General features: G+C 31.0%; 10 protein-coding genes and 1 long non-coding RNA gene across 20 annotated transcripts in view; 5 read left to right on the top strand and 6 right to left on the bottom strand.

Annotated features, from left to right (window-relative positions):
* Nucleotides 1-1722, top strand: part of LOC127070385 (adenylate cyclase type 9) — a 6062-nt gene extending 4340 nt beyond the window's left edge. The window contains exon 8 of the mRNA XM_051008255.1: nucleotides 1-1722. This exon is cut by the window's left edge and continues 287 nt beyond it. Within this exon, the coding sequence (XP_050864212.1) occupies nucleotides 1-1451 (1451 nt within the window). The 3' untranslated portion in view covers nucleotides 1452-1722.
* A 4021-nt stretch (nucleotides 1723-5743) lies between these two features.
* LOC127070391 (exportin-5) lies at nucleotides 5744-11021 on the bottom strand. The gene is made up of 8 exons (XM_051008271.1): nucleotides 10787-11021; nucleotides 9460-10148; nucleotides 7674-9386; nucleotides 7324-7578; nucleotides 7117-7240; nucleotides 6704-7040; nucleotides 6253-6622; nucleotides 5744-6166 (listed from the first exon to the last, which is right to left on the bottom strand). Exons 2-8 carry the CDS (start codon nucleotides 10144-10146, stop codon nucleotides 6005-6007), a joined length of 3648 nt encoding a protein of 1215 aa, XP_050864228.1. The 5' UTR covers nucleotides 10147-10148; nucleotides 10787-11021; the 3' UTR covers nucleotides 5744-6004.
* A 321-nt stretch (nucleotides 11022-11342) lies between these two features.
* Nucleotides 11343-12727, top strand: LOC127064197 (NKAP family protein CG6066). Its single transcript, XM_050994914.1, has 4 exons — nucleotides 11343-11599; nucleotides 11704-11788; nucleotides 11874-12271; nucleotides 12374-12727. The coding sequence occupies exons 1-4, from the start codon at nucleotides 11514-11516 to the stop codon at nucleotides 12549-12551; spliced, it is 747 nt and encodes a 248-aa protein (XP_050850871.1). The 5' UTR covers nucleotides 11343-11513; the 3' UTR covers nucleotides 12552-12727.
* On the bottom strand, nucleotides 12683-13876 carry LOC127064238 (rhodanese domain-containing protein CG4456-like). Its single transcript, XM_050995058.1, has 4 exons — nucleotides 13571-13876; nucleotides 13277-13480; nucleotides 13055-13217; nucleotides 12683-12956 (listed from the first exon to the last, which is right to left on the bottom strand). The coding sequence occupies exons 1-4, from the start codon at nucleotides 13707-13709 to the stop codon at nucleotides 12905-12907; spliced, it is 558 nt and encodes a 185-aa protein (XP_050851015.1). The 5' UTR covers nucleotides 13710-13876; the 3' UTR covers nucleotides 12683-12904.
* A 6679-nt stretch (nucleotides 13877-20555) lies between these two features.
* LOC127069336 (uncharacterized) lies at nucleotides 20556-23676 on the top strand. The gene is made up of 11 exons (XR_007783521.1): nucleotides 20556-20622; nucleotides 20683-20846; nucleotides 20907-21281; nucleotides 21342-21505; nucleotides 21564-21658; nucleotides 21755-21918; nucleotides 21977-22107; nucleotides 22168-22312; nucleotides 22392-22519; nucleotides 22599-22730; nucleotides 22810-23676. It is a non-coding gene; the product is annotated as an uncharacterized LOC127069336 (long non-coding RNA).
* A 16926-nt stretch (nucleotides 23677-40602) lies between these two features.
* LOC127072797 (NAD-dependent protein deacylase sirtuin-5, mitochondrial-like) lies at nucleotides 40603-42041 on the top strand. The gene is made up of 5 exons (XM_051013565.1): nucleotides 40603-40845; nucleotides 40947-41161; nucleotides 41243-41385; nucleotides 41573-41723; nucleotides 41893-42041. The coding sequence occupies exons 1-5, from the start codon at nucleotides 40606-40608 to the stop codon at nucleotides 41945-41947; spliced, it is 804 nt and encodes a 267-aa protein (XP_050869522.1). The 5' UTR covers nucleotides 40603-40605; the 3' UTR covers nucleotides 41948-42041.
* On the bottom strand, nucleotides 41453-45794 carry LOC127072636 (fanconi-associated nuclease 1-like). Of its 4 annotated transcripts, XM_051013303.1 has the most exons (9): nucleotides 45603-45794; nucleotides 45397-45518; nucleotides 43824-45310; nucleotides 43572-43703; nucleotides 42950-43396; nucleotides 42439-42853; nucleotides 42228-42350; nucleotides 42023-42134; nucleotides 41453-41830 (listed from the first exon to the last, which is right to left on the bottom strand). In XM_051013303.1, exons 2-9 carry the CDS (start codon nucleotides 45505-45507, stop codon nucleotides 41805-41807), a joined length of 2853 nt encoding a protein of 950 aa, XP_050869260.1. In that variant the 5' UTR covers nucleotides 45508-45518; nucleotides 45603-45794; the 3' UTR covers nucleotides 41453-41804. The 4 variants fall into 4 exon arrangements, 3 of the variants coding, with proteins under 3 accessions (XP_050869260.1, XP_050869175.1, XP_050869396.1); XM_051013218.1 differs by having other exon boundaries at nucleotides 45397-45794; XM_051013439.1 differs by lacking the exons at nucleotides 45397-45518; nucleotides 45603-45794 and having other exon boundaries at nucleotides 43824-45105; nucleotides 45170-45309.
* Nucleotides 45795-46705: 911 nt separating this feature from the next.
* On the bottom strand, nucleotides 46706-56860 carry LOC127071758 (enhancer of polycomb homolog 1). Its single transcript, XM_051011389.1, has 10 exons — nucleotides 56708-56860; nucleotides 55341-55479; nucleotides 54929-55170; nucleotides 54550-54806; nucleotides 54336-54471; nucleotides 53954-54256; nucleotides 53567-53718; nucleotides 53354-53488; nucleotides 52290-53258; nucleotides 46706-52080 (listed from the first exon to the last, which is right to left on the bottom strand). Exons 1-10 carry the CDS (start codon nucleotides 56858-56860, stop codon nucleotides 51963-51965), a joined length of 2604 nt encoding a protein of 867 aa, XP_050867346.1. The 3' UTR covers nucleotides 46706-51962.
* Nucleotides 56861-57241: 381 nt separating this feature from the next.
* LOC127071767 (glyoxylate/hydroxypyruvate reductase A-like) lies at nucleotides 57242-59726 on the top strand. Of its 2 annotated transcripts, none has more exons than XM_051011410.1 (6): nucleotides 57242-57387; nucleotides 57885-57966; nucleotides 58081-58207; nucleotides 58559-58933; nucleotides 59028-59392; nucleotides 59479-59726. In XM_051011410.1, coding segments are annotated over exons 1-6 (1083 nt in total). In that variant the 5' UTR covers nucleotides 57242-57385; the 3' UTR covers nucleotides 59611-59726. The 2 variants fall into 2 exon arrangements, with proteins under 2 accessions (XP_050867367.1, XP_050867358.1); XM_051011401.1 differs by having other exon boundaries at nucleotides 58072-58207.
* Nucleotides 59727-60112: 386 nt separating this feature from the next.
* On the bottom strand, nucleotides 60113-62042 carry LOC127071776 (translin). The gene is made up of 5 exons (XM_051011423.1): nucleotides 61846-62042; nucleotides 61381-61480; nucleotides 61007-61222; nucleotides 60852-60931; nucleotides 60113-60777 (listed from the first exon to the last, which is right to left on the bottom strand). Exons 1-5 carry the CDS (start codon nucleotides 61915-61917, stop codon nucleotides 60541-60543), a joined length of 705 nt encoding a protein of 234 aa, XP_050867380.1. The 5' UTR covers nucleotides 61918-62042; the 3' UTR covers nucleotides 60113-60540.
* Nucleotides 62043-70256: 8214 nt separating this feature from the next.
* The window catches only part of LOC127064589 (synaptic vesicle glycoprotein 2C-like), a 15015-nt gene continuing 14864 nt past the window's right edge, over nucleotides 70257-70407 (bottom strand). For all 6 annotated transcript variants that reach the window (XM_050995888.1, XM_050995861.1, XM_050995869.1 and 3 more), the window contains one exon: nucleotides 70257-70407. This exon is cut by the window's right edge and continues 4000 nt beyond it. The gene's annotated coding sequence lies outside the window, so the exon portion shown is untranslated.

Raw genomic sequence — 70407 nt, 5'->3', positions numbered from 1 at the left:
CTATTCAAATCATAGCTGTTTTACTTTGCATTAGACAACTTTTTAAACCAAATACCACTCATGCAACGTTCACTCAAAATATTTTCAATTTTTTTTCTAGGTGGTATCCTTGGCATGTTTGTGGTGCCATATTAGTTGGCTTACCAATTGTTTCTATTCTTCTAAACTTCACTTGCAATACCTTACATAGTTTAAATAATTTTGAGTATTATTACAGCTATCTAATCTTCATAGGATTGGTCCATTTTTGTAATTTTACTCAATTGAATTGTTGGATGAAAAACTTGCTAGTCACCTTTGCCGGTGCGTTGTTTATTTGTCTTGTTGTCAGTCATATATCATATAATCAGGATATGACAATACCAAGCGATTATGATATCAGAAACAATACGCAAGAACGATCAGCAATGCGTCCAAATTTAATTAATGCAATCTTGATTGAACAGAATAATTATCCAATAGATGAAAATCTTATTATTCCACGAAAAGAATTTCGTAATTCTGTAGAAGCGTCAACACAATCGTCACTCAAGATAACTGGGGAATCACATAAACCTACGATTGAATCTATTATGATTACAGAAAGAGAAAAAGAATTAAGATACAACGAGAGATTGTACCATTCTGAGATTTATCTGGATATGATACTCTTACTCTTGTTAGTTTGGTTTCTAAATCGTGAATTCGAGATTAGCTATCGATTGAGTTTCCATGGAAATTTCGTTGCAGCAAGAGATAAAACCCGTGTACAATCAATGAAAAACCAAGCTGACTTACTTTTACATAATATTATACCCAAATATGTTGCTGATCAATTGAAAACTACTGCAAAATACTCGCAGAATCATAAATCCGTTGGAATTATTTTTGCCAGTATTGTGAATTTCAACGAATTATACGATGAATCTTATTTGGGTGGTAAAGAGTATCTACGTGTACTTAACGAATTAATTGGCGATTTTGATGAACTTCTGGAGAAACCTGAATTTTCTAATGTTGAAAAAATCAAGACAATTGGCAGTACATTTATGGCAGCTAGCGGTTTAAATCCACAAGTAAGACAACAAAGTGATCATGAATATACTCATCTTTTTCAATTGGTAGATTTTGCTATGGCTATGCATAAAGTCATCTATAATTTTAATCGAGATTTATTGGAATTTAAATTGATTCTAAGAATTGGATTTAATTATGGCGATGTTACCGCCGGAGTAATAGGTGCCACAAAGTTGTATTATGATATTTGGGGAGATGCAGTAAATATTGCTTCAAGAATGGACTCTACTGGAGTCGCAGGTAGAATACAAATGGCCAGTAATTGTATTGGTATACTCTCAAATAGATACGAGTTTGAGCCTCGCGGTCAAGTATATGTAAAAGGAAAGGACAACATGGATGTATTTCTACTCATAGGAAAAAAAGAGAATACTACAAATGCTAATGGTACTTGAATTATACAGAGTGCCAATTAATACATCAATGATCTGACTATGTTATATGGCATACTGGAATTCGAGGCTGTGTAGTTTAATGATATCATCGATCGAGTTATATTAAATTTGAATATATGCGTGTGTGACTTAAAATAAGAGAGATGTGGTGATCATTTGAAAAGAGCCTAGGGACGAATGTTTTTTGATAGATGTTGTACTCTATTAAAAACTAATCGCCTTATTAATTGACTGCTCAAATTCTGCTAATTAAAGATATTTATTAACGAGATATTAACTGTATTTTTGTAAATATTGAAACTAACAAATTGTGTATATCATGGAGAGTGATCTTAAACCTGCCTTTGTCAAGTACAAAGCGGATCAAGGGTAGAAATCCTTGGGTGTCGCGTAATTTCAATACAAGGAAAATGTAAAATATTTCTGAAAAAAAAAAAAAAAACAACAGACTTATTATATTACATATAGTTGCAATGCAGGCAGTTCCTACAAATATATTTGGGCTTTGTACCACAAATATCATTGTAATATAATACGAAAAATTCATTATAAAAATAGTATATCCTAAGCATTTAGGTTTGATATTTAATTAAATAGTCTCGAAAGATCTTAGTGTAATATAAATCCAAATAACTTCTAGTATTTTACGAATGATGATGTAAAACGAAGTTGAAAAATGCTTATGCAAAATCTACGTATGTCCCTGCAAAAAAGTTACAAAAGAAAAACGTGTACCTTGTATTCTTGCCTTCCTTTTTGGAATTTGTAACAATTTGAACAATTTGTACGAATTAAATTCTGCTCTGCTTCTTAAAATAGCAACTTAGTTAATGTAGGGACAAGCTGTCTTAACAAATTTGTTCGTTTTTCTATAATTATATATAAACGATAACTTTTTACCAAAGATCAAGGAACGATTTAAAGAAAATCGTAGGTTTTATTACACACATGTAAGATTTAGAATATAATTCGCTATTACAGATTCATCAAGTCTATCTTTGACTATGACAATATGCGTTTAATTTTTTAAAGTGTATTACGTAACATTCCAATTATTATTTTTGCGATCGAATATTACAGAAGATCCATTAAATCGATATAATATAATTTGTCTGTTTCACAAATTATTCAGAATGATTATAGTAAGGACAATTACTCCTTTACTATCTTTTTTATAAATTTGCTATATCACATCTCACGAAGAATACATTGATATTTTTAATTTTTGCAATAAGAGATATAATTTTCTAAAAATCCTTCCTTGTGTGAAATATATACAATATATTTTTATTATTTTAGATAAAAAAAAAAGAGTACGTAACAACGATGAAAATTAATACGAATATAGTTGAGGCATAAGCTTCACATATGGATCTTTAGTAAAATATAAAAGTGTTAAGTTTTGCAATGTCTATTTTCATACAGCTAGAAAAAATGATTGTTATATAATCTCCCATTTTATTTATTCCTATTTACAAAGACGATGTAATGCGATATTCAATTCAAAATTGTATTTTTTTATGAGTTCATTTGCTAATATATTATAGAATTATCCTGAGTTAAATTTTTAATCCAAACTTAAAATTTAAGCAAAAGTATTTTTTAAAATTACAATGTGCTGTATAGAATAAAATCGGAAACTTTTACTGATAGGTACATGTGATGTATCGTTTGTGTTCAAATGCGAAGGCTTATTATAAGCAGTTGTTTTATACATACAAGAAGTTTAACACGTATACGCGTTGTGAAATATAAATGTGTCTACATTTATATTTATACAATTGAAATCTGTTATGGATTATCAACGAATTTTAATGTCAATGCTTAGATATTAATGGATGTATTTTAAGGCTATTTTAACAAGAAATAACGTGGTAATATATGTATTGTTATTGTCGATGTAACTTCTTTATTACAGTACAATATATACAAGATGAGCATAATTTTAAACTGATGTAAAAAAAATGCACGAAAGAGTCAGCTTAACAAAAACTTAACAATGTACCATTAATTTCATTTTGCAAATAACTGAATTGTTTATTAATATATTAATGGCATTATATAATCCAAATATTGTGATGATTTGTGTGTGATGAATGTTTTTACTAACATAAAATCATTCACAGATTACACTGACTCTTTACTTGACGAGGAATGCAATACATATGTGTATATGGTATATTACCAATTACGAATACAAATACATCATACTAAATGATGAACAAAAAATGTTACATAAATGTACAGAAAACTACTGTATGTGCAAAAAAAAAGAAATAAAGAATATGTTGTAAGGTAACACAACACTGTTATGATTCTGAAGACAATTATTTATGATTTACTTCGTTTAAACCAAAGCACAATTTGCATTAAAAATAGATAGATGCAGATTATGCTGATCATTGAGAAATATTTTCGTACAAGTTAGCACTATAACGATAGAAAATAAAAAACAAAGTAAATTATACATATATACTTTGTTACGATATCAGTCTTCACCATTTCGTGAAGCTTGTCGATACATAACGATTTTGTATTATATTATGCATATAATCGCTGCTTATAAGATGAAAATTTCAAGTATGTTTAATATGACAGACAATTTATAGATTTGATAAATATTTCCAATGTTTTTATACACAATTAATGTTTTTTAACAAATTATAAAGAATGCTCTTTATACAAACAGTAATTGCATCATTTGTATATATGTATATATAAATTGTAATTTCTGATTACATATAAAGTACAAAAAGTACTAAATTTTCTATTTCTTCACACATCTTATAAATATTACACATCAGTTTTGCAAAAATCCATTTTTTGTTTTAATTTGTCTGTAAAGCAGACACACACACACATTTAGGTACTTTTGAAGTCATTTTTGCAGGAACATCTTCGAGAAAAATAGTTAAATGAACATGTGCAAAAAATAAAGATGATGAGAAAAGGTAAAATTTACGTGATCGTAAATGATAATATCATTTAGAAATATTGTACGTTCCATTCTATTAGTATACATGTAATAAATGAAGAAGTATGTAAATATATTGCGCAATTTTTACATGCTTCTTCTAAATTTAGTAAGAGTAATGTACAAGTTTTTTATTAAAATATTTTCCTAACACAAGCAATCAAATTTGTATGCTATGTCAGTGCTCAAAATTAAAAAGAAGAATGAAAAATATGAGAACTTGCTATATTATATAATTTTTGTATTATAATCTCTAGTCTATTATCAATATAAAACTCACAATATAATGAAATCATGTAAATTTAGAAATATAATATATATTCGTAATACATATACATACATATATATATATATATATATATATATATATATATGTATATATGTATATGTATACATGTATATTATCAAAGTAAAAAACAATGTTATATAATGTATGCACTCTCACAAAATTGCGGTAAAAAAATGATAAGAGTAACATTATAAAATTATGATTCAATAGAATTTTCTGTTGTTGCCTGTTACATAAGAAAACAATGGTAAACATTTATCTATCAGAAAAATAATGGAAAATATAATATATTAATATAATAATATGCATATTGTGTTTATAAAATCCAAAAATTCCTTAAGATTCCTCATTTAGGCACATGAAAATTTATATATACGAAAAGAAAAAAAATAATAAGATTTGTAAAATATCCCTTTGCTTTGCGCAATATTTTTAGATTTACAAAATATATATAGAACTTATTATTTTAATTAATAGCCAAATCTTGTAGAACTCTCATAATAAACATTCATTCTTATTAAAACATTACTTGCTATTAATTTTTCATAAAAATGCATGCTAGAAGTGAACACATAAAATTGAAATAACGTGATAAACCACAATAGAACATACTTCTCTATGTATTATATTTCTTCACTTGATAGTTCTCATTTCCTCTTGCACATAACATTAATATATACCAATAATGTATTGTGTTAACTAATATGAGTATAAAAGTGCAATAATATGAATTATATATTTCAATTTGGAGATGTCTTAAAATAAATAAGGCAACAACAAAACAAAATCAAGATATTAGAGTACAAAGTACTCAGCTGTGCTACAATTTAAGTACAATGTAAATAAGTACACACATATGTGAGTACGTATGGTAAAATAAAACATTATCATATACTTATGTTTATTATGTACACTTGAATTTAAGCACAGCCTTAATATAAAAATTGTGATACATTTTATGGAATTAATAATTACGTCTAGGAAGTCAATATACTGCATCTCCATCTGTTTGAGATTTATAAATTCAACTTTCATGATGAATATGCAATGTATTATAAACAACTTTTTACAAATATTCGCCTACTGAAATTTAAATGTCTGTTTTGACAAATGGTCTGTCAGCTTAGTCTTGTAAATATATCTCCAACAGGATTGCATTTCTGTTTGATAACGAGCATCCTCTTTATTATTCTTTTATGGCCCTTTCCTGCAGAACCCCTTTTTTTACGATAACTTATAATTATTTATTGAATTAGACCAACTATGTAAGGCATAATCAATGTGACTCTGCTACGTAGGCCCTGCAAACAGAGCTGTGATACCGGTATCAGCTGCACTTTTGGATATCTCATCTACTCTCACTGCTTGGGGTTTTCCAGATATTTCTATTCTTGGTAAATTATCGATTTTTACTTCTTTACGAAATAATTGTCCGACACTTCTGCCAATAAGCTGCGTAAGAAAATGTAATTATAAATGTACAATATTTTGTTTACACACCACGAAATAATTCACTCTTGTAAATAACAGAATTTTACCTGATTTGTAATCTTTTTGAAAAGGTCTTTTTTCCCCTTTTCAACTTTGTTACCCTTTGTACTAACTATTGCCATTTTTTCATCAAATCGTTGTAAATCTGCAGGATTAACTCCGGGTATTTGTTGCATTACCTCGATAATATTGGGAAATTTCGGTCTTAGACATTCATAAACTTGTGCACCTAAAGTTATCAGAGAGCCCTGATTCGCTTCATGTTGACCATGAAGCTGCAATCCTTGAAGGACTGCAACCATAATATGTGCAGCCATAGCAGGAGTCAGACTGCCATCAGCAGCAAGTGCTCGAACGATTGGACTTGTTAACATAGTAGCTTTAAGGCTGGCATTAGAATCATTCCATGACAAAGCTCTACACAAAATATATAAAAGCAAATGTAAATGATTTATAAAAAATTATTATGGAAAAATAAGAAATAAAGTTATAAAGTACCCTAAAACACATAAAACGACGCTATGGCACGTGGATGGATGTCTCAACACAAAAGCGCCCAATTCGCTGACAACTTCTGCGACTATACTATTACCACGCGAAACTGGTGGATCCACCGCCATACCTCCGCTATCTTGATCCATAATATCTGGAGGTGCAGCATCACTTGCTGCTCCGCCGACTAATGCTACTTTCAATACATCTATAAAATCTCGTGTCAAATTCCTATTCAACATGTCATCTATAACTTCTTGCGTGTCTGTGTTTTCTTCATCTAAATTTCCAGATTCATATAAATGTGCGATGTACTGCCATTTGGCACTCAATCTTTGGCACACTAAAAGTAAAATAAACGATAATCACTACTATGTCAATACTATTGGAATAATGATGTCATTTAAATATTTCCTTACTGTGCGTGGATACATGGGCTAATACAGGTACAAGTACAGTCTCATAAAAAGCTGGAGGACACGAATATATGAATGGTTTCAAAAACACGCGAATTATTGGTCGTAATCGATAATCTGGAATCAGCTAACAAAAAATAATTATGAACAACATATTTTTTAATTTGGATAAAACAATAAAATTTCCATGTTATTATTTAACTAACTTACTTCCATATTAGAAAAAACTGAATTTATAAGTGCTGGTGCAAGACCTGATAATTGGTAAAGATCTCTGCCAATTGTATGGCAACCACTTCCTAACATATGATAACAATGGTCATGAATTGTACTGAGAAATGATTGCATTCGAATTAAGGCTGTACTAGAAGGTTGATCTGGTTCTGAAGTGCTATCATTTGTAATATTTAATCCTAGAAGATTTGCTTTTTCTGATTCTACAAGTCCATGTGCATTTTTGTAACCCTATTAAAGATAAATATGAAAAAGTTAAATAAAACATTGAAATTTCATAAGAAATATTGATAAATTATATTTTTAACAAAAACATGATCGGTTACCTCAGACAAAGCTGATATGGCATTTGGTGTGAACAAAGCATTCATTGTTCTAAGCAAAGCAAAGAGAGTTGGTAAGACAGGAATGATGTGTGGTGTAGCAGGATTTCTGTAAACTGGATTTCCACTTTCACTGAGAGCAGCAACAAAACCACCTCTTGCAGCACGATCTGGATCCTCAGGAATAGAACATCTTTTAACTACACTTAACACAGTACAAATGCAAATCATGAGATCAATTCGATTTTGCCCTGCTGGATCATCCATTACATTTTCCACTGGAGACCTGTCTAATCCTATAAGTCTTATCAATTCAAGTGGTCCTTTAAATGATTCTGATCCAAATCTTATAAATCTTGTAACACCTTCTCCAATAACTTCCGCGACAAATCTAGTTTGCCTTTCATAATCACAGAAATGATTCGAAATTAAAAGTAAAGCTTCATAAAGCATGATGCTTTCCATCCTGGATAGAGGACTTGGTTCTCTAATCAGACCACGAACCATAGTGTGTATTTGTTCAAAAACTGGTAGAAGAAGCAATGGATACTTCAAACTGATTTTTACCATGAGGCTAGCTGCATGACGTCTGACATTTTTAGCTGCTCTAGATCGCGTGACTTTTGTTTCACCTGGTGCTTCAAATACCAAAGCTGCAAATATTTTTTCTAGAACTCTTGGCAAGATGGCCACTCCTGGCATAGCCATAGAACCAGTGGACATTGACAAAAATACAAATAATGCGCTAATGCACGATAATAAAGCTGAAAGTAACCAAGGATCTTGTGGAGAATAACTAAGGCACAATTCTAACAGTTGTAATCCATTCTGTACACTGGGTCTTTCATTGATTAACAAAATTCTGGATACAACAGAGTCCAAGGCTTGGGCAAGAGCTTCCCATTCTAGATATTCAGGATCGTTTTGATCACTTTTATACTGCAAATCTGCCATACCTTTGGTTATTTTTGCAGTTAGCCATTGCTGTACATATGTGAAAGTTACGAGTGGTGCTACCATTGTAGCATTTCTAAATCCTTCTAATAAATCAGTTCTAAATCGATGGAGAAAAACATTGAATTCTTCTTCTGAATCATAGTCTGAAAGGCAGTAGGTAGACGTTCCATTAGTATGTCTACCTTGAGGATATATTATTTTGATAAGTTTTGGGGCTGTACTCTCCACATATTTTGGAACATAAGTCAAAAGCAAAGAATCACTTTTGATTTGTTCATGTTTGAATAGCATGACCCATATTGCATTTGCCAAATGTGTTAATGTTAGGCTAGAATACATTGTGAATGTCAAGACAGTATCCAGAAACAGATTAAAATGTGTAGGTCGAATGCTAGAAGCATCATCTTTGCCCCAAAGTGAACATAACTGAGTTGCCATCCCAGTTAATACTAATGTTAATTTTTTCAAAAATAAATAATGATTATCGTGAAAATCACCAACACCAGCAATAGGTGATGGTGCAGTTGCTGCAGCATAGATAAATCTTAATGCTTCTTCCGAGAACAAAATCATAAGTTGTTTCCTATCTTCAGCTTTGCCTTTTCTATTTACTATTTGTAAAAGACATTCAGCTGCAGAGCACTGAAATATAGGATCGCCTAAGAGCAGACATAATATCTGCAATAATCTTCCATCTTCTGCCATTACATGATTTATAGATACCCATTCAACAAATCCTGTCATTGTATTTAAAACTACCTGTTTCAAATAGATTTTAATATGAGATTGATAGAAAACAAGTTTATAAAAGGCAGAATACATCAATACTTACTTGAACAACTTTGCTGTGTGCTGCAGCTTCTGTTGTATGTCCAATGGCACTCTTTTTTTGAAATTCAGAAAAATGTTGTTCCATTAGTCTCAAGAAGAAACTAAAGATTTCTGCCATATTTGTATTTAATGCTTGATAAATATCTTTTCTTCTTTGATTAGATTCCAAAGTTTGTAACAATGCTACATCTTCTACTAATCTAAGGAACACTAATAAAACTAATTCTGTTTGGCTTTCTCCTCTAGTACAAGCTTGACTAAGCTCTGATAGCAGTGTTGGCCATTGTTGTGGCCATTCACGTTTTATCATTTCAACTACAACTCTAGATAAAGCATCTTTTATATGAGCTTCTTCTTGCAATAAAGGTTCTGTACCTTCTTGTAATAATTTCATTGCATTTTCTTTGATAAAGATTTTTTCTGATTGTGAAATTTGTGTCCAACGATATTTTATACAATGTTCCATTAATTGTAAACCAAAATGACGAACTACAGGACTTCTGTTTGGTGATTTTTGTGCTAAGTATAAACCACATTGTGCACAGAGTGGAGAAGACTCTTTGAATCGTTCACAAGCATTATAAACTTCTATCCGTTGCTGTTGTGGTATATTTGGTGACATCATCACCTCAACCACCCGAGCAAGCTCTGCTGATATTTGAGCTACATCCCCTGTGCCACACTCCATTCCTATATACAGCACAAATAATATTGATATTGATAACATAATATTCACAAACATTATTTCGTTTTTTATTTTTGGTAAAAAACTATTTTATGTATATGATAAAAGTAATTACAACATAAAATATCATAAACACATGTTAATTAGTCAAATACTATTACCAGTGCTTAAAAAAATAATTACTGTCAGTATACCAGACAAAATAAATATATCTCTTTAAAACAGTTGTATAACAATAAGTATGATGTAGTAGTAATAATAACTTTTGATATTAATTATTTTACTCTTATAAAATTAATATAAAAATTAATCAACTTGTATATAAATAAATATAATTAATATATCCCTTTTATAATATAACATTGTGCAAAATTACCTTTCAAAATTTTAATAGAATAACAACATGAAATTTGTATAAACGTTCATTCTCATTGAAGAAAATGCAATATATTTCTTATTACATATTGAAGTTATATAAAAAGTATAATACACAGAAGGATTGCGATTTCATTGAATTATTGTTATTTTTTCGATATAAAGTAAAAATTCCACCTCACCGAAATATTAAAACTGCATAAAAACGCAAACCAGCTTTTACGAAACGTGTCCTCGCGGACCATGCGTTGACAGTAAATTTACTTACCTAGTAATGTGAGTGTGGATCAAAACGGAACGAAAAAATACGTCCGATAGAATAAGTGTCCGCGCAGAATGTTAATTCATATCTGTTTGTCGTTTAATTACCAGAAAATTTTATAATCTACAATTAGCAACCGTCTACTCAACGTAATAATCAACCTTTCATTTGCTTCGTTCGTTTCTGAGATGCGGCACGTTGGATGTGATCGCACACGAGCGGCACAGTACTGCCATCTTTAAAGTTTTAAATCTGATGTAACCTTACCCTATGCAAAATAATGTATTGTCAGATACAAATAGGTTTCAATCGATAATTGATTAAAAATATTACAAACTTATACGTATAAAAAATTTTTTATTTCACATATAAAATATGTAAATTATGTATATAGAAAATGTAGAATATCATTTTTATTCTTAACAATTATTTATATGCATATAAGATCTACGATCCGGTCAAGGGAATTAGATTTATATATTATTTATTTTAATACTCAGCAGATGGCGTTGAATTATAGCGATCGTGTGATTGGTAGAAAGTAGGCTTTGTCTCATTCGATGACGGGATTGGTGGAGGTCGCGCCTACGCACTCGCTTATTTATGTCGAGTCGTCAACTATTACAATTTATAAGGTTATATTATAGTATTTCATTTATCTGTTTTAAATATTTGTTATTGAATAATATTACACAATTTTAAACTGTGTAATATTATTTTATAATTTACCGTAATGGATGCTCGAAGACGAGATCGGGAACAAATCGGTTTATGTGGCGTTGACAGAGTTTGGGGTAAATCACCTACACGAATAGAAGAGTAAGCTGTAATTTGCAATATTATAAATAATTTTAATTTTGTGTATTAATATTTACAATGATTTAAAAAAATAAGATTACAATTTGTACAATTTGTGTTTGTAGTTCTGATGAAGAAGATGAAATCAAAAAATATAAGGACGACATACTCCCAAAAGATAGAAAAAGAAAATTAAAGGACAAACAAAAGGTAGATATCTTAATAATGATTTTTCTCTTATATTTATTATCATAATAAAATGTTCATAAATAAAAATAACTCTTTGAATCCTTAGAAAAGCAAAAAGTTAAAAAAAGAGAAAAAAGCTAAGAAAGAAAAGAAGCATAAACGTAAGAAAAAAAGAAAAGTCTCAGATAGCAGTTCTGCAAGTGATTCTGAAGAAAGTTTAGAATGGGTAGAGAAGACAATAGAAAATAGTAAAGCAGAAACTAAGAAAGGATCTAGTTCTGATGAAAGTGGAAATGAAGGTTTAGTTGGACCAATGAAACCGAAACAACAACATGTTGCTTTGTCTGCAAAAGATTTTGGAAAAGCCTTGTTACCTGGAGAAGGTGCTGCAATGGCAGCATATGTTGCAGAAGGTAAACGTATACCTAGGAGAGGTGAGATTGGTCTTACCTCTGAAGAGATTGCATCATATGAATCTGTTGGCTATGTCATGAGTGGTAGCAGGTAATATAACGTTAACAATTTTTTTATTCAAAACTTTATTTTAATTAAATATTTGATTATTTAAAGAAAATTAATTTAAAAATTATATCTTTTATATTACAGACATCGACGTATGGAGGCAGTCCGTATTCGTAAAGAAAACCAAATCTATTCTGCTGATGAAAAAAGAGCATTGGCAATGTTCAGCAAAGAAGAAAGACAGAAAAGAGAGAACCTTATATTACGACAATTCAAAGAAATGGTTAATCAAAAACTTGCACAAGAACAAAAAAATAAGTAATTTGTTACTATTTTTAAACATTGCAGATAAAACTATTAAAAATATTTATACTACACAACTTGTGTTAGACAATATTCATGCATTATATAAAGAATGATTCTTGTAAATAGTATTATTTAAACATTTGGTAATAGGTTAATAGTATGTATTTATTAATATATATGTATACAATACTATATATGTGTACAATGTATATTTCTTGTACTATATGTATATATATATTCAATTACTGCTTTAGGAAATTAATAATAATTTTTTATTCATTTGTAAAATTCATTTTATTCTACATATCATGTATTGTTAGTTAAAAATCATGCATTTTTTAACAATAACAATAATCAATTATACTATCATTAATTCTGATTACTTTCCCAATTAAGCCAACCACCCATATAGTTATATACGCTGGAAAACAAAAGTATATTAATTATTACTATTTAGTCACAAATATATGAACAATATTTTTTTAAATTATAATGAATTTCTAAAAAATTGATATATACTTTTCGTATCCTATTTTTTGTAGTTCTTCTTGGACCATACCACTTCTTTTACCAGATCTACAGCTCAATATAATTTTTGTATTATTATTAGGCTTTGATTTGTTGAATTTTTTTACAAAATCTTCTTCAGAAAGATTTGTTAAAGTATTTGTAACATCTCCCACTAAAATAATTCAAGTAATTGAAGTTTGCTATAATAATACTCAAAAATAAATAATTTACTTGGAATGTGAATGCTGCCCGGTAATTTTCCTGTTTCATCAATTTCAGATGGTTCTCTGACATCAATAATCAAGACACTGTCATTTTTTTGTGCTTCCAGAATATCATTGTAATCAACAGTAAAAGATTTAATCTGTCCTTCAGACATAATTTCAGCTTCTCTTTTTACATGAAATGTATTTGAGAAATTGAGTATTTGTTTTGCTATAAAATATATCACAATAATATGTATAATTAATAGAACAAGTAATAACACGATACAAGTATCGTTTCTTAAGTAAATGAGAAAAATACCAGCAATTGTTTTGTTAATCGAATGTTTTAAAATGTCACTACGATGTGATACTGTAGAGGACCTTATATGTAACCTTCTTTCATAAATACCAATGACAATACACTTCTTATAAAATTGACGAATCGCATTAAATCTCATCACGAAAACTTTATCAATAATATCACTGATTGTGTAATATGACTAGATAATTTTTATTGTTTCAGTAAATGTTCATCGTATTTATATACACATACTTAGTATGTGCGCGCGCGGCCACATGATTGTATGTGTGTATGTGTTCGAAAAGGCAGAACTGTTGACAAGCGAGGTCGCACAGTGGGATAAATAGAAGAAGAAATGGCGGGATTAAAGAATGCGTTGTAAACATTTTGTCGCCAATATATAAATCGCTTGTGAGGTATATATATTATGTGAAATTATGTATAAATCAATAAATATTATTAATTTAAGATAATTTTTAATTATGTTGAGATATATGCAAAATGATGGTCGGTATGTTAGATTAAGAATATTCTTCAGAACGTAATTTATTATTTTTATATTCAATCAATATTTAATAATTTTTTATTTCAATAACATATATCTTAAATAATACCCTTTTAAATCGAATTAATCTATATGTGTATATTTTGTTAATTGGTAATTATTTACGGTTTAAAAATTATCTATTATCAAATTATTAAACTTAATGATTTTACTTGGATTATGTTGTATATTGTTATTTGTATTGTTCTATATTGGTGACACTGAATTCTACGTTACAATAATTATAATTTACTTACTTATAAAGTAATGTGATACGAGTAAAATTATATATTGAATCAAATTTCATTGCAAATAATGTAATAATAAAATTTCATTTCAGATTGCATAAATAATTAACGTTGAATCAGATTATAGCAATAAGAGTAAAGAGCTAGGTAATGATACGTTACATTCAAATATCTAATGAATTAATAAAAATAATGAGCAAAAGACAAAGAAAAATTATGTATCAAGAAGCTTTGTAATTTTACAAACCAAGAGTTACCTTACTGTAAAAAAATTATATTACTATAAAATAGGAATCCATTTTACCATTAAGCAGTAACAAAGAAATATACATTATCGATCGTTTGTAAATTGTGAATCTACTATACAATATAGCTATACCGATAGCTAAACGATCGCAACGCAGTAACTTCATAACATCGTAGTTGCAGCTATTAACAATAAAAAAATTAGTGTGCAAGTTATGTTAATTCTCCTAGATACTAAAATAAATATTAGAAAAATAAAAAAATTGTATTCGTACTTTCTTGACACGGAAGAACTATTACTAGAAAATAAGAAGAAAAAAGAAAATAATAGATTCAAATTGAAAGATGAATGAAAAATGAGAGAAAAAATTAACATGTTAATTGTAATCTAGTATATAAAATGAAATAATGGAAAGTAGAATCATAGTGACTGAAAAATTCCCTCTTTCTATACCTGTCACTGAAATCACCTACGTTTTGAGCGAAAGATGATGAACAGCATTAAATTAATGTTGAAAAATGCGAAAGACGTGGAGAGTGAGACGAATAAGAAAAAGAATATCGACAATTCTCGATTCTATATTCGAAGAGTTCAATGACATTATGAACACATTATAAATTATAAATAGGGAACATTGTCGATCAAAATGGCGTTGTATCTATCGTTTAAAAATAGATATAATCGCGATAGGAACATGTTTACAGAAGTATACTAATTGCGTGGATACCTATAAATTAGAATAGATATAGCATTAAAGTAAAACTAGACAAGGAGCAGAAAAGTTGAAATTATAATATTTATAATATTAATTAAACGATTAAACGTATCTTAAAATTTTATTCGATTTTAATTTAACTTTTATTATACTTTAATTAACTTTTTATTATTCTCGGTGTTTCTTAATATTTTTTAAATTCCATGGAAAATGTTTCAAAAAATGTTTAATAAATAGAAATTTAATCAAAATTATTTTCTAATATACCGAACGTCAGCCTTCGGCCCGGTAGTGCGTACGTTGTATAATATAAAATATACGAACATTCGCAATACCGATTTCCGGATCCCACCACAAGGAGGTAGCTGCGTATGGAGATCCATATATAAATTTCTTAAAAAAAAATATAAAATATTATATAATAAAAGTTCTGGATATAATAGAGAAACTTATAATAAGACTACGACAGAACGCATGAAATCGTATAATACAATAGATAGTTTGTTAGAATTAACATCTAATTTTTTATATTAATTAAAATTAAATTAAAACTTTTAATTCAATGGTGAATATTATATTGGTCAATATGATGAATAATTACTTGAAAATATTCAAACTATTATTAATAGAGAATAAGATTACGCACGTAAACGTGATTTGCGTATTCAACATATAAATGCTATATTATATATCGAAATCTAATATGATATAAAATAAGATTAATAGGCTGTAAATGATTAAATCAAGATTATAAAATATTATGTATAATGTAAATGAGAAATTAGACGAACCAAAATTGAAGAAGCAGGAACAAGTCTGAACACGTCTGGACGGCTGCTGACACAAACGAAAAGTGTGTAGAAATGAACTAAGAAAGTCGTCCCCTTAGTCGTCCTTTGATTGTTTACATGTGCTATTGTCGGTACTTCTTAAATACTGTGTACAGTGTAGCGTATACAAACATGTATATAGATATACCTATAATAGAATAATATCACGCTTTTTCTTTTGTTGCTCGCCGGAGACTCATTTCCAAGAATTATTTGGCAATTGGTGGGGATACTTTAAAGCTATTATTTATACGCTATCTTTCTCTCTTTATTAAGGAGCTCATTATATGTATTTAAAAACAGATTTTTAATTTAAAAATATGAGCATATAATAGTAAATATAAGTAGAATAGAAAATATAATATTTAACCTGAAAAGCGTTAATAAAAATAAAGAAAAGTAAATGAAAATAATCAAGAACAAATAAAAATAATAAAGAAATTAGAATTTTTCAGTACGTTTCACTAAAAAATAATTTAGAACATTATGAAAATTAAAATTATTAAAAACTAAGTATTTTTGAACTGTATCAAAATATGCAGTCATTTACTCGATATTGCTTGCATTGTATCTTAAAATACAAACTCAAACAATATCGACTGCCCAAGTCTCACTGCTTGGAAGTAACTGCATACGGAAACCCAATTATTAATAAAAATGTAATAAATTTTCTAGAATAAAATAATAGCTGCAGAAATAAATTCGAAATAATCTGCTTTCGTCTGTACTTGTCTAAATGTTATATAGAAATAAAGATCTCTCATGTGGCCTTGAGAGAGTTTGAACACTCGATTGTTTTTGTTTTGATATCGATCGAAGAATTTTTTTAGAAATACACAATCTAATGTAACTTCCATGTCGTATGTTACCTATCTCTTTCTATTAAACCTCACTATATTTATTAAAATAAAATAAACTTACCTGTATGTATCGAAGAAAAGGAAACACTGGAAATATTCGACGCTTTGTACTGTAGCTCGGGAATTCTTGAAAATCTGAAAAAAGTAAGATCATATTACTACAGGATAAGATTAAAAGTGTGTGCGTAATATGTGTAGGGATATCCATAGATGTGTGTGTATAATCATTACATATTGTCGTATATATATATATATATATATATATATATATATATATATATATATATATATATATATATGATTGTATACTATATATATATATAATCGTATACCTATATGTGTGTATATGTATATATATATATATATATATATATATATATATATATATATATATATATATATAATGATCGTATTCCTGTTGTGTACGTGCATGCATGTGTGTATGTATATGTGAGTATGTCTGATCATACATGAAAATCGAATTAGATACAAAATATCAATCGATCACAACTATTAATGCAAAATTATTGATCAGAGTATTATTAAAAAGCGAGAGAAGTATTAATATTGCGAGAATAAAACAGGAAAATAGAAAAAAAAATACGACGCGAAAGCTTCCTGGGCAATCTACGAGAGGCTGATCTTATTTTCGCGAATATCTTTTTAACGCGAAGATGCCCAGACTTGCGAACGCGGCCTCATGAAAATCGCGCGTTTGGCTATCGATTGATATATAGGAAAAGAGTGTACGTTAAAAAAAATTTACTAATTACCTATAATTATGCAGAGCGACGAAACATCGTGTACACTTGTCACTGCGTCCAAAATGGCGATGAGACTAGTGGCAAGGAAGGAAAGTAGTCCCAATAATTCGATGACGTCATCACAGATACAATCGAATCAAATCAAATATTATATTTTTCAATGAAAAATAATAAAAAATATAATATAAGTATGTAGATAATACGATATGGATGACAAATGTAATTAATTCGAATTTTAAACATAGACAATAATTTTCTAATGAAAACATTATATTTTTTAAAGATATAGAAACGTTAAATAGATACGCATTTGTATTACAAGTTTATCCCTATGCTTTATACATGACGCGAAATAATGTGTAATTGTTAAATCAAAATAATTCGGTGGATTTATGTATTGATGCGTGTATATATATATATATATATATATATATATATATATATATATATATATTTGTATATGACTATATATATATTTTATAAATATTTGAAAAAAATAATACTTCTTTGAATTTTTATTTAGACATCGAATAATTACATAATTTATAATCGAAGTAATATATCATGTGTCGATAATAATCATACATAATCGAAAATCAAAAAGAAAGGAAAGGAGAAATAATAAATATGTAAATAAATATATACAGAACTAATCATTGAAATGTATCATTGAAACGATCACGAAAACTACTCATTATTTATGGACGGTACTAACCATTATAAATAACAAGAACTGAATTGGCTTACTAACCTAATTTATTTTTTCTCTTCTGTCTTTTTCGAAGCGAAAGCAAATGACAAAAAAGAAAAAGAAAGAAAAAACACAGTGTAAACGATTGTCGAGCTCGGAACAACGCATCAACATTCGTAATAATCGTATTACATATATACACACATATACGTATATTATACATGCATAAATTCTTCGAAACGTCTAGTATTCACGCATTCTCACAGATTATGTTTTTTCATTTTTCACAGTTGCTCAGGAGACAAAGAGAGAAGTATGTTTAGCGGTAGTAGCTGTTGATCCTTCAAACGATGAACATCTTGATCTGGAAGACGAAGAACGATACACCAACACTGATTCTAATTCGATACTCCTTATTTTCGTGAAATTTTTGAAAATCTGAAAAATGTGAAATCTCATATTAATACAGGATAATATTAAAAGTGTGTGTGTGAAAAAAGAAGAAGATTAAAAAAGTGTATGTGTATATATAATCTGTAAAAATACCCATATACGTGCGCGTGTTGTGTGTAAGTGTTTGAAAATCGAATATAATATAAAATATTGATCTATCATGATTATAAACGCAAAATTATTGATGAGAATATTGTTAAAAAGCGAGAGAAGTATCGATATTGAAAAAATTAAGCTGGAAAATAGAAAAAAAAGGTACAATGCAATAGCTCCCCAGGGATCAACGAGACCGATTTTATTTTCGCGAATAACTTTTAAACGCAAGGATGTTCCGATTTGAGAATACAGCCTTTTGAAAATCGCTTACTTAGCTATCGATTGGTGTATATTAATAAAGTGTACGTTGGAAAAAATCTCCTAATTACATGTAACGGTGAGACGTATTTGGTTGGTACGAATTGAAGCAGCAATGGCGTCATCTACACCATGAAGGTGTAGCTTCGCGTTGTACATACATATTACGTCATTTTAGAAATATTACGCATTAATAAATATATTAATTTTTCTTAACATTTTATTGAAAAATAGCACAAAATATAATATTCAATCGCAAAAAAATCATTGAAAGTTGTTACGAAACGTCTTACTACTTTCTATTAAGTTATATAAAATTCCCGCCAAATACGTAAATACCCACGTAATTATATATGTAGGTTTCTTCTGTCTTCTACTTCGGGTGTCAAAAGATAATTAATTAATAAATGGAATAATCAAAGAATTTATCTTTTCCATGATCATTATCTCTTGTAAATGTTCGAAAAGAATGATATTTAATTATATTTGCCTATAGATTGATCTATAAATATTAATTCATAAATAATTTCTGCTTGAGAGTATTTATTATGTACTCGTTGGTAGCCAGAAGTTCTAATTGCTTTGGAAGAAGAAAAAGCTGCAACGAAGAAGAAATTCATCTGAATAAGGTAAGAAAAAAAAAAAAAGGATTTCGTTTAGATTTTCGAACATTACTGATCTGTATAAATTCTAAAAAGCATTAGCACATCGATTAATATCATTTTTGCAAAAATATCTGTATTTCATCGCAAAATATGCGGACAAAAATTTCACTCTCGTGCTGTCACATAGATACTGAAACATTCACACAAATACATGGAACCGAGTATAAAACATTGTCTCCAAGCTGTGAATCTACAAATCTGTGTAAATTGATACGATGCACCCATAATCCTTTAGAAAAATTCTTTCAATGCGAAGATAAGCACAAATCAATATTTTTTTATTTGCTTGTAAATATTTACTATATAGCTACATAAGGTTTCGAATTAGTTTTTTTTTGTATTCCGATGAGTGAATATCGAATCTTTCCAAAGGCGAAAGCTCAGAAATAAATATTTTCGATAATTTTACATTTATTTAAACAATTTTTAATATTTGCACAATACAAAAGATTAATATGTAAACAATACTGTATTCGTTTAACATTACAAAGATCGATACGTGAGAGAAATAAAATAACTAGTTTATAATTTTAATACTTTGAAATTTTCGTTTCGCGATCATTGGCTTTGTGTAATACGAACATATACTACATTTATTTACTTTGACTATTATTTTGTTAGTTTCCTTTTGTATGTCGACGAGTGCACATCGCAGTTCTCGTAGTACGCATTCTTTGGAAGTAATAGAGAAGAGTCAATGTAAGTACATAATTATATCACTCATTCTTTCAATATGCTATACGATTTATTTCGTTTTAGAATGAAATTGTGGAGTGGGGATACTGGGCTTCCCGAGATGACAACAAAGTCGAACGTTCGACCGATTTTAATAATTAATGGTTCAGTCTTGCTACGTATTTCGAAGAGTACACATCGCAGTTCTCGTAGTACGCAACCTTTGGATATAAAAAAGAAGAGTCAATGTAAGTACATAATTATATCACTCATTCCTTCAATATTCTATACGATTTATTTCGTTTTAGAATGAAATTGTGGAGTGGGGATACTGGGCTCTCCGAGATGACAACAAAGTCGAACGTTCGACCGATTTTAATAATTGATGGTTCAGTCTTGCTACGAATTTCGACGAGTACACATCGTAGCTCTCGTAATACGTATTCTCCAGAAATAATAACAAAGAGTTAATGTAAGTATGTTATTATCACTAGTTCTTTCAATATTCTATATGATTTATTTCGTTTTAGAATCAAATTATGGAGGTGGGGATACTTTCCCAGCCGTGACGCCAATAAAATGGACTATGACAGCTGCTGGTTCAGTCTTGCCTTGAATTTCGACCAGTACACATCGCAGTTTTCGTAGTACGCATTCTTTGGAAGTAACACAGAAGAGTCAATGTAAGTACATAATTATATCACTCATTCTTTCAATGTTATATACGATTTATTTCGTTGTAGAGTGAAATTATGGAGTGGGGATACTGAGCTTCCCGAGATGACAACAAAGTCGAACGTTTGACCGATTTTAATAGTTGATGGTTCAGTCTTGCTACGAATTTCGACGAGTACACATCGTAGCTCTCGTAATACGTATTCTCCACAAATAATAACAAAGAGTTAATGTAAGTATGTTATTATCACTAGTTCTTTCAATATTCTATATGATTTATTTCGTTTTAGAATCAAATTATGGAGGTGGGGATACTTTCCCAGCCATGACGCTGCTGGTTCAGTCTTGCCTTGAATTTCGACCAGTACACATCGCAGTTCTCGTAGTACGCATTCTTGGGAAGTAACACAGAAGAGTCAATGTCAGTACATAATTATATCACTCATTCTTTCAATATTATATACGATTTATTTCGTTGTAGAGTGAAATTATGGAGTGGGGATACTGAGCTTCCCGAGATGACAACAAAGTCGAACGTTTGACCGATTTTAATAGTTGATGGTTCAGTCTTGCTACGAATTTCGACGAGTACACATCGTAGTTCTCGTAATACGTATTCTCCACAAATAATAACAAAGAGTTAATGTAAGTATGTTATTATCACTAGTTCTTTCAATATTCTATATGATTTATTTCGTTTTAGAATCAAATTATGGAGGTGGGGATACTTTCCCAGCCATGACGCTGCTGGTTCAGTCTTGCCTTGAATTTCGACCAGTACACATCGCAGTTCTCGTAGTACGCATTCTTTGGAAGTAACACAGAAGAGTCAATGTCAGTACATAATTATATCACTCATTCTTTCAATATTATATACGATTTATTTCGTTGTAGAGTGAAATTATGGAGTGGGGATACTGAGCTTCCCGAGATGACAACAAAGTCGAACGTTCGACCGATTTTAATAATTAATGGTTCAGTCTTGCTACGTATTTCGAAGAGTACACAACGCAGTTCTCGTATTACGCATTCTTTGGAAGTAATAGAGAAAAGTCAATGTAACTACGTAATTAAATCCCTTATTCTTTCAATATTCTATACGATTTATTTGGTTTTAGAATGAAATAGAGGAGTGGGGATATTCTCCCACTCGTGACGACAATATAAGCGCACAGCTACTGGTTCAGTCTTGCTACGAATTTCGACGAGTACACAACGCAGTTCTCGTAGTACGCATTCTTTGGAAGTAATAGAGAAAAGTCAATGTAACTACGTAATTAAATCCCTTATTCTTTCAATACTCTATACGATTTGTTTTATTTTAGTATGAAATGGAGTAGTGGGGATATTCTCCCACTCATATGGACAATATAAGCGGACCGACAGCTACTGGTTCAGTCTTGCTTCGAATTTCGACGAGTACGCATCGCAGTTCTCCCACTACGCGTTCTCCGCAAGTAATAGAGCAGAGTTAATGTAAATACATTTATTCTCACACATTTTTTCTAATATTCTATACGATTTATTTTGTTTTAGATTCAAATTGCGAAGTGGGGATACTCGGCAGCGAGAGAGGACAACAAAGACGGGCCTTCGACCGACTCTTACAGTTACTAGTTCAGTTGTGTTTTGGACTTCGACGAGGGAACTTGGAAAATTTCGCGGAGACTATTCCTGCAAGTATTAACGAACAGTTAATAAAATGTATATCAGAATTTCTCGTTCTTACAATATTCTCTACAGTTTATTTGATTTTACACTAAATTGCGAAGTGGGGATACTGGGCTGCGAGAGAGGACAACAAAGACGGGCCTTCGACCGACTCTTACAGTTACAAGTTCAGTTGTGTTTTGGACTTCGACGAGTGAACTTAGAAATATTCGCGGATGCCACTCGAGCGGGTATTAACGAAGAGTTAATTAAAATATACAACAGTTTATTTGATTTTAGACTTAAATTCGAAGTGGGGATACTCAGCTTCGAGAGACGTCAACAAAGTTGTGCCTTTGACCGACTTCTACAATCACTAGTTCAGTTGTGCTTTGGACTTCGACGAGGGAACATAGAAATTTTCGCAGGATGCCTCTCGAGCGAGTATTCACGGAGAGTTTACGCAAGTACAATATTATATTATTCATATTTTCGAAATTCTATACTTCCTCTTTTGTTTCAGACTTCGTTTTCGCATTTTCGGGGGACTTTGACAATCTATCTCCACGAATGAACTTAGAAATTTTTGCACTCCCGGTGGACTTTGAAAATCTATCACCACGAAGGGACTTAGAAATTTTTGCATTCCCGGTGGACTTTGACAATCTATCTCCACGAAGGGACTTAGAAATTTTTGCACTCCCGGTGGACTTTGACAATCTATCTCCACGAAGGGACTTAGAAATTTTTGCATTCTCGGTGGGCTTGGAAAATCTATCTCCACGAATGAACTTAGAAATTTTTGCATTCTCGGTGGGCTTGGAAAATCTATCTCCACGAATGAACTTAGAAATTTTTGCACTCGCGGTGGACTTTGAAAATCTATCACCACGAAGGGACTTAGAAATTTTTGCATTCCCGGTGGACTTTGACAATCTATCTCCACGAATGGACTTAGAAATTTTTGCATTCTCGGTGGACTTTGACAATCTATCTCCACGAGTGGACTTAGAAATTTTCGCAGGATGTCATTCGAGTATTAACGAAGAGTTTACGCAAATATAATATTCTATCACTCATATTTTCGATATGTTATACTATTTCTTTTGTTTCAGACTTCGATTTTGTGCTTTCGAGGGACTTTGACAATTTATCTGCGCGAATGGACTTAGAAATATTCGCACTGTAGTGGGACTTTAATGATCTATCTCCGCAAGTGGACTTAGAAATTTTCATTGGATACCTTTCGTAGAAGTTTCAACGAAGACTTAAAGTAAGTATATTTCTCCATTACATATTTTTTGAATGTTTTATATAATTTTCATTGTAATAGTAATACTAATTATTTCGTTTGTATTTTTGTTTCAGAACCTCGTTGCAATCGCGCGCGTAGCAATGAAGTAATCGAGTGTTTGTACCGTTAAAATAAAATTATCGCGAAGTAGAAGCAGTGTTTGTTCGTTCGCGGTTCGCGATTTAAACCATAAGTGTTTTTGCATAGACTGCGTGCAATGCAGTCTTTAGAGTCAGTGTTTGTTCGCGCAGTTTTTTTATTTTTTAACAGTCGCACAGACTGTATTTATAAAAGACAGTAGAGTTTCGTGAAATAGATTCAGTGATCGTTCGTTAATAAATAACTACCGCGAATTAGAGTCAGTGCATCATCAAAAAGGATCTCAACCAACTTCGATGTCGACCTACCTCATTTTCAACCAACTACATATCATCCACCCTCAATTTCGACCTAAATCGCGGTCCAGTGTTTTGGAGCCATCGCAGAACTTCTTAAGTAGTGAGTTAATTTTTAAGTCCCTCCGATCACTCAATCATGTCGAGGACGAAAGGTCCGAATCGGCACGAGTGATTGGTTGTAATTAATTAGTAGAAGAGCAATGAGTGACCACGGGTAAATTTCTTCGGAGATTTACTCGTGAATGGTTTGTTATTTTTCCATTTATTTATTAGATCAGGATAGAGTCTTCTTGCTTAAACGCGTTCATTATAATTATTTGAAATTTTTGATATTTAAATGCATTTTGAAATAATTTTCTCTCACGAAAATAATAAAATATCGCGATATTCGCGAATTTTAATAATTAATAAGCAAGAAAACATTCGCGATGGATAGTCTCTGGATTACAAGCGATATTGTATAATTTATTTTCTATTAATTCGAATAATTGCTTGTAAGAAGGAGTGTCCAATGATTTTTCATTACATTTTTAATTAAAGATTAATCATTTTTATTAATAAAAGAAAAGTCTCAATAGAGTCATTGCTTTTGAAAGATTAAAGTAGAGTAGAGTCGTTGATAAAAGACAAAGAGACTTGTAGAATCATAACGTGTAGAACATAGAATAACTTATTCAATTTTTAGCTTAGGATTTTCAGCAATTAATATATTAATTCTCGTATCTCTTTCGATGCTTTCTCGATTTTTCGTTTCAGGTTTGGTTTAGAGTTGCGTTAGATGTATTAGTTTACTTCCACGTCTTAGAATTAGGGTTGGTTTTAGTTTTTGTCGGTAGTGACGATAGTTATTAAATGTCTTCTATAGTTGTGGTTAGGGCACGATACAAAGAAGAGGCTATATGCCGAAGAAGCCCCCACAAATTGTGGCTCAAGAGGGCAACTATTAGACTATTGAATTATTTTCGAAGGTTCCATAGAACTCTTCGAAAATGGCTCTTAGTCATATTTTAATTTTACCATGTTGTCACTCAAAATGCTCTTATATAGTAGTATATAGTAGTAATGTAAATTTGAGAAGCTGAGACGACGTAATATTCCGTCTCCCATCCTATACGCGTACGCGAATAGAATTTTTACATATTTTATGCATTTTTATTATTAAAGTCGAGTAATCGCGTTTTTCTTTTCCAATTTTTAATTAAAATCATAATTCCATTTTAATAAAATCCAATCTTACATTAAAGTCGAATCATAAATTTTTCACTTTTTATTTTTTTTAAGTTCATTAATTAAACTCATAATTTTATTTTTATAAAATCAAGTTTTATTTGCTTGAAATATAAATTAGATTACGCCGGTAATGCGTATTTTAGAGTAGAGTCACCGTCATTCGGACACTCACGTGAGTGATTAAAAATCCTACCAAGGGTTTTGTTTTATTTAACGGCGATTACTTAATCATGCCAGTTTCGCAAATTTTAGAGTAGAGTCATCGTTATCTTGTGTGTTCCCAGATGTAGCAATCTCCTCGCAGTATGACCTGGGTTAGAAGAATTTGAGATATATATATGAAAATCATATTTTAATTACATCTCAAGTATATGCGGGCAAATGGTTGCATATTACAATGTTTCTCCAAAATCTGTTTTTTATCTAAGGGTAGGACCCAAGGGTGTGGGTCTTTGTGCGGGTAGCTATCTTAGTATCGTGCAGAGCTCCTTTTTTCTTCTCCGTTCTTTTATCTTTTCTATTATTTCTTTCTCTTTAATTATTCTTCTGTTTCAGATTAGATGATGAAAGAATCAATTATCGAAAAACCCATAATCGTGAGATTTTTACACGGAAATTAATGGAACCTCCCTACATATAATTCATATTATATTCAGACTACGTTTTGATTTTTGAAATATAGACACGACCGGTCGTGTCTCGAGATGTCTGAAGCTGACGGTGTGGACGATGGAGCTTTTCTTCAGCACACAGTTTCGTCCATCTTCAGTTTTCTGAAAAACCTGAAACTCCCGAAGCGGAAAGGCATCTCGATCACGAATTTTAAAGTAGAGTCCCCGTTAGCCTGTGGATCCTCACATGCAGCAACCACCACGCGGTGGGACCTGGATTGGTATTACTTGCGATATAGTGAGATCTAGGTCTGAATTATATCTAAAATCTGTAACAAAATTATATATACTAAAATCTATAACTATATTATACATATAATTATAGAATGCAAGTACTACCGGGCGAATGGCTGCGTATTTCAATCTTTTTCCAAAATCTTTCTTCTATTTAATTTTAATTAGACGTTAAATTAATTATATTTTAAATTGCTAATTATACTTTAACAGATAAATAGATTGAATATATCAAAAATCTAAATTAATCAAGTTATAAAATTAATAGGAAAACGCACAGAAAACCTCTCTGTCGCACTTATGTTTTCTGCCATTCCTATTTATCCTTCTTTACTTTTATTACTTATATACTTTCGTTAAACTATATTAATTATATACTTTTATTAATTATAGACTTTCGATAATTATATTGATTATATATTTTTATTTATTATATTAATTAGTTTTATTAACTTTTATTCACGACTCGTTTTGGGTGGGACCCTTGGGAGGGGCCCTCGGGTGTGGGCCTTAGGCGGGTTTCTTTCTTTCAGTAGAGAAAAATCGAACTTATATATTTATTGAGTACTCTGATTTATTGGATACTCTGATTTTCATCGAGTGAAACGATCTCTGAGATGCTTATCCATTGTTCCGAGTTCCATCTTTCTCACGCTCGCATTTCGTTTACCTTTTCCTCGTTTCTTTTGCTTTTTTCTTTTTCTCTTCTTCTTTTTCTTTTTCCTTTTCTTTCTTATTCTTTTACTCTTTTCTCTGTTTCAGATTAGATCACAGAGGGATCGATCGTGGATGGAGCGATCATCGTGAAATTAATTTTTACAGGGAAGATTCAATCGTATAAATGTCTTTTTTTTATTTTATTTAATCATTAATTTATTGTTTATTGTATTTTGATTTTAAATGTATATGTATATATAAATGGCTTTTTGTATATAACATTGCATATTATTTTTGCATGTAATTACGTAATTTCTTTTACACTTTTTCTGTTTCAAGTTAGGTGATCGCTGGACCTATCATCGTGGGATCTTTACACGGAAGTTAAAGGAACCTCTTCGCATATAATCTCTATTATATAGGAATTATATAGCAGAAAGGGTATGACTCCTTGCTTCCGTACGCGAATGATAGGGAAAACACTCACGCGCGTGACGGCCGGCACGCGCGTGGGTGTTCGCGATCGCGAGATTTAGTCCTACCGAGGACTTCGTTTTGTTGTTTGAAATAGCGAAATAGACACGACCGGTCGTGTCTCGAGATGTCTGAAGCCGACGGTGTGGACGGTGGAGCATTCTGTAAGCGGGGTTTTATACATCTCCAGTTTGCTGAGAAGCTCGAAGCTCCCGAAGCGGAAAGGCATCTCGGATCGTGGATTTTAGAGTAGAATCCCCGTTAGCCCGTGGGTCCCCAGATGCAGCAACCTCCAAGTGGTGGGACCTGGGTCGGTAATACTTGCGAAATATTGAAATCTATGTCTAAATTATATCTACAATCTATAACTAAATTATATATATGTATATATATATATAATTATATAACGCAAGCATTACCGGGCAAATGGCTGCATATTACAGTTTAAACAAATTATGTTAAATTATTGATTAAATCGTTGATTAATAACTCTGTCTTCTTTCGGGTGGGACCCTTGGGAGGGGCCCACGGGTGTGGGCCTTAGGCGGGTTTCGTTCTTTCACTAAGGAAAAATCAAACTCAATTATGGTACTCTGATTTTCCTCGAATAAAATGATCTTCGAGATGCATATCAATCGTTCAGAATTCTATTTTTCTCACGCGAACATACGCAAATACTCTTTTTCACTTCTTCTCTTCTTCATTTCTTCTTTTCTTTTACTCTTTTCTATTTATCTTTTTTTAATCATTTTTTAAATCTTTTTCTGTTTCAGGTTAGATCATCGAGGGAGCGATCATCGAGCGAGGGATCATCCAGGGATCGATCATCATGGAATTAAATTTTTACAGAGAAATTTTTGAATTAAATGTCTTTTTGTAAATAATTTTTACTCTTATATTTAAGTTTTCTAATCTTTTTAATTTTTGCTTTTATATTTAATTTTTGCTTTTATATTTAGTTTATGTTACCTGTTTAATTTTTGCTTTTATATTTAATTTTTGCTTTTATATTTAATTTTTGTTATATCTAATTTTTGCTTTTATATTTAGTTTATGTTACCTGTTTCATTTTTGCTTTTATATTTAATTTTTGTTATATCTAATTTTTGCTTTAATAATTAATTTATGTTACCTATTTAATTTTTGCTTTTATATTCATCTCTTGTTTTATTCTTTGTCAGTTTCAGATTAGGTAATCGAGGAACCAATCATCGTGGGAGTTTTACACGGAAGTTAATGGAACCTCTCTGCATATAACTTTCGTTATATGCAGGAAGGGTATGTCTCCTTGCTTCCGTACGCGAATGATAGGGAAAACACTCACGCGCGTGACGGCCGGCACGCGCGTGGGTGTTCGCGATCGCGAGATTTAGTCCTACCGAGGACTTCGTTTTGTTGTTTGAAATAGCGAAATAGACACGACCGGTCGTGTCTCGAGATGTCTGAAGCCGACGGTGTGGACGGTGGAGCATTCTGTAAGCGGGGTTTTATACATCTCCAGTTTGCTGAGAAGCTCGAAGCTCCCGAAGCGGAAAGGCATCTCGGATCGTGGATTTTAGAGTAGAATCCCCGTTAGCCCGTGGGTCCCCAGATGCAGCAACCTCCAAGTGGTGGGACCTGGGTCGGTAATACTTGCGAAATATTGAAATCTATGTCTAAATTATATCTACAATCTATAACTAAATTATATATATGTATATATATATATAATTATATAACGCAAGCATTACCGGGCAAATGGCTGCATATTACAGTTTAAACAAATTATGTTAAATTATTGATTAAATCGTTGATTAATAACTCTGTCCTCTTTCGGGTGGGACCCTTGGGAGGGGCCCACGGGTGTGGGCCTTAGGCGGGTTTCGTTCTTTCACTAAGGAAAAATCAAACTCAATTATGGTACTCTGATTTTCCTCGAATAAAATGATCTTCGAGATGCATATCAATCGTTCAGAATTCTATTTTTCTCACGCGAACATACGCAAATACTCTTTTTCACTTCTTCTCTTCTTCATTTCTTCTTTTCTTTTACTCTTTTCTATTTATCTTTTTTTAATCATTTTTTAAATCTTTTTCTGTTTCAGGTTAGATCATCGAGGGAGCGATCATCGAGCGAGGGATCATCCAGGGATCGATCATCATGGAATTAAATTTTTACAGAGAAATTTTTGAATTAAATGTCTTTTTGTAAATAATTTTTACTCTTATATTTAAGTTTTCTAATCTTTTTAATTTTTGCTTTTATATTTAATTTTTGCTTTTATATTTAGTTTATGTTACCTGTTTAATTTTTGCTTTTATATTTAATTTTTGCTTTTATATTTAATTTTTGTTATATCTAATTTTTGCTTTTATATTTAGTTTATGTTACCTGTTTCATTTTTGCTTTTATATTTAATTTTTGTTATATCTAATTTTTGCTTTAATAATTAATTTATGTTACCTATTTAATTTTTGCTTTTATATTCATCTCTTGCTTTATTCTTTGTCAGTTTCAGATTAGGTAATCGAGGAACCAATCATCGTGGGAGTTTTACACGGAAGTTAATGGAACCTCTCTGCATATAACTTTCGTTATATGCAGGAAGGGTATGTCTCCTTGCTTCCGTACGCGAATGATAGGGAAAACACTCACGCGCGTGACGGCCGGCACGCGCGTGGGTGTTCGCGATCGCGAGATTTAGTCCTACCGAGGACTTCGTTTTGTTCTTTGAAATAGCGAAATAGACACGACCGGTCGTGTCTCGAGATGTCTGAAGCCGACGGTGTGGACGGTGGAGCATTCTGTAAGCGGGGTTTTATACATCTCCAGTTTGCTGAGAAGCTCGAAGCTCCCGAAGCGGAAAGGCATCTCGGATCGTGGATTTTAGAGTAGAATCCCCGTTAGCCCGTGGGTCCCCAGATGCAGCAACCTCCAAGTGGTGGGACCTGGGTCGGTAGTACTTGCGAAATATCGAAATATAGGTCTTAATTATATTAAATATCTGTAACTAAATAAACATTTAATGTTAATACGCAAGTATTACCGAGCGAATGGCTGCATATTTCTATATTTTTACAATATCTTTCATCTAAGTTCAATTAAACGTTAAATTGATTACATTTTAAATTGTTAGTTATATTTCCACAGATAGATAAATTTGAATATAACAAAATTTTTGAATAATTTTCTAACAGAACGCACAGAAAGCTTTTCCGTCGCACTTATGTTAGCTATCATTATCGTATTTATCATTATTCAATTTTATTACTTATATACTTTTATTAATTGTATACTTTTGATAATTACATTAATTATATATTTTAATTTTCTATATGAACCACTTTTATTAACTTTATTAATCATTAGTTTCGGGTGGGACCCTTGGGAGGGGCCCTCGGGTGTGGGCCTTAGGCGGGTTTCGTTCTTTCACTGAGGACAAGTCGAATTCAATTATGGTATTCTGATTTTCGTCGCGTGAATCGATCTTCGAAATGCACATCCATCGTTCGAAATTCCATTTTTCTCACGTTCACTTGCGCAAATACTCCTCGTTTCTTTTTCTATTTTTCTGTACTTCGTTTCTTTTCCTTTCCTCTTTTTATTTTTGTCTCCTCTTTCTTTCTTTTTTTTTTTTACTCTTTTTCTGTTTCAGGTTACATCATCGAGGGAGCGATCATCAAGCGAGCGATTATCGAGGGATCGAACATCGTGAAATTAAATTTTTACACGGAAGTTTTTGAATATAAATGTCTTTGCATATAATATTGCATTTAATTTTTGCCCTTATATTCAATTTTTATTACCTTTTTAATTTTTGCTTTTATATTTAATTTTTTTTACCTTTTTAATTTTTGATTTTATATTTAATTCTTGTTATCTTTTGAATTTTTGCTTTTATATTTAATTTGTGTTATCTTTTTAATTCTTATTCATATTTTACTCATAATCTATTATCCTTTTTCTGTTTCAAGTTAGATGATCGCTGGACCTATCATCGTGGGATCTTTACACGGAAGTTAAAGGAACCTCTTCGCATATAATCTCTATTATATAGGAATTATATAGCAGAAAGGGTATGACTCCTTGCTTCCGTACGCGAATGATAGGGAAAACACTCACGCGCGTGACGGCCGGCACGCGCGTGGGTGTTCGCGATCGCGAGATTTAGTCCTACCGAGGACTTCGTTTTGTTCTTTGAAATAGCGAAATAGACACGACCGGTCGTGTCTCGAGATGTCTGAAGCCGACGGTGTGGACGGTGGAGCATTCTGTAAGCGGGGTTTTATACATCTCCAGTTTGCTGAGAAGCTCGAAGCTCCCGAAGCGGAAAGGCATCTCGGATCGTGGATTTTAGATTAGAATCCCCGTTAGCCCGTGGGTCCCCAGATGCAGCAACCTCCAAGTGGTGGGACCTGGGTCGGTAATACTTGCGAAATATTGAAATCTATGTCTAAATTATATCTACAATCTATAACTAAATTATATATATATATATATATATATATATATATATATATATATAACGCAAGCATTACCGGGCAAATGGCTGCATATTACAGTTTAAACAAATTATGTTAAATTATTGATTAAATCGTTGATTAATTACTCTGTCTTCTTTCGGGTGGGACCCTTGGGAGGGGCCCTCGGGTGTGGGCCTTAGGCGGGTTTCGTTCTTTCACTAAGAAAAAATCAAACTCAATTATGGTACTCTGATTTTCCTCGAATAAAATGATCTTCGAGATGCATATCAATCGTTCAGAATTCTATTTTTCTCACGCGAACATACGCAAATACTCTTTTTCACTTTTTCTCTTCTTCATTTCTTCTTTTCTTTTACTCTTTTCTATTTATATTTTTCTAATCATTTTTTAACTCTTTTTCTGTTTCAGGTTAGATCATCGAGGGAGCGATCATCGAGCGAGGGATCATCCAGGGATCGATCATCATGGAATTAAATTTTTACAGAGAAATTTTTGAATTAAATGTCTTTTTGTATATAATGTTTACTCTTATATTTAAGTTTTCTAATCTTTTTAATTTTTGCTTTTATATTTAATTTTTGCTTTTATATTTAGTTTATGTTACCTGTTTAATTTTTGCTTTTATATTTAATTTTTGCTTTTATATTTAATTTTTGTTATATCTAATTTTTGCTTTTATATTTAGTTTATGTTACCTGTTTCATTTTTGCTTTTATATTTAATTTTTGTTATATTTAATTTTTGCTTTTATATTCATCTCTTGTTTTATTCTTTGTCAGTTTCAGATTAGGTAATCGAGGAACCAATCATCGTGGGATTTTTACACGGAAGTTAATGGAACCTCTCTGCATATAACTTTTGTTATATGCAGGAAGGGTATGTCTCCTTGCTTCCGTACGCGAATGATAGGGAAAACACTCACGCGCGTGACGGCCGGCACGCGCGTGGGTGTTCGCGATCGCGAGATTTAGTCCTACCGAGGACTTCGTTTTGTTCTTTGAAATAGCGAAATAGACACGACCGGTCGTGTCTCGAGATGTCTGAAGCCGACGGTGTGGACGGTGGAGCATTCTGTAAGCGGGGTTTTATACATCTCCAGTTTGCTGAGAAGCTCGAAGCTCCCGAAGCGGAAAGGCATCTCGGATCGTGGATTTTAGATTAGAATCCCCGTTAGCCCGTGGGTCCCCAGATGCAGCAACCTCCAAGTGGTCGGACCTGGGTCGGTAATACTTGCGAAATATTGAAATATATGTCTAAATTATATCTACAATCTATAACTAAATTATATATGTATATATATATATATATATATATATATATATATATATATATATATATATAATTATATAACGCAAGCATTACCGGGCGAATGGCTGCATATTACAGTTTAAACAAATTATGTTAAATTATTGATTAAATCGTTGATTAATTACTCTGTCTTCTTTCGGGTGGGACCCTTGGGAGGGGCCCTCGGGTGTGGGCCTTAGGCGGGTTTCGTTCTTTCACTAAGGAAAAATCAAACTCAATTATGGTACTCTGATTTTCCTCGAATAAAACGATCTTCGAGATGCATATCAATCGTTCAGAATTCTATTTTTCTCTCGCGAACATACGCAAATACTCTTTTTCACTTCTTCTCTTCTTCATTTCTTCTTTTCTTTTACTCTTTTCTATTTATATTTTTCTAATCATTTTTTAACTCTTTTTCTGTTTCAGGTTAGATCATCGAGGGAGCGATCATCGAGCGAGGGATCATCCAGGGATCGATCATCATGGAATTAAATTTTTACAGAGAAATTTTTGAATTAAATGTCTTTTTGTATATAATGTTTACTCTTATATTTAAGTTTTCTAATCTTTTTAATTTTTGCTTTTATATTTAATTTTTGCTTTTATATTTAGTTTATGTTACCTGTTTAATTTTTGCTTTTATATTTAATTTTTGCTTTTATATTTAATTTTTGTTATATCTAATTTTTGCTTTTATATTTAGTTTATGTTACCTGTTTCATTTTTGCTTTTATATTTAATTTTTGTTATATTTAATTTTTGCTTTTATATTCATCTCTTGTTTTATTCTTTGTCAGTTTCAGATTAGGTAATCGAGGAACCAATCATCGTGGGATTTTTACACGGAAGTTAATGGAACCTCTCTGCATATAACTTTTGTTATATGCAGGAAGGGTATGTCTCCTTGCTTCCGTACGCGAATGATAGGGAAAACACTCACGCGCGTGACGGCCGGCACGCGCGTGGGTGTTCGCGATCGCGAGATTTAGTCCTACCGAGGACTTCGTTTTGTTCTTTGAAATAGCGAAATAGACACGACCGGTCGTGTCTCGAGATGTCTGAAGCCGACGGTGTGGACGGTGGAGCATTCTGTAAGCGGGGTTTTATACATCTCCAGTTTGCTGAGAAGCTCGAAGCTCCCGAAGCGGAAAGGCATCTCGGATCGTGGATTTTAGATTAGAATCCCCGTTAGCCCGTGGGTCCCCAGATGCAGCAACCTCCAAGTGGTCGGACCTGGGTCGGTAATACTTGCGAAATATTGAAATATATGTCTAAATTATATCTACAATCTATAACTAAATTATATATGTATATATATATATATATATATATATATATATATATATATATATAATTATATAACGCAAGCATTACCGGGCGAATGGCTGCATATTACAGTTTAAACAAATTATGTTAAATTATTGATTAAATCGTTGATTAATTACTCTGTCTTCTTTCGGGTGGGACCCTTGGGAGGGGCCCTCGGGTGTGGGCCTTAGGCGGGTTTCGTTCTTTCACTAAGGAAAAATCAAACTCAATTATGGTACTCTGATTTTCCTCGAATAAAACGATCTTCGAGATGCATATCAATCGTTCAGAATTCTATTTTTCTCTCGCGAACATACGCAAATACTCTTTTTCACTTCTTCTCTTCTTCATTTCTTCTTTTCTTTTACTCTTTTCTATTTATATTTTTCTAATCATTTTTTAACTCTTTTTCTGTTTCAGGTTAGATCATCGAGGGAGCGATCATCGAGCGAGGGATCATCCAGGGATCGATCATCATGGAATTAAATTTTTACAGAGAAATTTTTGAATTAAATGTCTTTTTGTATATAATGTTTACTCTTATATTTAAGTTTTCTAATCTTTTTAATTTTTGCTTTTATATTTAATTTTTGCTTTTATATTTAGTTTATGTTACCTGTTTAATTTTTGCTTTTATATTTAATTTTTGCTTTTATATTTAATTTTTGTTATATCTAATTTTTGCTTTTATATTTAGTTTATGTTACCTGTTTCATTTTTGCTTTTATATTTAATTTTTGTTATATTTAATTTTTGCTTTTATATTCATCTCTTGTTTTATTCTTTGTCAGTTTCAGATTAGGTAATCGAGGAACCAATCATCGTGGGATTTTTACACGGAAGTTAATGGAACCTCTCTCCATATAACTTTTGTTATATGCAGGAAGGGTATGTCTCCTTGCTTCCGTACGCGAATGATAGGGAAAACACTCACGCGCGTGACGGCCGGCACGCGCGTGGGTGTTCGCGATCGCGAGATTTAGTCCTACCGAGGACTTCGTTTTGTTCTTTGAAATAGCGAAATAGACACGACCGGTCGTGTCTCGAGATGTCTGAAGCCGACGGTGTGGACGGTGGAGCATTCTGTAAGCGGGGTTTTATACATCTCCAGTTTGCTGAGAAGCTCGAAGCTCCCGAAGCGGAAAGGCATCTCGGATCGTGGATTTTAGATTAGAATCCCCGTTAGCCCGTGGGTCCCCAGATGCAGCAACCTCCAAGTGGTGGGACCTGGGTCGGTAGTACTTGCGAAATATCGAAATATAGGTCTTAATTATATTAAATATCTGTAACTAAATAAACATTTAATGTTAATACGCAAGTATTACCGAGCGAATGGCTGCATATTTCTATATTTTTACAATATCTTTCATCTAAGTTCAATTAAACGTTAAATTGATTACATTTTAAATTGTTAGTTATATTTCCACAGATAGATAAATTTGAATATAACAAAATTTTTGAATAATTTTCTAACAGAACGCACAGAAAGCTTTTCCGTCGCACTTATGTTAGTTATCATTATCGTATTTATCCTTATTCAATTTTATTACTTATATACTTTTATTAATTGTATACTTTTGATAATTACATTAATTATATATTTTAATTTTCTATATGAACCACTTTTATTAACTTTATTAATCATTAGTTTCGGGTGGGACCCTTGGGAGGGGCCCTCGGGTGTGGGCCTTAGGCGGGTTTCGTTCTTTCACTGAGGACAAGTCGAATTCAATTATGGTATTCTGATTTTCGTCGCGTGAATCGATCTTCGAAATGTACATCCATCGTTCGAAATTCCATTTTTCTCACGTTCACTTGCGCAAATACTCCTCGTTTCTTTTTCTATTTTTCTGTACTTCGTTTCTTTTCCTTTCCTCTTTTTATTTTTGTCTCCTCTTTCTTTCTTTTTTTTTTTTACTCTTTTTCTGTTTCAGGTTACATCATCGAGGGAGCGATCATCAAGCGAGCGATTATCGAGGGATCGAACATCGTGAAATTAAATTTTTACACGGAAGTTTTTGAATATAAATGTCTTTGCATATAATATTGCATTTAATTTTTGCCCTTATATTCAATTTTTATTACCTTTTTAATTTTTGCTTTTATATTTAATTTTTTTTACCTTTTTAATTTTTGATTTTATATTTAATTCTTGTTATCTTTTGAATTTTTGCTTTTATATTTAATTTGTGTTATCTTTTTAATTCTTATTCATATTTTACTCATAATCTATTATCCTTTTTCTGTTTCAAGTTAGATTGTCGCTGGACCTATCATCGTGGGATCTTTACACGGAAGTTAAAGGAACCTCTTCGCATATAATCTCTATTATATAGGAATTATATAGCAGAAAGGGTATGACTCCTTGCTTCCGTACGCGAATGATAGGGAAAACACTCACGCGCGTGACGGCCGGCACGCGCGTGGGTGTTCGCGATCGCGAGATTTAGTCCTACCGAGGACTTCGTTTTGTTCTTTGAAATAGCGAAATAGACACGACCGGTCGTGTCTCGAGATGTCTGAAGCCGACGGTGTGGACGGTGGAGCATTCTGTAAGCGGGGTTTTATACATCTCCAGTTTGCTGAGAAGCTCGAAGCTCCCGAAGCGGAAAGGCATCTCGGATCGTGGATTTTAGATTAGAATCCCCGTTAGCCCGTGGGTCCCCAGATGCAGCAACCTCCAAGTGGTGGGACCTGGGTCGGTAATACTTGCGAAATATTGAAATCTATGTCTAAATTATATCTACAATCTATAACTAAATTATATATGTATATATATATATATATATATATATATATATATATATATATATAATTATATAACGCAAGCATTACCGGGCAAATGGCTGCATATTACAGTTTAAACAAATTATGTTAAATTATTGATTAAATCGTTGATTAATTACTCTGTCTTCTTTCGGGTGGGACCCTTGGGAGGGGCCCTCGGGTGTGGGCCTTAGGCGGGTTTCGTTCTTTCACTAAGGAAAAATCAAACTCAATTATGGTACTCTGATTTTCCTCGAATAAAACGATCTTCGAGATGCATATCAATCGTTCAGAATTCTATTTTTCTCTCGCGAACATACGCAAATACTCTTTTTCACTTCTTCTCTTCTTCATTTCTTCTTTTCTTTTACTCTTTTCTATTTATATTTTTCTAATCATTTTTTAACTCTTTTTCTGTTTCAGGTTAGATCATCGAGGGAGCGATCATCGAGCGAGGGATCATCCAGGGATCGATCATCATGGAATTAAATTTTTACAGAGAAATTTTTGAATTAAATGTCTTTTTGTATATAATTTTTACTCTTATATTTAAGTTTTCTAATCTTTTTAATTTTTGCTTTTATATTTAATTTTTGCTTTTATATTTAGTTTATGTTACCTGTTTAATTTTTGCTTTTATATTTAATTTTTGCTTTTATATTTAGTTTATGTTACCTGTTTCATTTTTGCTTTTATATTTAATTTTTGCTTTAATAATTAGTTTATGTTACCTATTTAATTTTTGCTTTTATATTCATCTCTTGCTTTATCCTTTGTCAATTTCAGATTAGGTAATCGAGGAACCAATCATCGTGGGACTTTTACACGGAAGTTAATGGAACCTCTCTGCATATAACTTTTGTTATATGCAGGAAGGGTATGTCTCCTTGCTTCCGTACGCGAATGATAGGGAAAACACTCACGCGCGTGACGGCCGGCACGCGCGTGGGTGTTCGCGGACGCGAGATTAAGTCCTGCCGAGGACTACGTTTTGATTTTGAAATCGAAATATAGACACGACCGGTCGTGTCTCGAGATGTCTGAAGCCGACGGTGTGGACGGTGGAGCAATCTGTAAGCGGGGTTTTATACATCTCCAGTTTGCTGAGAAGCTCGAAGCTCCTGAAGCAGAAAAGCATCTCGGTTCGTGGATTTTAGAATAGAATCCTCGTTAGTCCGTTTATTTCCAGGTGCAGCAATCGTTGCGTCACCCAAGGACAATCGAGGGACTTAGATTTTTATACGGGCGTTTAAAGAATTTTTCTACCTCAGGCGTAGAAAGATTTCTTTTCTCCCGTTCGGGCAAGATAGAAGGACACTCGCTTACGTCGGCTGGCATAGGCGTTGGTGTTCTCGGGCGCGATTAAGTCCAAAATTGGATCCAACGTATTCAACATATTCGCGTGAGTGTTTCCGGAATACTCGCGTAAGTATCTGTGAGTGCGGTAGGATTCAATTTTGGGTTCCGGCGTTTGTCGCGAAAGCACGACCGGTTGTGCTGAAGTGGTGATCGAAGCTTCCGATGTTGGATAGTTGAGCTATGCGTAAGTCGGTTCCCAAATGCGGAGACGCATGGGGCTGCAATTTTAGCGTTTGGAGGCTTGAATTCGTCGGGAGTGGAGATCGCCCCGTTGCTTTGCTTTCTTGATAGTAGTGTAGTAGTAAAAAGTAGAGTCACCGTTAGTCCGCGGGTCTCCAGATGCAGCAACCTCCACGCGGTGTGACCTGGGTTGGCAGTACTTGCAATATATTAAAATCCAAACCTAAATTATGTAATGCAAGTACTACCGGGCGAATGGCTGCATATTTCAATCTTTTCCAAAATCTTTTCAATCGAATTCTAATCTAACTAAACATGTACATTCAACATCATTTCTTATATCTTCCGTATATTTAACAATAAATAAACAGTCATTTCTATTTATTTAGACTTATAGCTATATTATAATCGTAACAATTATTCGAGATTAATTATTCATTTCTCTTAAAAAATATTTCACCAACCGTCAAAATCAGTCCAATCCGTTTTTGTTGATATTAAATGAAGGCAACAATTTCGCGTTCAATATTTAACTATATTGAAATATTAAATAAAAATTATTTTATATTTACGAGCCGTGTAATGTTTAAGCAAATGTATTATTGTTTATATATTAGTTCATTGGACTCCGTGTACATTATACATTGTTTAAATAACTGTGAAATTCTTAAGACTCATTGGCATAAACGATTGTATACGTATTTGCTTATTTTTTATCAAAGAATCATCAGTCACATAAAATTATTTATAATACTTGAAAAAGTTAGTGAGGCTTTCTATAAGTTTCCTTGTGTTTGAAATAGATAATTACGTTACGGAAATATATACACCTTTCAGCGTTTATATATAATCTATTATATGTTGTATATAATCGGTAGTTGGGATATGAGCTTCGTCTCTTTTGCCACAGAGTTCGTGAGGCGCCACTATAAGAAACCTTTTTTATGAAAAATGTTGAAAACAATTTATGTTAACATCGATTGAGGACGTAATTCTTGAATGATTTTTATGAAAAAGGTATCATTTTAAAGATGAAAATTTAAGCGAGGACATGACCATTTCGAATTTTTGAAAAAGTTTTATTTTTATACATAAACTATTCTCGAAAGAACATCATTTTTTGACACAATGTTTTTCGAAGAAAATAAATTTAAAAATTCGAAAAAGTCACGTAATCGCTGAAACCTTTACTTTTAAAATAAGACTGTTGATCAAAATCGTTGAAAAATTACGCCTGTACTCATTGTTTGCGTAAACCATTATAAAACCAAAGGTGAGCCTTAATCGTAACTTACGTCATAATCAGCTGATCGTGAATGGACAAAAAAATATATAAAATTTTCAATAAGTGTGTACGATGAACGTCATGAAATCATTTCGTGAAATTCTTTCGAATAGTAAAAATGTACTGATTTTAACTGGAAGTGGTATTTCAGCCGAATCTGGTGTACCGACATTTAGAGGTGCAGGTGGATATTGGAGAAAATATCAGGCACAAAGCCTGGCAACACCAGAAGCTTTTGCTGCAAATCCATCATTAGTTTGGGAATTCTATGAATATCGAAGAAGATTAGTAAGCGAGGTCAAACCTAATAAGGTATTTATGTTTATAATTTATTTTGTATGCTTTTCATTTAGATAATATCATTGATTTGAATCTTTTCATTTTACATTTTCCATTTTAATTTAAATTGAGAGGCCCATGAAGCAATAGCAGCATTTCAAAAACGTTTTGTAAAAGATGGTAAAAAGGTAACAGTAATAACTCAGAATATTGACGGTCTACATCAAAAAGCAGGAACAGAAGATATATTGGAGCTTCATGGTTCGCTTTATAGAACACGTTGCACAAAATGTTACAATATAAGCATTAATGAAAATATTCCAATTTGCGCTGCATTAGATGGAAAAGGGTAAAATTATTTTCTATATATATTAGTGTAAAAACTATAATTTATATTTTATATATTTTACTATATCATCTTATATAATAGAGCACCAGATCCAAATATTACATCTTCTACTATTCCAATCGAAGAACTTCCTAGATGTGAGAATGTAAATTGCAATAGTTTGCTTAGGCCTGACATTGTATGGTTTGGTGAAAATCTTGATGAATCTGTACTTAGTAAAGCTTGTAAGTAATATGTATAGTTGTGATATAAGAAAAAATATTACATACTAAATCATTCGACATAAAAATATAATTTTGGTAATAGAATATATATTTTTATATAAATTTATATATTATCTTAATTAAGTTTATAAAATATATATTAATGAATGAAATAAAATGATTTGGTCTTTATTAAAATTATCTACAGATGAAATTGTTGAAACATGCGATGTATGTTTAGTAATTGGTACATCTTCTATTGTATACCCAGCTGCAATGTTTGCACCACAAGTAGCAAATCGTGGAGTACCAGTTGCCGAATTTAATATTGAAATGACTCCAGCTACAAGGCAATTTCAGTAAGTTGCATATTGCATTGTTTTGTAGCATATTTCTTTTTAAAATCACAATTACTTCTATGAGAGTATTTTACATTGTTTCTATGACATTTTGATTTTCCCATTATCTACAGAGAAAAAAATTAAAATTATTGTAATGCACAATAGAAATAATTTTTCTGTTTTAAAGATATCATTTTGAAGGTCCTTGTACAATCACCGTAACGGAAGCATTGGAGCCATAAATTTTACAATATAATTTATCTCAAGTTTACAAATAGAAAAAATAAACAAATTATATGAATATAAAAATGATTTACCTTTTACTAGACAAACTTCCACATTTACTCCCATTTGATATAAGTATTGTAACCATAACGTTTGCTTCACTGAAAGCTTATCACCAGGTCCTTTGACTTCAATGATCTTACACTAATAAAAAAACAAAAATTATTTCATGAAATATAATACAAATTATCCATTGATTGTTACTATTTAAAATATACAAATATAATTACAAATTACACTTTTATTATTTGAATTCCATACGATCAAATCAGGAAAACCAGCTTTCCATAAGCTATAATTATGAATAAGTCGTTCACAAATTTTTATAACATTCTCAATCCCTAAACAATATACGATTTCCTGTAATTATAAAATTATATTATCTCATTTAATCTACTTCAATTATTTAATTTATTAACTATGATATACGTAATGATTTACTACTTACTTTAATATTATTACTTGTAAACATTTTAACATGCATCATGGATTCAAAGTGACTGTTCGATATAAAGTTATTTTCCACTAAACTACAAAAAGTTTCTAAATCAAAACTGCGTAATAACTTAAGTCTCATATCAATCGTTTCTTTTCTGTTCTTATAAAAATCTTTAGTAAATAAATCTAGAGGAGCTGTTTGATATAATGTCACAAAAGTTCCAGGAATATCAATATTAAATAGTTCTTCCCAAAATAATGCAAAAAATAAAGTAACTGGTAGAGCACCTTCGCAATGTATTCCACAATTAAAACCTTGATTATAATAAAAGTTCAATGCAACATTTTCAACTGAACCATAGGATTTATCATCTGTACTATTGCCAATACACCATTTGCTCTTTATATTACTAGTTCCAAAATTTCTATAAATAAATATATAGTTTTCTATAATATAAATATATAATCTATTTCCAATATATTCATGTTCTATATATACATTTAAATTGATTGTAACTTACCCTTTCATTAAAGTAGCTTCCACTGTTGTATTTAATATTGAACTTGTGAAATTGCTTTCCATGAATTTTAATGTGATCTTAATATTTGTCAACGTAGTGTTACTTATGCCAGTTTTTCTTTTAACAAGTTTTTTTGCTCTTTCCAAAAGTTCTGCAGTACCAACTTCGGATAAATTCTCAATTTTCAATGACTCTAGTGTTATTTTTGCACTGGCTTCTAAATTTCTATTATGATACATTTCAATCAATGCTAATTCAGCATACCAAGCTTCTTTTTTTCTTTGCATATACAAATTTTGATTTATTAATTTATGTAAAATTTCAATGGCAAATGGTAATGTCTCTTTTACTTTTTTAAATGCATCTATACTTTTAGATAATATTTTCAGCCATAAACGACCTGGCATAAAATGAGATATATGCGAAGGAAGCACATAATCTTCTAAACTGTAAAATGAAACAAAGTTAAATTATATACTGTATTATATGCATAAACTTTAATACTACTTTATTAATATAAATATAAATAAATAAATATATATATATATATATATATATATATATATATATATGTACACAGATGCATTATAAATGAATCATTTTTTTTAATATTTATATTTACCTTGTGCATTCATTTTCCATAATAATTAGCCATTGATCATAAGCTAACTTCCCAATTTCTTTTACAGTTTCCCATTGTTTTTTTTCAATGGCATTTAATATACCAGTCAGTTTATGTTTTGCTTCAATATATCTATATACAAATATATACAACTAATTAAACATAATTTACATTTAAAGTGTTTAAAAAATATACAATTAAAAGGAAACAAAAATTTTTAGATTTATATAAAAAATAAACTTGACTACTTACCGAAGTAATTGATTTTTGTTGCTAAAAATAGGGTATCTTTTATCAGAAAATGTAGGAAAAAACATCTTTTTAAGATCAATCTGTATTAATTTATTATATGTATCTGATAAAGTTTCTTGAGGGTCTTGATTAGGTATTAATAATGTTAATACCTTATCAAAAGTATCTTTTGCCTTTTGATTTAAACGTATACAATATCCCAACTTATTTGATACCAATGACTTTAATCTATCACCAGAGCTTTTCATGCCAGGAAAAAGAGGTTTTTTTGCTGCTATATCTAATAGTTTCTTTATCGATTTTTCTTTATTATTATAATTTAATTTAAAATCTTTACAAATTGTACGAATTTCATCAGCTTGAAGCATTGTAAAGGAAGTAGATATTTCTTCACTTTCAATGTCAGATGTAAAAAATGACTTTGATACAAGTTCTTTGTAAATTGGCATTAAATCATCAGCTAAATTTTTATATTTTAAATGTGTTACTCTATGCCATGAATATTTTCTTTTTAAGATACGTGCAAATAACATTTGAGCTTGTACAGAAAGTGTAAACATAGAAAAAATAAAATCTGTTTCATCCTTATCAAAATAGCCACAATTTATAGGATTTGAAAAAACATTCACTACTATCATAAATAAAAGTGCTGCATATGTTTCTGTTGGTATAATCACATCATTATATTCATATTTTTCAGATGTTCTTGTATCTACACGATTGTATTTAAATGTAAATGAATTACTAGCATATATCTTCTGAAGATCAAAATTATTAGCCACAATTACACCTTCTTTTACAAGATTCATATTTTCTATTGCAATATGTGTAAGTTCTTTATCTACTATTTGTCGAAAATAAAGAGTTGAATTCTTTGGAATTTTTGAATTATATGACACAACTTCTTTGGTTGAACTTTTCTTTGGAATGAAAGTTAGATTTCTTTGCTTAGGAGAGTTTAATACACTTTTTACAGGACTGTTATGTACTGAAGAAATGCTATATTTTCCTTTACTTATATGCTTATGTTCAATATCCAATATCTTGGAATCTTCTATAAAAAGCCTTCTATTACTTTCTTCTTCAAGTGATTTAAATGGCATTATAAGTTCATTATCATTATGATTAGACGATACTTGTTCCTTAAAACTTTGTAGTTGACTATTGATACAAGTTTTTTCAGAATCTTTTATTATTTGATTTTCATACTCTGTTGCTTCTTTTTTATCAGGTGATATTTTATTATTTGATGTACATATTTTTTCATATATTATAGAGCAATCTGATGATATATCAGTTTTATTATCTAGTAGGTCTTCTGATACATAAGCTGTATTCATACCTACCATAAAATGAGTACCTGTATCTGCTATTTGTGTATTGTCGATTGATTTATTAGTATAAAACGATGATGTATTAATTGACGAAAAATGTTTTCTTTCATTATTTTTTCTAGATCTTACATGTGATTTTACGTTCTTAGATTGCTAAAAGAATTCGAAATCAAATATGAAATAAAATATCTCAAAATAAAACGTTTTTATATAAAATACAATATTTTATATATATTTACCTTTTTTAATCTTTTAAGTTCTTTCAAACCAACAAGATTTTGTGATTTAACTTTTCGAGTATTTTTTAATTTTTGTTTAAAAAATTGATCAAGACTTGTTTGGATAGACATCTTGAATAATACTGTAAAATATTTTATTATTTATCGATTTCTAATAAATTATTAGTCATCTAACTGATAACATTAACTATATACACAAAAACAACCAATTGAAATGTGTTGTGGATAGATGTGGATATCCACAATTCTTATGAACGAAAATGTATGGCATTGTTATCTTTTACTGTATTATAACTTTAAGATAAAAAAAGACATGTCATTACAAATATAAGAAACATCATATCAATTTAATCACAAGATGAAATAAGTTAGTATAAGGTAGCAATCTGAATTATTTAGAAGAGATACCAACCTAATTAATGATATAGAATTATAATGTACTTTTATTTTATATAAAGTTTTTCACTTTTAAATGAAACAAAAGTTTACATTTCAAAAAATAAAAGATAGTCTATAGGAACCCTATGAAATGAAATTTCAAAATAATTAGAATTCTTTTATAAAACTAATTGTTAGACTAGTGTCATCCATTTAACGAAAAGATATAGTTGGCAGCAATGATGTATTCTTATTTAAAAATTTCACTTAGTTTACATTATTGCTTTTTAGTAATAGCGTATCAGTTTAAATAAATAAAATAATTGTAATATAACATGCGTATAATGTATAAAATATTAATAAAAATTATATAAATAAAACCCGTGTAAGATATGTAACATGATAAGAAAAAATAACATATTTAATATTTTACATTTAAATCTTTTCTCATTTTCTCTCTTTCTCTCCCTCCCTCCCTCTCTTTCTCTCCCGCCCTCTCTCTCTCTCTCGAGACATAATATTTTATACAAGAAAAATTTTACTGCTCTTTTTTTGCATCATATTATTTTATTATATTACGGAAAAACAAAAAATAACTTTTACATAATAGTTAAATAATATTTACATAGTTTTATTTATTCCATAATAGTGTGTTAAGAATTTTTTAAATTCACGCCTTTATCAGTTTTGTATATATTGATGCATTTATAATTTTAAACACACAATTACGGTAAACAGATAAAAGATGTAATTAAAATATTATACAAGATTTATTATTATTTTCTTAATATGTTAACAATCATGACAGTGATTATTAATTCTACATAAACTTACCTCTGTTTACCTTCGTTTCAAATAAAATTAACAAGGAGAAAGAAGAATTATTATATTTTGAACCTAGGTGGATTGGTTAAAAAAAAAAAATTGTAAATCTGATATAATCAGAATTTATTTTGCAGTAATATCTGCTTTACCAATTTTTATTTTGCAATATATACCAGTTCACTGTTTTTCCACTATCATTATAGTTGAAACATAACAATATACTTTCCCTTTAAGAGGAGAAGCTTTGCATTTTGCAATATAAAGAAAAAAAAAATCATTCACTTTGAAGTAACATTTTGACATTGTACAGCATAGAAAGCGTACATAATGCAGTATAAATAGAATAGGCAAAGGAAACAGGCGTAAGACCTATTGACGTGGATATGCAAAAAATTTAATCTATAGCAAAATTCATCCTAGTATACCCATTCTCTCCCTCTCTCTCTCTCTTTCTCTCCTTCTCTCTCTCTCTCTCTCTCTCTCTCTCTCACTCTTTCTCTCCCTCTCTCTCTCTTTCTTTCTCTCATTCACTGTCTCATTCATTCATTCTCTCTTTTCGTTTTTCTGTCTGCTGTTTGTTGTATGTGCGCATATACATATATATATAATCATAAATCTGTACATACAAATACAATGTACATTAATATATTCACATATATAAATATATTAATGTATTGTATCTTTATATCCAATCTCATAATTATACATATGCATATATGTACATATGTATGTGAATATGTACAAGAATTGGTATGTTATGTTATGCCAATTTTTAAGAGTTACACAATTATAGTATATTTAATAGTCAAAATGCAACCCGTAAATTGACTTATATACATTCAATTAGTTACATTGCCTACTAAAGTCAAGTGTTAATCACAATACTTATGCATATTAATACTAAACAATAGTTAAGTTCAATCTCTATACATACTTCGTAGGAAATATAACTCAACTATCTTATAACACCTCAACCTTAATGCTATTATACGGAGTAAAAATTGAAAAATAATAAAATTATTAATTTAAATCTATGTACGGTAAAGTTACTTAGTTATCTAGAAGAAACTTACGATTAGTATTGGTTTGTTTTAAAGAATATTATTACCGAAAATTTAAAAATATAATGTGTTATCACGTTCCATGTTGTTTGTACTAAATATGTAATTGTATTATGTTTGAATTTATCAAGATTACTTCGTATATGTACATATATAGAAAGAGGTGTTAACAGATAGTATGAGCACAAATATTTATGTTGAAGAATAAGTTGAAAGTTGTCTGGAATAAATTTTCTAAATACATAGATCTTTCTTTTACATCCTCCAACCATACGTTTTTGAGAAGAATTCTCTATACACTTGACAAACTTTTGTTCAAAGCAGAGCTTTGGTAGGAGAGACTTTCCAATAAAATCTTCCTGTCGCACAGCGACATAGAAGTTCTACTGTATTCACAGAATAAAATTTTACATATATATGTGATGTGTGTGTATGTATGTATGTATGATGTGTATTTATATATATATTTATATATATACACACACATACCATATATATATATACATATATCATATATATACACATCATATATACATGCAAATACATACATAGATACATATATATGTATATATATGCGTAATATATATATATATATATATATATATATATATATATATATATATATATATATATATATATATATATATAGTGGATACACTGCACTTCGACACCTGCTGCATTATTATAGAAGTCAATGCATAAAATTTTTGGAACTTCTCATCAGGTAGTTTAACTATAAGTTCCTTTTTTTCATATAATTGTGTTTATATGAATTGGTTAATAACTTCATCCAATCGCTCTGTAAAGTTGCATTGATTTGGCTTATATCTAAGTAATAATATTACTATTATATATCTTATCAATGCAGCGAATTGGGAACACGATATTTCACGTTTTTATAGGACCAACCTTTAAAACAATTTTTATAAAATAGATAACTTTATTAATGAAACGAAAAAGTAGCTTATGCACATACATGTATTTATGAATTTAGTAAATAATTGTTTAATTTTTTTTCTATTAAACAATTTTGTTAGCCTTGGATTAGTGAAATTTCGTGTTTACCTAACCAGAAATATAAAATGAACTCAGTCTTTGGTTTGAGCGATCAAACTTTGATAATTCTTGATGTTTTATTCAAAGATACTATTGGGTAAATGTAACATTAATAAATTTTATATAAAAATCCATGTACCACTATATTTCGTTTAAAGCGTTTCAACTAAATAAACAAATTATTTTTTACAAGAATCTTTTTGGATAATTCTCCAAACATCACTTGTCATTCTCATACATTCATTTAGCAGAAGATTCCCAACATATAATAATAAATTTAAATGTATAAGTAAATGCCAAAAATTGACAAGGAATTAGTGGTATTACTAATATACCATGTACAGATGAGGATGTGAAAAAGAATAGAACCTTCTTGCTTAATGATAAATTTGAGAAAAACGAGAGAAATAATCATGTTTCTAAAATGTATGTACAAATATGGAGCAGAAATTAAATTTTAGAAAATGTTAGATAATATTATAGGCAAGTGTTCTTTTACAAAATAATAAGTTCTATCCAGGATAAAATTTCTTTATTACTCCTTCTCTAAAATTGTTTTGAATTCATAAATTTTTCATACACATCGCTGTGTGCCTACCACAACAACATTAATTACAATTATTTAGTTAATTACCTAAAAGTAAGAGATACAGTAAGCGTAATTATTTTTATATGTACAATATATCTTTTTTTGTTTGTTTCTTATTATGATTTTAAGAAGTCTCCCTACAATTTGAAACATTTGCACCATAATCATACTTCTTATCTTGCGTTACGGCTGGCACTAAGCATTTTCATTGTTCATTGAGAAAAAACAATATTTAAACATGTGAAAAGTTTATGAGATTATTTTTGACATATATTTTTATATTTTTAATAACGATAAATTATTAGTTGAGCAATGGCCTATATTTTGCATAAATTGCTTTGAATTTGAATTATCACAATATTTTTCACAATATCATAAAATACAGTGTTATTTGACTTTACACAAGATTACATAGTGAACATTGTTACAATTATGAGTTGAGAAATATAATAGCTTACTTTGAATTTCATTATGTTTTCAATATATTATATTGTTTTTTCTGAACATAATGAAAAAGTAAAGCTATAAACATATAAAAATGAATTTTGTAGAATAATCACATGCAAAGTAAATTATATTTTTAAATTAGAAATGAAAGAGAACATAGAAATTAACTGATTCTCTGTCACTGTCACAATTATTGTTCCTTTTTTTTAAAAATTGTTACATCCAAAATAAAACATGTTTAATTCTATTCTTGTCCTTTATAAAAAATATTTGCCCTTAACATTTTATCTTGGTACACCAATAAAATTGTACATAAAGGGAGACAGTCATATAAAAGATGCTAAGAGGAAGAGAGAGCATCACAAATGTGTGATACATGGAAATTCAAGACTTTTTACCTATGCATTAGTATTCATAGGTAACAATTTTTCTTAACAAGAATATACAGTTACTACATAGAAGAGATACATATAAATGATTGAAAGAAAAAATTCTATTTTTTGCAAATATATTATTTGGAAATAAATTTTTCTTTTGTAATTTCTCACATCTTGCTAACAGATGAATACCTTTTTTTGAGGGTCTAATTCATAATATATGTTTTGCAATTACTAACACGAAAGACTTATGAGTCCTTATATAGGTATTCTAAAGATAGCATTCTTTCACAGTTTTGTGTAATACAAGCTCCTCAAACGCAACATTTGAATAAAATTAGACTCTACTTATTTTTCGATATAATCTGTTGTCATCTAGTAATACAAAAACTCATACATATATAATATATTCACCAATCATGCATCTTGCATACAAAGATATTTAATGTTCTTTGAAATTACCTGACAGTAATAGCTTTAATATTTCACAGCCTTCAAGCGTTTTAATATATTATGAGATATATAAAGAAACAGCTTCTTTAAAACATGGTACTCAAAACAAATCTATGTACAGCAATGAAATAATTATGTAATGTAATAAAAAAATACATTATTCTTTTCTCTGCTTCTAAATAGTTTTTCAATTGCAATAAGTAGAATAAAATTATTATTTTTGGATTTATAATTGTACAAGTAATTACAAATTTTTTTATGTGTGACGAACTTGCAGCAGAAATCTTGAAAAGATTATATATATTATACAATCTAAGGAAAATATAATTTCCAATAAATTTGCATAAGATTTTATGTCAAGAATTTGTCATATATGCAAATTATTTATAAAACATACTATAAACTGATTGTTCTTACTTCTGTGGAGTTATATTGTACTGCTCCTACATTTGTTTCTAATGAATGCTGTGTTTGAGAAAGCTTGTGACATAAGCAGTGATTATGAGATACATTTTTAGTATTGTTTTTGTACACAAATAGAATTAACCAGATTACAGGATTCTATTAGTTTCTATTAACTTTAATACATGACAATTTTTTTTGCACTGCGTATAATCTTAGAGTGTTGAACTCTCAAATATAAAAAAGAAATAATAATAATAATAATAATCAATAACAATGTTATGATCCTTTGGAAACATATGTATAAATAAATAAATTATGTTTGTAATTTGTTATACTGGTACTGTTTCAATTTCGTAGCACTAATTAACTTAAATGAATTTAACTTAATTCATTCTGACTGCATTTGTTTTATAAATTTTAATTATAACATATGAAGAAGAATATGTCATTCTTTGTACAATCAATAAATACATATTTATGTACAAAGAAAAAGAAACCGTATATCGTAATTTGTTAAATATTCCTTCTTTATGTAAAAAGCATAGAAAATTACCACAGAAATTTTCATTAATTTTAGAGAACTGAATTTCTGAAATATAATTTCATTTTTCCAAAAATAACATGTATATTATGATATGATTATTAATCCATGATTTGCATAATACAGACTGACTGTTGATTCAATAAGAAAAGAAAAAAAAATTAATTAATTAAAATGTTTTTTTTTTTTTTTCTTTTTTCAGGCCAGAGCTAAAGGCAATATTTTCTATAACATTTATACTATTCTGATAATCATAGTTTCGCCACAGAAGAGAACTGATCAAAACAATTTTGCAATTGTACTCAGCCGTACCACTATTTGCATTAAACAATACGTCAATATCCACTTCCCATAGTCAGGCAGACATGGGCAAGATAAAATTAGCAAAGCCCCCGATAACGCGTTGGTAGCAACAGGGGTGCCAATAGTAGGCATCATGTCACTTCCATTGCCAATGAATTAGTTTTATTTGCCCGGACAAGTTGTTGCTGTTGTGATTTGGTCTCACAGGGTGAATTTTCCACTCCATCCACCTCCAGATTCAAACTTTCACTATAAAACATAATAGAAGTAATCTAGCATATATATTGAATACTTTATATTTTTAATAAATGGATATTATTCAATTATTTAGCATATCTCGATTTATAATCAATCTAATTTAATTAATTAAAAAAAATTTCACTATGACTAAAAAATGTATTATAATAAGAATTATATTAAAAAAAGAAATTAAATTATTTATTTAGATAAATGCTTACCTATTACTATTAAGCGTAATTTCCCCGGACGTTGGGATTTGTTGTGCCTGACTCTGTGTTTGTTGCTGTTGTTGTCTTGCAATACTTGCTAATTTACTTTGCGTGATAAGGCCAGGCAACAGATTGGACGGCGGATGTTTCTGTGGTAGAACTATTGTCGGCTGATTGTTCACAACATGAGTACTGTTTGGCAGATTATTTGAGTTGCTTATATGTGATAAAGGCCCATTTTGATGGCCATTACCAAAGTTTGTAATGGTACCACTAGGTGTGGTGGCTGCACTAAACACTCTAACTCCTGCACTTCCACCACTGCCACAATTACCGCCATTTCTATTATTTGTTGGACTAGTCAGAGATTTAGATAATATAGAAGCAGCGTTACTGTTATAAGGTAATTGTCTGTGTTGTCTGGACTGGTAATTCGACTGTGTTTCTATCGCAACACTCGTACATTGCGTTGATACGGTACTCAGTGTCGTCGCTTGATTGGTCACACACGAAGAGGACGACGGGATTGAAGAACTTGAAGTATTTACAACACTAGAACCACCACCACTGCACTGAGGCCGGCTCTGTTGTGTCACAGGCTGTGCAAACAGATTGCTGCATAATGGTGTCACTACAAAATGTGAGCTGCCCAGCTCGTCTGTCCGCAAATCGCTGGAGCTATTGTCCGACAACCCACTAACGCACGCACTACCGTTGACACTTGCTACCGCAAGATCAAAGTCCGATAGAGCATCCACTGAGAAGTAATCTGCAATGTTAAATTCCGAAGTAAATGGTGGCTCGTCACCCACACGTTCGGGTTCCACTTCCACACATATCGACGTTGCTTCAGGTGGGAATGGATATGGAAGTGGTTTCGATGGAGACAACACTGGTTCTACATCTGAGTCTGTATCGCTACTTTCCTCACTTGGACTGTGCACTGACTCAGGTGGAGTCTTTGGTCGAAAGTGTAGCCTAATTTGAATTATTAATAGATATTAATTAACATATATAGTTGCAACAAACAAAATATTATATTATAGTTATTATATGAACTGGTAGGTTCGTACCATTCTTTCTTGACAGGTGTACTATTTGTGGCAGTTGTATTTGAGTTTGAAGCCTCACGTTTTGGTTCGTGTATCGTAAAATCTAAAGAAGACCACATGTCGTCCAAATCTGAAGTACAGCGGTCTAGTATAACTCTGAAATGTATTGCATGAATAAATATCAAAAAAAGAAACAAAATGGCTATCTCCTCAAGTGAATCACTACATCAGTACCTGCCACCCCGACCAAGTCTTCTTCTAGCAAGACCAATACATTTAGGTACTGGTTTACTAATGCTGGTGAGGGCAAACCTATACTTCTTATCAGCCAAACCTCCTTCATGTTTGTCACACCAAGGCCAATTTCCAAATCCACCTAATACGGGCTGCAAAGAGAAAAGCTCTATATCTACAATCCTGAAAAAATGAACATTAAAACTGTTTCCGTACTTCAAAAAAGAACTTCTGATTTTCATTACCATCCTTGCAAGAACGTTACAAGGAGAAACTGAGTTTTAAATAAATTTGTAAATTAATAGTTATATACCATATAAAATACATAACATGAAAATTCGAATATTCGTAAAAATTATAATCTTCAAGATAATGTATTATACTTACAGGTAGATAAGTGCTATTCCTATTTCGTCGAAAGGCAAATTGGCCTTCATCAGCAGTATCCTCATCATCTCTATCTGAAGAAAGAGAAGGTTGAGAATGAGAATGTGATGGAAGGGGACTGTCTTCATCCGAACTTAGTAGAGGGTCCAGCCCACTTCCAAGTACTCCTGTCCGATTTCCTCGACCTCCTCCACTGCCTGTTCCGCCACGTATACCAGTTTCATCGAGGCTACCTCCTCTACTGTCCGTTTTATGTTTTCGTTTCTTGTATTGCCTCTTTTCTTTTCTAGCTACAACTTCATCCTAATGAAACAATACATAAACATTCGATCATTAGTTTTAAAGAATGAATAGTGTATACATCCATTATCTAAGTACTCACTTTATTACAAACTTTATTTGCCCAATTTTGATGAACTCCAAATTGATTGGTGAAAAGTGGAGTGAATGCTGGTCTTGGAGTTTTTAATGCAGACACTTCTGCTAGAATCTGACCATTGAAATCTTGCGCTTGATACCTATATATAATTAAAAATTTATTTGTTTGAACATTAGACATGAAAAATAATAAATATATCAATGATATAAGAACAGACCTCTTTTCATAAACTTCTATTGTAAGATGCAAATGTTCTCGTTTCGTTTTTTCCCGACGTTTAACCATTTCGAGGAGAGTAACTGCCCTGCTAAGATCTCTACGTAACTTGAGCATTTTTTCATAACTTGTTTCATCGTTCTTACGAATCTTACGTGTTTGCATTTTTTCTGTTCTGCGTCTAAATGCTAAATAAGGATTGTTAGCAGCCGAACCAAGCCGATGTTCCGTTTTTACAGTTAATAATAAAGGATGTTGCTGCAAAGTATATAATATTTTATTAAATCTTTTTTGTTTAATAATATTATTATTTGTAATAATATATCTCAAACTGAAAATACAATTATTTTCACTGTCATAAAAATATTGTAAAAGCTTACTGTCTTAAGTCGTTTGTTTAACCAATAATCAAAAACTGCAATAATAAGATCATCATCTTCTTTTAAAAGTGCTTTAGCTTCATTAAGGGTAACTACAGTTTGGCCTGAACTCTTTTCTAAACGATCCATCATCTCTTCAAACTGAAGTGGAGTTAGATCCATTTTGCGACTTTGAACAGCAACCCATTTTTCATCTTCTGAATCCATATCATAGTCTGGTATGTCTTGCTCCATTGCAAAGGCTGCAAATAAAAAAGGATAATTTTTAGCAAATTTGATTGTATCTTACTTTATAAATATTACGATAAATTGAAATAAATAAAATATGATTTATATGTACAAGCTTAATGATTTATATATACTAATAAATACACATATATATGTGTGTACATATAAATTCATGCATACTTACGCTGCATATGTATAAGTTGACGAGGCAACTTGTAATCAGCAGGATATATTTTGTCATAAGCTTCAACATCTGCCAAGTCAGTTACTTCAGGGGTAGGAATGATTAAACCCGTGCATATTGCCCTTTGAAGATGATGTTCCTTCGAATAAAAAATATAAATAATATGCATGCACAAATACATAGATATTATATCTGCAAGATATTATTTGTATACAAAATATTTAATATGTTGTTTCCAATATGTTACAATAATTTATTAAAAATAATATGTTGTTTACAAATAATATATATTTGTTTACATATTATTTACATAATTTGTAAGAAATAAAAAAGTTTTTATAATACAGAAAAAATTGATATATCCAAATATTAACTTTTCTCAAAAAATAATTAAATAAAAACGTTTGATTTAAATGAATTTATCATTTTATGTATTATGATTATGTATGTATGAAGATATATGAATATGTATACATACTGTTATGTATTTCATATGCACTATTTGAAAATACTATTGTAATCAAAAACTGTATTGTTCAATAATACAAATGTAATCGATTAAAATTAAAGCAACTTAAAGATTGTTTATAACATATACATTTCATATCAGAACTGGAATATTTTTTCCATATAATTTATCTAACTGTACTTGTATAAATTATGCTAAACAATTATATTAAACATCAATATTAGTTAACATCAAAAATATATAACGAAGCTTTATTTGTTACATATACCAATCTTCATATAACTTCTTAATTTATGATATCATTTATATAAAATAATTCATTCCATAAAAACTGATTCATTTGTATTATAAAACTATATAATAGAATTTATCTTTATTGCCTTTGACATTATATTAAACTATTACATAAATAAAAGTTAATGTTTAAGCTACAGAAATGATAATGGAAGAAATAAGTATTTTGCTGATTAAATAAAACAGATTTATGTACAAATTGTTTCTACTTTTTAATAATATGTAAGATAGTAAAATAACAAGGGAAAGATGAAGAATGTTTAAATAAACTATTTGAAAATAATAAATAAAAGAAGCATTTAAATTTTAGTGAAAACAAGTATTCGTATCGGAATCATCTATATTGATAAGATTATTTCATAGAAAGTATTGTGTGACAACTGTCAAATCATAGAAAGGTAGAGACGTAGATGTTCTTAGCACATAAAAAGCTTTGAAAAATAGGTAAACAATAACGAATAAAAGGTGAAAAATTGAAATTTCTAATGAAAGAAGAGAAGAACGATCTCAAATGCCATCTGGCGGTTGTTTATCGAAACAAGATCGAATGTAAGATGGCCGTCGTGGAAAACATACTGGAACGAGGGCTGGACGGTCAACTTACGCATTCCTCCTCCTTTTCCATGCCGCTGGGCATTTGGGGCACTGCGCGATTAATGGCCGAATAATCTGGCAAATCTGGCAATTCTTCAGCCATATAGATCGGCATTGGCTTAGAGACGTCCAGGGCGCGAGCCCTGAACGACAGCTTGCTCATCTTGAGGCGAGTGACTCTCGCGTGTTGACAACCAAATTGGCTGCTCGAACCGTGAGGCCAGTCGGGTCGGCTCGGGCCTCGGGCTTACGGAACGTGAATTTAATTGGGCCTGTTTAGGGGCCCAGAGGCCGTATTACCCGGCACAGAGAGCGCTCAGGGCCTCATCGTTCTCCGGCCATCGCGCTGGAACACGGTCACTCAGTCACCAAACGAAATATATCACTTTGAAAACATGTTTGCGTGACACGGTCCCTGCTCAAAGCCATCATGGCCGACGCACAGCCATTTAACACGTTCAGCCCAAACAGTTCCGCGATTCGACGTGAGTCGCGCGGGAATCGGCCCGTCGAAATCTACGCGTCTATTGGAGGTGCGCTCAGTCACAAGCCGGATTCGCATTCACAACGATCACGAATGGATCGTCGCTCTGGTTGCGCGCGATCGTAACTTTACATCTGCATCATGGCCGCCTGCGCTCAACTTTGAATACAAAAGAAAAAGATACATACGTATAATACATGTTTTATGTATGTACGTCGTTCAGTGCTTTATTTTTTTTTCTTTTTACTTTCACTGTGCCCGTGCCACTGTAGCTTCTTACTTTATAAAAAATTTGACAGCTTCCTTCTTCGTACGATTCACCTTTCCGTTCTGTAACGATAACATTCTTACGTTAAGTTTTTTCTTTCTTTACCTTTTTCTTTATGAGAAATGTGAACTAAAATGATCTAAGTATCAATTCCCGTTATTACTTTGTTAGTATTTGAAATAATTAACAAAATATGAGAAAATATATTTTCTTTGTGTTATCATTATTCCGTAATTACAACGTTATGAGAAAAACGAGGCATCTTACTTTTTTCCACAATTTTTCAATCATCTTTAGAATTCTATTTTTAATCTAAATAATTTTGAAGGTTATACTTATGAAAGGTGTTTACTGGCCAATCATACAAAGATATCACAAATAAAAGCAATGTATTTTGTAAGATTCTATGAATAAATTCAAATTCGTTGTTTTTAGGTGGTGCGCATGTCTCAAGGAGTACGTGGATGTCTTGAATGTTTATGAATACTTTCCGATAGATTGTAAAAAGGATGGAAAAGTTTGTAATTCTATTACAATTACTATTGTACACTTTCGTGTCAACGGAAATATAGTTCATGAAAGTTTTTAATCATTTATTAAATATCGCGTTTGACTTGCGTAGTTTTTTCAGGAAGGTGGAACACGCATTCGTGCATATGACATGGCGCAGGTTATCGCAGTTTTATCCACGATTCCAAAGTTATCACATCATCTCCGTACACACCTTCCAAATTTAATTATCTACGATGTTTTGTCAGGTATTTAAACTAAATCATGATCGCTATAACAACGTACCTTTGCACCTTGTTACGTTGTGCGTGCGACGACAGCTCTTCCGAGCACGTGTCAAAATCTACGAAACACAGTAATCCACCAATCCACTACAACATGAAATTGCACATTCCCCCACTCTAAATTTTGTACATGGCGGGAATCCATTTGCATTAAATTCAAATTTTATCGTGTGTTAACATTTCAAATTTTCTGATAATTTTATTTATATTAATTTATTTTAGTTTTCTTTATATTTTATATTCGTACGCATTATATACATAAATAAAACTATTCACGTTATTATATTTTGGTAAAAATCAATTGCATTTATTTAGAAAAAGACAATGTGTTATCAAAACTCAACAAGGCAGAAATAATGGTGGCTGATTGTGATTTATTAATACCATATTTGGGAAAATTACCAAAACTGCAGTGGGTACAATCAACTTGGGCAGGATTGGATTATTTAAATCCATTTATTCAAGATAAACAATTTGATTTTATTCTTTCACGTTTTTCTGATAAAAGTTTTGGCTTAGCAATGTCAGAATATGTGATAACACAGATTGTAAACTTTGAGCGAGATCAGAAACAGCAATACGAAAATCAAAAAAATTCAGACTGGATAACAGATGGTAAAATAAAAAATCATAGATTAATTCGGGATTTAAATATAGGCATTTTAGGATTGGGAAATATTGGAAAATTCAGTAAGAACATATATTATTGCTGTCTCTATTTTTTAATCGGTATTAAAACAATAAAAAAGATTTTGAATCAGATAGTAATTTATACTTTCTACAGTTGCACAACATTTAAAAATATTTGGGGCTACAATTTGGGGAATGACACGCACTCCTTTGAAAGAACATTTGGATTACATAGATGAACATAGAACGACAGATTTATTACCAGATATATTAAAAAACTGTGATTATATTATTAATGTATTACCTTCTACTAAAAATACTATTGGACTTTTAAATGGGACAATTCTGGAACATTGTAAAGATCATAATGCTGTATTTATTAATATTGGTCGTGGAACAGTTATTAGAGAAGCAGATCTTTTAAATGCTTTGGAACGCAAATGGATAAGTGCTGCAATTTTAGATGTTTTTCAAGAAGAACCATTACCAAAAAATAGTAAATTATGGAATTTATCAAATGTTAGAATAATTTACATAAATAAATATGTTTTACTCTATGAAACATTGATGCTTTCATAAATATTATTATTATTTGGTTTATATAGGTAACTATTTCACCACATATCTCTGGTGTGACACGTCCACAAGATGTTGCTAGTCTATTTGCAGAAAACTATGCAAAATACAAAAATGGTGAATCCATACCAAACAGTTTTAATTATCAAACAGGTTATTAATTATTTTCTATTAATGGTTGTGCGCATTTGTAATAAAAAAGACTCATATTGTGGATTTGTAATCTACAAATATATTATATATACTCAAGAAAATAAATCAAATATTATACACTTGACAATTTTATATATTTAAATTTATTTTATATATATATATATATATATATATATATATATATATATGTATGTATGTATGTATGTATGTATGTATATGTATATAAAAACACATACACAATTTTGTAATTAATTATGAATCTATCACAAACATATATGTAAAACAATGATATTAAATGAAAAAAATATTTATCATTAGCAAATTAAGCAAACATGATAATGACTAAAATATTGCTTATATCATTGATCATGTGTGCTAATTTTTCTTGCAATATATTTTAAATAATCAACTAATTTTCATAATCATGATAAGACTAAAAAAATAATTATATAAAATATATACTTACTTTTATATCAAAGTTTTTAGAGAAAATTAAATCAAAAGTTGTAATATATTAATGTATAAATATATTATAGCAAAAACTGTGGCTATTTTATACTACAATAATTTATAAATAATCTCTACAGGTCCTGTATGCGTTTAATAGTTTTCTGTATATTAAATGTGGTTATAAAGCTACAAATGCATTAGATACAATACAAATAAATAAGAAATAAATTTTCCTTCCTTATAACTTATTTTAAAGCAGTCATTTTTTACGAAGTTTAGCTTCAACACCGCACGATATACAAAAATGTGCCAGTTGCGGTATATTGACAAACATTGACTGAATACTACTGTACATGACAATTTACTGTATCATTATATACTCCATTATTTATATAAAAATTATATAGTTATGTTTACTCTGTTTCTGTTCTTTGTCATATATATATCAAAACAACTTACTATAAAATACTCCAGATTAATCATATCACTCATTCAGTTTCTTGAGGGCTTGGTGGTGTGATAGGTTTTAAACCACGAATACTAAGATCATAAACTACTTCTTCAATTTTCTTGACATCATACTTCAAAGCATCGAAACGTTTTCTTAGAGCATCATTCTTTAAATTTAGAAGTCTAAAACCTGCATTTAGTTCATTTACAAATTTGGCTATTTCTATGGGTCGGTTGTAATCACCATTTGTAACACTATTTACAGCAAAGCGACTCTACAAAAATAGAATTAAAAGATTAAAATTTATTATCTATTTACTAAGAAATCAGTATATAATTATAAAGATACCAATTCTGCAGATAACTGAAGTAAACCCATCAGAAAGTCTTCTAAATCTAAATGGAAACCTTCTTCTCTATTATTTTTAACTGAAAGTATGAAGAAATTAAAATTCTGTAAAGAAATATGAATTTTAAAGTGTAATTAAAATTTGTGACATATACTTCCTAATATTTCAGCAACAGTTTCTTTAGTCACCAAAACTTTAACTTCTAAGTATACTGTTAATGAAGCTAAGTAGCATAATCGTTGAGTAATAAAACGCCATTGGTCATTAAATCGATAATACTGATCCTTTGGGACAACTTCAACAAGTTTTGCGTATTGCTTACGTACGTCTTCAAATAATTCTCTAGCTTTTGCACAATATTGTGAGACAACTGAAATAAAAAAACAGTAACTTAATTTAAAATTATTAACATTTAATATTTAATTACTAACTATTATAAGAGTAACTAAAGTAATAGAATTATATTAGCTTTGAACATGTAATGTATTTGTTGTTCAACATAGAGTATATTATATAAAAAACACATACTTATATTTTCTTCCATACTATTTTCATTGTGAATATTTTGCAGTATCATCAGAATATCCCTGGCACTCTTCTCAATTTCCTTCACAATAACACGGATTTCCTTTTGCAAAAGAGTTATTATTAATCTAATTATTATGACTCTGTATTATCGATTAAAAGTTTTTGATTAATTAATTTGACTCATGATTTTTATTTCCACTAACAAAGTTATAATTTCATGCATAGATAAATATTCACCTCAATGTAATAATATTGAGGTGGTCAAATATACTTTACTTGTATCAATACAAATTATAATAAAACAATTTATAGCGTATATTATTCATAAAAAGGCAGTAATTTTTTAAAAAATAAGGATGTTCATAAATATTTGCCTCCCACAAAAACGTTCATAAATTAAGGACAAAAAGCTATACTTTTATACTTAACCTAAAAAATTGGGATAAAGACATAATTAATACAAACCTCGCGTAATTCTTGTTCGTTATTTAAATAATCTTGAAACGCATTAAAAATTTGTGATACCCCGTCGGCCATTTTTTTATCAATACGTTTTAAATAAAGATATGCAAAATAATTGAAAAATACACAAAATAATCGAAAAATACGATATATCAGTAGCGGGCTAAATTTTCGACAGAACGATTTAATCTGTTTCGCTTCGTATTCATCGTTAGTACAGAATAATTCTCAGAGATGGCGCAATAATACATTTACTACGTTCTCATTTTCTCAACTTTTCGTTTTTAATCAATTATATTTCTCATCATATTTAATGTATAAATAAATACAAAAAGAACAATATGCAAAGATTTTATAAATGAAAATTTATATTAAACATTACTTAGCATAGGCAAAAAGATAGTGCAAGTTAAAAAAAGGCGCGTAAAAAACGACAGTATTTTCCTTATTTATAATAAATAGCATACAATATTTTACATACATTATTGCATACAGTATTTTCATGTATGAACAATATCTAATCTATTTAAAAATAAAAAAAAATAAAAGTAAATTATTCGTTGTCTATTATTTCATTAAAAATTAATACTAATTTTTCGAATCTTACATTTCCCTTTAATATCAATCGTAACAGAGAAAAAAATTGATAAGATGAGAATGATGTTATTATCTTAACGATCCTAGATAAAAAATGAAAAGTAACATTGATTTTTCACAAGAGATAGAAAAGGCGCGAACGTTGCTATTCGCGCGTTCGGATGCATCTACAATCTTGCATACGTTGCTGACCTTCCTACTCTTGACTCTGCGAAACGTGTGTCCTGTAAGAGACAGAGAGAGAGAGAGAGAGAGAGAGAGAGAGCGAGAGAGAGAGAGAGGGAGAGAGAGAGAAAGAGAGAGAGAGAGAGAGAGAGTATGAAAGAGGGGAATAAAGAGGGGAAGGAAGAAGAAGGAGAGAAGGTTTGTAAGCACGAACGCCGTTGCAAGGTCTTGCACGGTATATAAATAGAAACCAGTAGGTCCTGCTGCGAACTCGAGGAAGGTGGTTGGAATTCTACATGATGCCTCCTCTACGTAGGTCGTAGAGGATACCACGAGGATATCTGCGGGCGTGTCATTGATCCCAATACGCGTTCAAGCATCCGTGAAACTTGCTTTATGAAAAAAATTCACGCCCACGTTCGCCACGTTTGCAAGAGACGCGTCGATAGCTCCTAGCAAGAGCGATCTCAAGTACGTCTTGCAAATGGAAAACCGGAAGTAAATGACAATTAGGCATTTATTCTGCATCGTTTCAATTTTATATTAGAAAATTAATCGTTAAATTATATCAGCTATCGTTTGATAGATAGTTATCACGATTATTTAATTTAGTGACTGATGATGAATTTTATTTCGTCTATTTGAAATGTTTAATTCCTCGGTTGAAATAATTTGCTCATTTTAATTTTGATTTGAATGATGTATTATAAGTTATATGTCTTGTACGAATGAATTCAGTTTTTGATTAAAAAAGATTGTAGATCTAATTATATATAAAGGATCCGTTAAACGTGCATGTCTCGAGTGACAAGTAATCTTAATAAAATTCTGGTATCGCCAGATTCATCGTAAACTTTTGGTACGGTGCAATGGTGCGTACCTACTTGGTTGAGAGCGGACACTCGAAAGTATTTTTAGCCAGGGCGATCTTATCTGGGTAAGAAAATTACGAAGGCCTCAGGGCAGGACACACTTGTAAGAGCGTATTCTAAAGAAGACCTCGTTTGCTTGAAACACGTTCAACGGTACGATGGTACCTACTCTTCGCGCGTCTGCCATTATAAATGGCCACTTCTTCGACCTATCGATTGGACCACTTCTCTCTTTTTGAATTGGAAATGCATTGAAATTGTGTAGGTAAATATAAATATAGAAGAAGAAGAAAAAATCTTTTTTACAGTCATTCGCAATTACAAAAATAATTTTCAAGCTTTGATTACTGAACTATTAGCGGTTCAATATTTGTACGTTAAACCGGTAAGTATGCAAGTTTTGTACGAAGAGTACGAGTAAATATCATAACATGACGTCGAACGTGCACAAGAGTGTTTTAACGTAAGGATAAAATTTGAGATACTTCTTAACTGATCTTTAACACCTTTTCAATACGATAAACCGCGTTATATAAAAATTTTCTTAATAAATAACGAAGTAAAACTAGGAGATCTTAAATATTAAAAATTAATAATAGGTTCCTTGGACTGGATTTGTTTTCATTTTCGAGTGGTATTATGTGAACGGATTTTGTGTGAACAGTTAGCAAGTAAAATGTCCTTTCATCAAGGAGGAGGTCAGAGATACTAACTTTCTTTTTTTTTCTCGACAGAAATAAATTTATTCGCTTTGTTGAATATAACGAATACTTTTGCGTTCACGGTTAAAAGTCTTATTTGAAATCTTTGGAAGAAATGAATGCGTTACATGTATTTATATAGATGTATCTATCGACGACAAAATTTTAGATTTACAGTCGCTTAAATGCATAATCATTTTCATGAGAAAGAGAATTCATTTGCTTTCGTAGAAGATAAATAAAGGTAGGTTTAAAATAAAGGAAGCAAGTGGGCCTTTGAAAATTAACGAGCAAGCGTACATGCTATAAGCAAGCATACTCATTAACGTGGAGCATGTAATCATTAATTCCTCATACGACAATGACTTACGAACATACAGGAATATGTACCACGAAATGTCGGTGAATGTTACTGAGTTATATGCCTGTATAACCATAATTAAGTGAACGATGATCGTTCGTACATTACTCTTGAAAATGATGCGATCTTACATAGCGGTTTCATATTCTCGACTACACTCGGCTCAGTATCCGTCAAAGGTCATCATTTTTTCTCGAAAACACCTTTCCAACCCGAACTTGTATATTTCGAAATTCTTGAAATAATTGAAAAAGAAAAAAAGGAAAGAAAAAAGGAAAAAAAAACAACTTATCGACACTCGTACACGGAAAGATATTAAAGGACACAGTTTCTTTGAGCGTGCTGTGTGACGAAGAACGAAACGAGCTGGTCGAAGAGCAACAGGTTTGACTCGCTGGACTAGTTAATAAATTATCGTAGGTTGCCGCCATCTCCATCTCCATGAAAGAGTCGCGAATGAGAATTCGGAATACTAACCGAACCAACCGCGAGTATCTTAACTTGTTGAAGAAAGATATCTACACAGAAGAGGAACCTTACTATTAAATCAATATATGCATATAAAATTACTTAACACAAAGATTACGAGATTCACACTATTACAAGTAATTATAGTATCTAATTAGTAACAATAGAAGAAAAAAATGATGAAACTTCATGGGAGAGATAATCGCTAAATGATATCTCGATTTTTATCATAATACTCATCTATCCTATTATCATGCGATATTACTGTAATAAAAAATTACAGATCACCCGTTAGAAAAATCTCTAAGGATATATATCTATATATACATATACATACATATATATACACATATATATATACACATATATATATATATATACACACATATATATATATAGGGTGGAGTAATAACTTCGATCACCTTGAATATCTTTGTTCTTTTAAAGATATGGTGAAACCTTTTTCACAAAAATCAAAGGGGGCCATAATGTGGCAGAAATAATAATTTTTTATGTCGTACGGATATATGAAAGTCGACTGTTTTTTTTTTATGGGATCATATGTTCATATGTTGTTCGATTGTATTGCTTGATACAGTTCGACATTCTCTATACAAAAAAAGTATTAACGCATATATATCAAAGAAATTCAAAGAATTATTAGTAATATTATATTAATATTAGTATTAGGAGATTTTAATTTAAATATTACTAAGCATCATATGCAGATGTGATTGAAATATAGTAAGAGTAGTAATAAGTAAATAGTAGTGGTAAGAGAGTGATGATTTCTTAACTTACTTAACTACAATTATTCTGCGCTTACTTAGCGCTTACTTTGCGCTTACTTTGCGCTTACTCTGCGCTTACTCTGCGCTTACTTTGCGCTTATCTTACGCCATTATTATGCATAAGCGTAAGAATAATAGTGTATGGCAAGCTAAGAAACCATCACTCTCTTACTACAATTATTTACTTACTACTACTACTCTTACTACATTTTAGTTATATCTACATATATAGCTTCTTAGCAATAAGAAATATTTAAATCAAAATATAATGTTAAATTAATAATTTTTTGATATATACGAGTTAATACACTTTTATAGAGAATGTCGAGCCGAGACCGATCAATGCTATCAAGAACTTATTATTCCATTAAAAAACACTTAGTTGGCCTTCGTATGTCCTTTACTCGTCCACTTATAAAAATATTATTGCTATCATATTATAGCTCTCACAGTACTATACCATTTTCGTAAAAAAAACTTTCTTCATATCTATAAAAAGAACGAAGATGATAGAAGTGATCAAAATTATTGCCCCACCCTATATATACACGTATAATATATACGGTGCGATTTCTCAGTGAGAACGAAAAAGGTGACAAATGGAATTCAAGCCGGCGCCCAAAATGCACGCCTGACAACGTATCCTGGACCGCAAGGATTGTTTCCTTCCCCTTTCTTTTAGCACGTCCTCGAGGTAGATCGACGAGCACTATTCCGTCGTTCTAATTCTCGTAAAAATGTACGAATAGGACCTGTGACAGAGATAGTTACCTAGTGTCGGCCTACTTATATATCCGTGAATGGCGCAAGCACGTGCATTAACTACATACAAACGCGAGTCGAGCGAGGTAAGCGGCCCAGTCGACAACGGCGACGTTCCGTTGTAGCTCGTACGACCTTCATAAAAACTCGTCGATCGAAGATCGCCGAGAATGCCGAGTGATAATTCACCGTCGTCTACGGGGTGGCAAATAAAAAAGCGGATGTCTATTCCCGGCGAAAGCACTACTACTATGGCAACGATAAATGAAACCGAAACAAGCAATAAATAAAAAAAGAAAGATTGCAACGGGAAGAAAGGAAGGGAAAGGATCTGTAAATGTAAAAAGAAGAAAGATTTTCTTATTCTACAGATGCATATGTATATTATATATTATTTAAAAAAAAAATTAAAAGGAAGGATATATCGTAATTACTTAAAAATGACGTATATATGTATCTAGATGTTATTTAGAGAAGAATCGAAGGAAGGAGGATATATCGGAATCACTTAAAAATGATAAAGAACAATAATAGTAATAATAATAATAATAATAATAATAATAATAATAATAATAATAATAATAATAATAATAATGGAATCTATAGAAAAAAAATGCAGTAAAAAAGATCGTAAGTTTCTTTGTAAAAACCTTGACTCGGTTGCAAATGATTGTACTGCGTCTCGAGATGGTCTCATCCGACCGTTCGACGTGAAACTAGATTTGGCAAAAAGGTTGCCAGCTAAGGTGGCCTTCTTCTTTGTGACGAATCGCGGGAGGTGATGGTTAATTTGCGAAAGAAAAAGAGAGGTAGGGAAAGAGAGAGAGAGAGAGAGAGAAAGAGAGAAAGAGAGATGCACAGAGCGACTTGTAGGTTGAGCTTCTCCTTCTTTCCATCTTCCTCCCCCACCAGACGTTCCCATGGAAAGACGTTGGCCGGTCTCACGTGGTTTAACGCGCGCACATAGTAGAGATACGTATATATCGTCTGGGTTGCGCTCGCGAGCATACCTTGGCCTCCCGCGGTTCGACGGTTAGTGGTTAGTGCGCGCACAGGTTGCCGCGAGATATGCGCGCACACGTTGCGCGTATTCTCCGTGACAACACGCGCGAGGACCAATCCGGTCTTGTTGGATCATACCGATCGCGATTCGTGATTTTGTCTTTCACATCGGCGCTATTTTATCTTCGCACGCGATACGTCTACTTATCTTTGCGAACGAAGAAAAAGAAATCAAAGAAAAAGACAAATAACAGAAAGAAAGAGAGAACAAATATTGTGAGAAAGTACCTATGTACGATCGCGAGAGTACAAACGATACGAGTACAATGAAATTTACACTCTTTCGAATACGTGATACCGTAAGTTTGTTTGTTTCGTTTGGAAAAATATCACAGCCTTGGTTTTCTTCTTTTTTTTTTGTTTTTTAATTTTGTTTTCATCGTATTCGTAAATCATTGACAATTGTTCTTAAAGAACAATCGTCTCGAATGATTCTCAAGTCAGGATTATAATTGGTGCGCTGATACGAATCCTTCCTTTTTGCGTCACACGATTATCGTTATGTTTCTTTATTTATCTATATCGATGAAACGAATTAATACTCCGTGAGATCCAGCTTCGCGAGTGTTTTATCCGCTATGACGTAAAATAAACGAGTTTCTTCCTTCTTCGTTTTTCTTTTGCTGTTTTTTCTCTTTTTTTTTTTTCTTTTTCATTCCGCTCTCGATAATGAAAGAATGTTAATACGTTTGAAAGAGAATTAAAAGAGCAAGAGATACAATTTTTAGAATATTAAAAGAAAACATTATTTTTATACACATATTTTACATACTTGTATATTTTACATACTAGTATGTTCTACATGTATATAAACTTATTTACGTTATGACATGTGTCTTGATACACAACGCTAAGTAATCTTATATGCGGCCGTTGAAGTCTCCTTCGAGAAGAAGTAATGCATGACCGTGCATCGAAATCTCTTGATCGAACATCGTCGTCAACGAATTCTCCTTTTCTTCGTTTAAAAAAGTGTGTATCGTCGTATTTCTCGGATTGTTTAGTGAAAAGATATGATTTTTTTTTTTTCACCTAGAAATGACGTTCGTCCTGGATGATTTCGAAAATATCATTTATCGATAATCGTCATTAACGAGATAATATATATATTTTTAAAATTTTTTGCCAATCGATCTTTCCGTGCCTATTACCTATATGTTGTTTTCTCTCATTTTTTTTTTTTTTTATTTACTTCGTTTGTGTTGAAACTTTCTAAAGAGGTATCCTGCAATCGGTGACGTAATAAAAAGAAAAGAATCAAAAGCAGTGCAAGAAACTGATTAATAATAGTTAAGGTAGTTTACAATACGAGTGAAAGCAAGAAGTTAAAGAAAGAAGAGAAAAAGTATTCCTAGAGGAAAGAGACCTCCATATTACGACTAGTACTACCACACAGTACCTACCACCAGTGCCACGAGAGAGGCGGGCGCATACCTGGTGATTTGAATACCAAATCAACCTCTCTTGTGCAATTCCTTTAGCTTTTTTTATTCCTTGTCCGTACGACCTTTTAACATTTACCTGCGTGCTTTGCGTATTTTTAGGCATGACACAATTTCCTTGCGATCCACACAGACTAACCTCTGCTGTAAAAAACGATTTTTAAATCTAATCAACACACACCGATCCATATGATTGATCCATTGATATTGTCACTGCAAATATATTTACACTTTCGTTATTTCATCAATTTTGCATATTATTTTATCCTAAACGTTTCTTGAAACTTTAGCAAATGCATCTCGCTAGTCTATTAAACCAAGCTAACCAAAGATTACGTATTCGAAAGATATATGTAAAAAAAGAAAAACTCGTTCCGTAGAGTGCTACACAGTGCTTCCTTTTTACACTCTTTATATATATACAAGAGAGATTCAACGGATATCCGAACATAAATCTAACGAATATATACCTAAAGCTACTTTGCAAAATATACTAATGGAGTGAAAAAAAAAACACCGAGTAATTTGATTTAGCCTCTCCTAGGCTTTGTCTGTATGCGAAGGACAGAGACATAGCCTAGAATAGGTTAAGTCAGGGCTCGTTCGACACGGTCATCTTTGCTTCGTACGTTGAAGACACGCCCAAGGTCAAGGACAACTCAAGGTCAATGCACAATCGTCGACAACTAATCTACAGAACATTAAACAAGGTGTTGTGATATGTACGCGCAAGCGTACACAATGTTTCTTCTTTTTTTTTTTTAATCTCACGAATATTTGCTATAATCGGACGTTAATTTTATAATCATATAACAATAAATCGTATAGTCTACTCTGATTGATTTAAATATCTACTATAATCATAAGTTTCTCTAGCTTACACAAATCAAAATGAATTCAACTGAAAAATTTTAACTTACGGAAATAATAAAACCATAATAAGAATTTGATACAATCGCCATAATGCGATTCTCGTTTGTATAAAAGCATTGAGATAGTGTTTGATGCAAGTGGCGCTCTCTGTAAAACATTTTCATCGTTAAAAGTGTTCCACGTAGAAATTTATATTACCGACGATAAAGTAAAAAATTCTCTAACTTATCGATTTGACATTATTGAAAATAATTTATGTTTATTAATATTTATTTTGTAATTAAAAAAGACTGGAAAATCAAAACAAGAACACAACTTCATAAGGTGTAATTGAATTTTATCGATGATAAAGACCGTAAATATTACAAATAATTAACTATATAAAAGTATGTTATATATGCTTTTTTTTTCTTTTTTTTTTTGTTGATAAAATAAATGTTTGAAGATAATTAATGTCACGCCATTTGTAAA

Source organism: Vespula vulgaris, chromosome 1, assembly GCF_905475345.1.
Source record: "Vespula vulgaris chromosome 1, iyVesVulg1.1, whole genome shotgun sequence".
NCBI lineage: Eukaryota > Metazoa > Arthropoda > Insecta > Hymenoptera > Vespidae > Vespula > Vespula vulgaris.
This window is presented reverse-complemented; position numbering and strand designations above follow the sequence as displayed.

What these genes read in the sequence shown, in the direction of transcription:
- LOC127070391 (XM_051008271.1), bottom strand. Translation starts at nt 10,146, where the DNA reads ATGGAGTGTGGCACAGGGGATGTAGCTCAAATATCAGCAGAGCTTGCT. An exon ending in CCATATCAGCTTTGTCTGAG is followed by an intron (nt 7,579 to 7,673) that starts GTAACCGATCAT and finishes TATCTTTAATAG; the next exon opens with GGTTACAAAAATGCACATGG. An exon ending in AGCCCATGTATCCACGCACA is followed by an intron (nt 7,041 to 7,116) that starts GTAAGGAAATAT and finishes TTTTACTTTTAG; the next exon opens with TGTGCCAAAGATTGAGTGCC.
- LOC127064197 (XM_050994914.1), top strand. Translation starts at nt 11,514, where the DNA reads ATGGATGCTCGAAGACGAGATCGGGAACAAATCGGTTTATGTGGCGTT. An exon ending in TCACCTACACGAATAGAAGA is followed by an intron (nt 11,600 to 11,703) that starts GTAAGCTGTAAT and finishes TTGTGTTTGTAG; the next exon opens with TTCTGATGAAGAAGATGAAA. An exon ending in AATTAAAGGACAAACAAAAG is followed by an intron (nt 11,789 to 11,873) that starts GTAGATATCTTA and finishes TTGAATCCTTAG; the next exon opens with AAAAGCAAAAAGTTAAAAAA.
- LOC127064238 (XM_050995058.1), bottom strand. Translation starts at nt 13,709, where the DNA reads ATGAGATTTAATGCGATTCGTCAATTTTATAAGAAGTGTATTGTCATT. An exon ending in GGGCAGCATTCACATTCCAA is followed by an intron (nt 13,218 to 13,276) that starts GTAAATTATTTA and finishes GAATTATTTTAG; the next exon opens with TGGGAGATGTTACAAATACT. An exon ending in CAAAAAATAGGATACGAAAA is followed by an intron (nt 12,957 to 13,054) that starts GTATATATCAAT and finishes TTTGTTTTCCAG; the next exon opens with CGTATATAACTATATGGGTG.
- LOC127072797 (XM_051013565.1), top strand. Translation starts at nt 40,606, where the DNA reads ATGAACGTCATGAAATCATTTCGTGAAATTCTTTCGAATAGTAAAAAT. An exon ending in GCGAGGTCAAACCTAATAAG is followed by an intron (nt 40,846 to 40,946) that starts GTATTTATGTTT and finishes TTAAATTGAGAG; the next exon opens with GCCCATGAAGCAATAGCAGC. An exon ending in ATCTGTACTTAGTAAAGCTT is followed by an intron (nt 41,386 to 41,572) that starts GTAAGTAATATG and finishes AATTATCTACAG; the next exon opens with ATGAAATTGTTGAAACATGC.
- LOC127072636 (XM_051013218.1), bottom strand. Translation starts at nt 45,507, where the DNA reads ATGTCTATCCAAACAAGTCTTGATCAATTTTTTAAACAAAAATTAAAA. An exon ending in AACTTAAAAGATTAAAAAAG is followed by an intron (nt 45,311 to 45,396) that starts GTAAATATATAT and finishes GAATTCTTTTAG; the next exon opens with CAATCTAAGAACGTAAAATC. An exon ending in GGAATTCAAATAATAAAAGT is followed by an intron (nt 42,135 to 42,227) that starts GTAATTTGTAAT and finishes TTTTTTTATTAG; the next exon opens with TGTAAGATCATTGAAGTCAA.
- LOC127071758 (XM_051011389.1), bottom strand. Translation starts at nt 56,860, where the DNA reads ATGAGCAAGCTGTCGTTCAGGGCTCGCGCCCTGGACGTCTCTAAGCCA. An exon ending in ACACCTGTCAAGAAAGAATG is followed by an intron (nt 53,259 to 53,353) that starts GTACGAACCTAC and finishes AATTCAAATTAG; the next exon opens with GCTACACTTTCGACCAAAGA. An exon ending in ATTACGCTTAATAGTAATAG is followed by an intron (nt 52,081 to 52,289) that starts GTAAGCATTTAT and finishes TATGTTTTATAG; the next exon opens with TGAAAGTTTGAATCTGGAGG.
- LOC127071767 (XM_051011401.1), top strand. An exon ending in ATTGTAAAAAGGATGGAAAA is followed by an intron (nt 57,967 to 58,071) that starts GTTTGTAATTCT and finishes TGACTTGCGTAG; the next exon opens with TTTTTTCAGGAAGGTGGAAC. An exon ending in GGGAAATATTGGAAAATTCA is followed by an intron (nt 58,934 to 59,027) that starts GTAAGAACATAT and finishes TACTTTCTACAG; the next exon opens with TTGCACAACATTTAAAAATA.
- LOC127071776 (XM_051011423.1), bottom strand. Translation starts at nt 61,917, where the DNA reads ATGGCCGACGGGGTATCACAAATTTTTAATGCGTTTCAAGATTATTTA. An exon ending in ACGAACAAGAATTACGCGAG is followed by an intron (nt 61,481 to 61,845) that starts GTTTGTATTAAT and finishes CTTTTGCAAAAG; the next exon opens with GAAATCCGTGTTATTGTGAA. An exon ending in TAGTATGGAAGAAAATATAA is followed by an intron (nt 61,223 to 61,380) that starts GTATGTGTTTTT and finishes TTTTTATTTCAG; the next exon opens with TTGTCTCACAATATTGTGCA.